General features: G+C 37.0%; 2 protein-coding genes across 5 annotated transcripts; one reads left to right on the top strand and one right to left on the bottom strand.

The window, feature by feature from the left end:
- Window positions 1-14,979: 14,979 nt before the first annotated feature.
- TRMT44 (tRNA methyltransferase 44 homolog) lies at window positions 14,980-30,452 on the bottom strand. Its single transcript, XM_027457464.3, has 11 exons — window positions 30,056-30,452; window positions 27,970-28,087; window positions 26,902-27,121; window positions 25,603-25,671; window positions 23,220-23,327; window positions 22,770-22,841; window positions 20,041-20,147; window positions 19,271-19,454; window positions 18,052-18,439; window positions 16,998-17,114; window positions 14,980-15,415 (listed from the first exon to the last, which is right to left on the bottom strand). The coding sequence occupies exons 1-11, from the start codon at window positions 30,447-30,449 to the stop codon at window positions 15,180-15,182; spliced, it is 2,013 nt and encodes a 670-aa protein (XP_027313265.3). The 5' UTR covers window positions 30,450-30,452; the 3' UTR covers window positions 14,980-15,179.
- A 95-nt stretch (window positions 30,453-30,547) lies between these two features.
- On the top strand, window positions 30,548-67,718 carry ACOX3 (acyl-CoA oxidase 3, pristanoyl). Of its 4 annotated transcripts, none has more exons than XM_038178270.2 (18): window positions 30,548-30,688; window positions 33,589-33,772; window positions 35,900-36,128; window positions 37,320-37,391; window positions 38,550-38,639; window positions 39,221-39,364; window positions 40,009-40,097; window positions 48,888-48,984; window positions 49,381-49,563; window positions 50,490-50,612; window positions 52,097-52,217; window positions 52,707-52,826; window positions 53,521-53,634; window positions 55,329-55,444; window positions 58,157-58,331; window positions 58,885-58,952; window positions 59,605-59,691; window positions 63,570-67,718. In XM_038178270.2, the coding sequence occupies exons 2-18, from the start codon at window positions 33,636-33,638 to the stop codon at window positions 63,687-63,689; spliced, it is 2,085 nt and encodes a 694-aa protein (XP_038034198.2). In that variant the 5' UTR covers window positions 30,548-30,688; window positions 33,589-33,635; the 3' UTR covers window positions 63,690-67,718. The 4 variants fall into 4 exon arrangements, with proteins under 4 accessions (XP_038034198.2, XP_021125677.4, XP_038034197.2 ...); XM_021270002.4 differs by having other exon boundaries at window positions 35,895-36,128; XM_038178269.2 differs by having other exon boundaries at window positions 30,552-30,693.
- Window positions 67,719-72,089: the final 4,371 nt, after the last annotated feature.

Below are 72,089 nucleotides of genomic sequence, written 5' to 3'. Positions count from 1 at the left end.
GCAACTAATCACCTGGAGCCTCTTTTGAGACATGCAGAATATTTTGTATTTGATCTATCAAAAATATTAGCATAAAGTTGTCTGAGGTGAAATGAATCCTTCTTTTGTAAAAAAAAATAAAATAAATCAAGGTGCTGATTTCAGAAATCAAGCAAGTGAAATGGAATATGATGAATCATGAAAAACTGACATATGACAAATACTTATGTGTTTTTCAAGTTAGAAAAGATTGTTTTTGAAGAATTTCCCAGTTTTGATGAACTTACACTTTATGATGGCAGAACATTAAAGATGGATTTTCAAAGAACATTTTCAAGCATCCCTGGCAATAGGATCTTATCCTATATTTCCCTGCACAAGAGTAAAAGGCAACTCTTACTTCTGGTGCCTGTGCTCTATTTAAAATCAAACTTTGTGTTGCCAGAACTCCTATCACTTCTAAAGCAAATGCTACATTACTTCTTAAATTGGTAACTATCAGAAAAACAAAAACAACAACAACAAAAAAGACACTATCTAATATAAATTTGATAGCACAGCGTGGCAAAGGTCTCTATTTCATTTTGATTATGTGCCCCTATCTTCACTCTGTTTATAAGTACAATGGCAATTCTCCAGAGAAGTGTCACAGCTTAATTGTCACTTTTCTCCTGAACTATGTGATAAATATAGAGTAATGTAATTAATGCAGCAGCAAGAAAAGTGCTGCTCTTTGAGAAGGAGAATTCTTAAGTTCTCTCATGTTGTCCTAGCAACTTTGCAGAGTTGACATAGATTCTTCTCTTTGAAGGAGGAGTAGGTACATGTCAGTTCAGAAACAGTGGTGTTATCTGTCATCAAATTACCTTGAGAACTGAATAGAATAAAATATTGTTTTTGCAGTCTGACTTTAAAAATAAAATAAAATAAATAAATGCCCTCCATGCAAAAATTGCTAAAATAGATTATCAAGCAGATGAACTTAGGCCCAATTCAAAGTTCTCTGAAATAAAGAGAAACAGGCTTGTAAACTGAAATAAATTTTAGCTGAAAGACCAGATTTGTAAAGGTATTTGAACAGTTAAGTCCCTTCATAAGCCCGTCAATAAATTCAAAAGCCACTTGTGTCAACATACTTTAAAAACTCTGGTCCTGCACGTACAACAGAAGAATAAACAACATTATTAGTAAACAGAAGTAAGTCTCTGCTTGTTCCTGAAGATCATATAGCTCCACAAAAGATACAGTGAAAGGTATAGTGCTATTGCAGAGCACTGATTTTAACCCATCTCTCTTCTCTGCCATGGATTTTATGTAAGGTTGGGCTACTATGGGTTTGTTTCCCTTGGACACTACCATTTCCTCACGCCAGCAAGATAGCTTCATACGTGTGTCCATATCCTGGCATTGCAATCACACAGCCCCCCCATGCCATCAGAGCTTTCTTCTTATTGTAGTGCACACAGGTGACCTGCTTTCCTGCTGCGAAGCCTCCATCAGAATTTCTTGCTAGATTAATTTTGTTTTAATATCAAATGAAGTCTGTGGTTTCACACATAGCTTCATTTTCTTCTCCCCGATATGTACCAGCTCCCTCTTAATCTTCCTAGCACATGCTTCTGCTGTGCTATTCTTTTGTCTGTTATTTTAAGGATTTCCATTCAGTGCTCTTTCTTGGCTTAGATAATTCCTCCTCCACCTATGTGACAGCTGCAGCTCAAATCCTGTCCTCTCTGGGGACTGCCCATTCCCCCTCAGTTCCAGGCTGCCTCTCATCTGCATCTGATGATGCCTCAAAGGGCTCAGATTTGAAGTTCTCCCTGCTGCCTCTCTAGTTCTCAGTCATAAGCTGTTGATTTTCACTGCCCCTTTCTGGTTAAAGTAGATTCAGTTTTATTATCTGCCAATATAAAGACTGAGGTTTCTGCTCTTACCAGATGCTCAATTTATCCTTGAATCAAGGATACACGCTCTGAATCTCAAGTACATGCAGGTTGATTTGACTTTAAAGGAGGATGAGAATAAGGACAAAAATAATTATTATTATCCTCATCCTGCTCCATGTTTTGTCATCTTATTTTTACAGGTAACTTGCTATAAACTATGTTTAATGTTGTGTAAATACATGTACACACAACAAAGGGATTTCTTTTTGAGGTGGAGATGCTCTGCTTAAGCTGGTATTTAGCAACATGTTAAATTGTTATGCTAACATGCTAATTCTTATGTTTCATTTTTTTTCTTCCATTGAAAACAGTATGATAAAATATTTTGATGATGTTCAAAATTTTTCTTACACACCAATGACATGCTACAGCTACTTTCAGCAATATCTGTCTGCTGATATTTATTTTTAACAGATTCAGAAGATTGCTAATTGGTGCACATACTTCCAAGAAAGGTAAATAGGACAGCCTGCATGACTACAAGCCAATTAATCTAACATGGGCAGATTCTTAATTAAATCCTGTATCAGTTTACCAATTAAAAATCTAAATGCTGGAATATAATTACAGCCATTGATTATGATTTCAGAGAAAACAGATCTTACTGACTAAATCTTATTATTTGATGAGGTCACAATTTTCCTTAAAAAAATAAATATATAACTGTGAAGCTATATTTACTTTTATAAGGCATTTGACTTAGCAGCATATGACAAACTGATCTAAAAATAACACTACACATTGCACATATTAAATGAATTAAAACTGACCCACAAATATCTAGAAATAATCACAAAAGGGGAAACACCGTGGAAATCAAGTAATTTTACTATGATTCCAGGGCTGAAACTGGACTTCAAAATATAAAACATTTTCATAAATTATTCTGAAGTAAGGCTAATGCAATCTTAAAACAATTACAGATGACAAAAAAAGGTGGAATGAAAAGGAGCAAAGATAGAACAGTTACAGAATGATCTGAAGTACTTCAGCATACAAAATAATTCAAGCCCACAAAATATTTTAATAGAATCAAGCTCACATCATATATCCATAAAGAAAAATGTAAATCATACCTACAGAATGGGGGTGTATCGACAAAGCAGTGACTTAAAATGAATCTAGAGTTAAAACGGACAAGAAGAGACCTACAGGGATGTTGAGTCCAAACAGGGTCTGTAGTCAAGCAGAGGCAAGCCAAGAAGCAGTGGTTGACAGATCAAGTCAAACAATTTCAAGTTGGAAACACTCAGTTTCAACTGCAAAAGTAATTGAACAAGATCTTCAAATCAAGACAGAATACATCTTTTGAAGAAAGTCACAGCCCTTAGTTCTCTCAATCTATTATAGCTTAATGAACAAGCAATCAAAGGCAACAGGGATCCAGCCTGAAGTTGCCACCTGAAGACTCTTCCCATTGAACTAAGGACCTCAAAAAGTAGAACAGTGACATTTTCTAAGTGTAAAACAGTGAAGTTTTTAAACTTGTAAACTAACACTTGAAATTGAAGGCTCATTTTTTTCAGCTCAGTCCACTCTTTTCTGTGGTTTTGGGCCTTTCTTTGCAAAGAACGTTAAGGAAAGCCAACAGTCAGACCACATCATAAAGGACCCGGAGACTGTATCCTGTGTATATCAGATTATTAGGATATTAGGCCAGATTCCCTATCACCATAAATCATTGTAGACATATTGCTCTGTCTCAATCTCATAGGAAAAGATGCAATTTCCCAAACTGGGATTTGGCTAGATATAATTTTTACACAACTTAGAAAAAGCATTAACATATTCCTCAAGTAGTTGCAAAATGCCACGAAAAGATTTTGTGCTGCTGTTTAAGAGGCTTGGAAAAGGCTTTCCAGGTAAGTAAGCTTGAAAGAAGCTATAAAAATGTTTGTAACACATATAGGATCTATTAATTCAACCAAATAGTCCAACTCAGTTAAGCCCTTCTTGTTTCCATAAGGCCCAAATGACTTTAGAAACACCACGCATCTGTTTAACTTTCATATTAAAAAGTGCAAGAGTTAAGTCTCTTCTCAGCATCCCAGTCTGGGCTATTCAATTGCTATATTAAACTGTTAATTCTGAGGAAAGATCTAATGAAGATTACTGTAAAGAGCCAGTAGGGGTGAAATTCTAGTCTCTACCCTCAAAGGATTATATTTCCTGGGTTTACCCAATTTTAGGAGAAATCAACAAAAGCTCACATATCTTGTCACCAGGACATAGCTCCATCAGTATTAGGCTATTAGGAATGAGTCACCGACAGATCCAAAGAGCAATATGTAGGCTTTGGAGAAGAAAAGTACCACAAAAAATTAATCATGGTATTAAATCAGCTCAGTTCAGGATCTGAGAAAGCAGACAAGCATAAACCTTTCCTGAGAAAGTTACTGACTGCAATACAGTGTGGAAGTTCCCAATTTTGCTTCGCAAAGTGCCCATACCTGGCTAGGAAAAGACCTTCCTGGGAGATAAAAGATGTTCTTATTGGGGCTTGTGGTGCTATGTATGAGCCCTCAGCAGTGCAAATTCCTATTAGTTCTATATTCCTATTGGAAGAGGAACAATTTTCCCTAGGCAGAAATGACCTTAATACTTCTCACTGCACTTTCCAAGAGATGCTAGCAGTTTAGAAATACTACATGTTCTATCATCCCATCCACCACACAGCTAGTCATTTTCTTACAGAAGAAAATGGTCTGAAATTTTCCCTCAGTAAAATATGTATTGTCTGGCTTTTTATTAAAAAAAAAAAAAAAAAAAAAAACACACACCACTTGTCCTTCATGTGCTTGGAAATGGATTCCATGGGGATATACTCTATGACATTTCCAAGAAGCGTTAGGCTGAATTAACTGTAGCTCACCAGTCCCCTTTCTTGCCTTTTTTAATGGCAGGTACTGTTTCCAGTTATCGGGAAGCAACAGGAGTTTTGATGAAAGACTGACAGCAGCCTCATAGTCACTGCACTAGCACCCTAAGGTGAATCCCATCCACACCACACCCCCTCAGATTTTAAGAAATTCAGCCTGAATATAGCATTGGTCACAATCTCCTTTCCAAACTGGTGGTACATGCAGAATTCTGGAAGCAAGTTTCCCTACATACAGTGAGGAAAAAAGTTACCAAGAATTTCAGCTGTCTTTTCATTGTCTATCACTAGATTCTCATTTGTTAACAGGCACTTTTTTATTTTTTTTCCTAAACTTCCTTTTTCAGTTAGCACATTTTTTTTGGAATCCATCTTTATGAAAGCAGCCTTCACAAGGCTTTCATAAGGAGGCTTTTTTCAACACCAGGTGGTGTTGGCTGGTGAGAAGCTCAACATGAGCTAAAGAAGCTGTGGGTGCTCCATCAAGTGTTCAAGGCCAGGTTAGAGGGGGCTTTGGGCAACCTGGTCTAGTGTGCAACATCCCTGCCCATGGCAGGGGGGTTGGAATTAGATGGTCTCTAAGGTCCCTTCCAACCGAAACTATTCCATGATTCTGTGATTCTTAGCATTTTTAATGTTCCCTGCTAGATTTAGCTGCAGCTGGATGTTGTCACTTCTGATTTTGTCCTTAAGTTCTAAAACAGTGCTTTTACTTATTATTCCTTCACTGCTTTTCTTTGTTGTTGTCCACCTTCTTCCTAGACCAAACCTTGGTGAAGCCTTTCTTCATCCCACTCATGCAGTCTCCTGCAAGTAAACAAAAACATACTTACCTAAAGGATTTTGAAACAATGTAGTGGTGAACACAAATATGATATTAATATGCAGACACATCTATACACAATCAAAAAAAAAAAGAAGCTTTACTGTTTTTTTGTTGTTGTTGTTGTTGTTTTGTTTTGTTTTTTAAACAGCCCTTTCATGGCACTTTTCCACATTGCTAAGAGGTTAGCTACAGTAGCATAGAATTTTGTACGGAAATCAAATAATGAAAAAATATGATTGCCAGACATGTTGAGACCTGTGTCCATCTGTTTCAGTATCCTTAATACACCAAGGGCCTACAGATGCATCAAAGTAAGACAAGCTCATTAAGGACAACTATAGGAAAACATGGTCTTAGAGAAACCAGTTTCCTCCCTCCAGGAAGGATGTCATACTATAAAGGCTGTCTTATGTCCTTAAGTGTGTAGTTTTATGGTCTTTTCTATTTTGAAGTCTTTTTTTAAATTTTAATTTCCTCTAATTTGTCATGAGATTTTCTCATTATCTATTACCCTTTTTTGATCCTATTAAGCTTCTGGTTTCAGTGATAACAAGAGACAGCACAGTTCAGAGGTTAATTGTGCCTTGTATTTAAAAGAGTACTTCCTTTTTTTCCATTTTAACTGTGCTCATTTTTAAATAATGCTAAAATAGAAACAGGAAAAAAAATCAGTTTAAGATAAAAATGAAAGAAAAAAGAGTGAGTTAAATTATGACACTCAATTCTTTCCTGCAAGCCTTAGGGAGAACTTGATGGCACTGAGAAGTTAATGCAAATTGCTACTGTTAAGGTTAGATTAGAAAGAAAATTTAAAAAATAACTCTTTTAATCAGCTCCTCAGCTGGTGTGAATCAGCTTAGTTCTCTGGGAGTTATTGAGCCCAAAGTGATTTATATTACCTGAAGGTCATGCCCTTTGATCTTTAAATATCTAATCATTTTTTATGAGTCTCCTGTGGTCTTCTTGTAATGAAAGACGTACATCTTTCTTAATCCACAGTGTACAGAACTGGACAGTCTACTTCAGCTGAGGTCTCTCCTCCTGCTTCCTATATATGATCTACCTGTTCTTAAATTCCCAGATCAAATTTATCCTTTTTTTTTTTTTTTTTTTTTTTTTTTTGTCTTCCCAGCAAACACTACTGATCCCTATTTAGTTTGTGACCATCATCACACAGTCAGCAACTCCCCATGTTGTATTAATGCCCCCTCCTGGCTTACAAACACTTCATGTATTTTGTACTCAAACTTACTGGATTTCATCTCACTGATTTCAAACCACTTCTGTAATTAATCAAGATCATTTTGAATTATAATTGTGTCCTTCACTTTCATTCTTTCCCCAGGAATTGTCTCCTACCAGCCAGGGACTATCCTTTCTCCCTACAAACCCAATACTGCATCAGAAACATTTTATTCAAGGAGCCTAGCAAGTAGTGCAATACTGCAAATTGCTGGCTATACAGCTACCTATGGGACTCACTATTCCAAAGCTCAAAATCAAAGATTGTCGGATCCAGTTTGCTATTTCAGCTCATCCCTATCTTTAATTACTCATTCTTGTTATTTATACAGTTGACAAAATTCACATAAAGACCCTTACCCTGCATCTGCACCAGGGCAATCCCAAGCACCAATACAGACTGGCTAGAGAATGGATTGAGTGCACCCCTGAGACGGACCTGTGGGTGCTGGTTGACAAGAAGCTCAACATGAGCCAGCAATGTGTGCTTGCAGCCCAGAAAGCCAGCCACATCCTGGGCTACATCAAAAGCAGGTGGCCAGCAGGACAAAGGGAGGGGATTGTCCCCCTCTGCTCTGCTCTCATCAGACCAAACCTGGAGCTCTGCATTCAGTTCTGGGGCCCCCAGCACAAGAATGACATGGATGTATTAGAGAGTATTCAGAAGAGGGTTATGAAGATGATCAAGGTACTGGAGCGCCTCTCTTATGAAGACAGGATGAGTGAGTTGGAGTTGTTCAGCCTGGAGAAGAGAAGGCTCCAGGGAGAGCCTCCCTAATAGAGGCTTTCCAGTACCTAAAGGAGCCAACAGGAAAGCTGGGGAAGGACTTTTTGTCAGGGGTGTGGAGATAGGACAAGGGAGAATGGTTTTAAACTAAAAAAGGGGAGATTTAGATTAGATAGATATAAGGAAGAGATTCTTTCCTCAGAGGGTGGTGAGGCACTGGCACAAGCTGCCCAGAGAGGTTGTGGATGCCCCATCCCTGGAAGTGTTCAAGACCAGGTTGGATGGGGCTTTGAGCAACCTGGTCTAGTGGGAAGTGTCACTGCCCATGGTAGGGGGGTTGGAATTAGATGGTCTCTAAGGTCCCTTCCAACCCAAAGCATTCTATGACTCTATAAACAACTCAATGAAGGCCCTATATTCCTCTGGGTCAGTAGTTGTACACCTGGTGCGAAACCAGGAGATGAGATGAGATAACATTATCTCAAGTGGCACTTCATGTTTAGACAACTGAATTGTTCTTTTTAAATTTCCCTGCCTTATCATAAATACGTCATTTAATGCGTTGGTGCTCGCTTATGCCTGGATTTATGTGAAGGATGCTTCTATAAAGAGGAAGACTATACTGCAGCTATACTCTTCTTTTCTGAAAGAAACAGTTTTATGCCTGCAGTCTACATTTGCTTCTGACAGCTAATGAGTCAAAGGAGAATTGTTCAAAGCTACTTGACGTATGCTATAAAAAAAGTCTTAAAAAGAACTGAGCACACGGATCTCATCTCTGCCTGCACGCCTTCCTCTTGCTCGGAGAAAATGCCGAAATGCTTGACATGTTCAATAATAAAAAGTGCAGAAAGTGCAGTCTCTCTATTTTCAGTGTCAGCCAGCAACCAGAACTATTCCTGTGGACATATACTGTGCAATGCAGGCAGTAATTATTTCTTTCAGAAAGATCCAAGGAGTACAAGTGTAATCCTGCTTTTCATCCTCTCTAAAAACCTTTAGCTGTGCTCTCCTAGTGGGATGTATCTTATCTCCCTTTCTCTTCAACATACGCTTGGAGGTTTAAAAGCAACCTATAGGTTTCTCTGCCAAGAACACACAGCTGACTCCCTGTTGTATACTACACAGATGTAGACGTTGCTATCTGTAAAATGTCACAATGCCTGGAAGAAATTACTTCCTATGCAGAGCAGCATACTCATCCTGACCCTACAAAAGGCGTAACAATGATCCACAAAGGAAAGTACTTCAAAGAATGAGCTGGGGCATATCCTGTTTCTTTCATCACAAATATCAGTCCCCTATTCATCAAAACAGTGTGGAGCTGCTGGATTCTGTTCCACTGCTGATTAAACAGTGACAATCATCATTTGTAGAGGAAACAAACAAAAAAGCCATTTCCCATTAAGTGAGCACATTTAAGAATAGTATTTCCAGCCAAAGCTGATTGCCTGTTGACAAAATTACAAAATATGTCTGCATTTTACAAAAGTTAAGCCTATAATCTACTGAAGTGCAGAGGTGGAGTGCTGTGACAGATGAGCAATGGCAGCAAAAGTGTTCAAAGGGACCTGAACCTGTGTTAAGGTTTGATCCTGTATCTCAAAAAAATTAATAGCTCTTTTTTTAGCCCTTTGCAGGGCCGTAATAACATGGTTTGTCGTATCATACAAACCATTGTGTAAAGTTTACCACAGCAAGGTATACAATCTGGCTTCTGAACCCAGTGGAGAAAAGAGGTGATTTGTCCTTTTTCCATTACACCAGAAGGTGGCTGTAAATAAATGAGGCATGGGAGCACTGGGGCTTGCCTTCTAGCTGTGGAGGTACCTCTACCCTGTGAGCAGAGCAATGACCAAGGGTCAGATTCCAGTGTGATGCACTGAAGTATTGTCCACGGGCCTGACTCCAGATTGATAGTGATGTGATAGATCAGAACTGGAGCTTTCTTGAATGACCATCAGGTGGCATTTATATTGGTTTAAAGTACTTAAGGTTAGAATCTCTAATCTTCCTCTGAGGTATTGCTAAAGCGGTGTCAGTAGAAGTTCCTTCTCCTATTGCTTCAACTACAAGCCAACTGCTTGGTTGGCTGTTCTTACAACATCAATACTATCCATTTTCTTTTACTCCCATCATCACATTAATGCTTCCTAATTTCTTTATAGCTCTTTCAAAAGCTCTTTCTTTATAACCCTTTCCAAACCAACATGAAGCAGTATCAGAAAGAAACCACGGTAATACAAACTGAAGGAACTCCTTTTATAAATCCAAAGAATAAACATTTTTCTGAGTAAAGCATCGATGTTTAAACAGAAGGAGCGTATCAGTGACAGACACCACGCAAATCAGCTTTGCCCGCTATGTGTCAGGTGCAAATTGATGTTAAATAACCTGTGGCAAAGAGCAGAAAAGATGACAAGCTCTTATGCAGTAAGTTGAGCTACTAGTAATTACCTGCCTGATACACAATTAACAAGGTAACATTGGTTGTGCTCAGCCAGCACCCTGCTAATCACCCTTTTTTTGCTGAACATCTGTAAGCAAACCAGCACTTCTATTATTTTTAATGAGACACCTGCTATTCAGTAGTCAGCTACTCATTGAGTTTTATATTATTCTTTTGGGGGAATTAAGTTCATAAATATTTTTAAACATCTTCCTATCACAACATTTATTTTACCTTGTAAAGTTGACTGACTAAGGAAAAAAAAAAAAAAAAAAAAGAATTCACAAAGCCCTTAACTGTACCATAAACACACTTCTTCACATAAGTACTCCTAAGGAGACAGTAATTTGTATTACTATGCAGCATTTTCCTGTTTTGGCCACTACAGAGATTCCAAGAGGCCTTTGAAAAGGGAACATTGTGACATTTCTATCTATTTATCAGGAGTGATCCATAGCATAATTCAGGACCTTTTACTCACTAGTAGAGGAGGGTCAGTAAGAACCGTCCTTCTTTTCCCATCCAATAGAAGACCTAGCACAGCACAGGCATTTTTAGAAAAGAAAATGATATTCCAGAAGGAAAAAAAAAAAAAAAGAAAGAAAGAAAAAAAAAAAGAAAAAAAAAAAGTGCAGCATTACTTACATACACAGTTTCTTAATAACTATTTGCATTTCAGATTGCCAAGAAATGACTTGAAATAACCTAGTGTCTTCCACCTAATCAGGACAATTATGAAAATAACACCGTTTAGCTGTAATGTACTTCAATTAAATTTACACAGAAGAAAGATCCTAGAGACAATTAACTACAAGTTAGATTTAGAAGAGCAGAATACAGGAATACTCTGGAAGAATAATGAAGGAACCAATTGCCTAAAACATCTAACAAAACTCAATGCAATCACAAGCCTACTTTCCCTAACACTGCAAGAAGCAATCTTAGGCCATTCCGAGCCAGGGTATCTGCAGTTGCTGCAAGGAGTTACCTCTCTACAGCTTTCTTCTTCAGTTTCTCCACCTGCTGGCCATGCTGGAAAGCAGCACAGCACAAACACAAAAGCATTTGATGCCAATGATTCACACCGTGGTACTTCTACAGGCCATTAATGAAGTTTCTCTGTTCTATTTTTTACTGTGAGATCACACAGTTGAGACAACACAGTAAAACAACACCACATGAAAGGGCAAAAATACCTGGTCATTAAAGCTTTTCAAAAAAACATTAAGCTACACTCACTGAAAGTATTCCCTATATTCCAAATGGAAGGAAGGATACAACTGCTGAGCTAAGCTTTACAGAAAGGGTCATTATGTTCAGATCATTGATAATATATGATTAAATTCACTATAGGATGTAACGTCTCTGAAACAATCTGAGAAAATGTTTAATAAAATAGGAGGCAAAAATGAGGACCAAAATGATTAAACCTGTACTGTTCCATAGTAAAACAGAGATGATGATAGCAGTATCAGTACTGTTCTTCATGATGGACCAAAGACCATTGAAGACAGCACAGATGCTGCAGAGTAAAAACATTGTCTCTGGGAAGGTCGCACATTCAAAGAAAACAAACAGACAAAAGTACGATTTAGTGCCAAAAGATAAACACCTTGAAAAATCTCTACTGTCTCAATATTTCGTCCCTGAGAAAAGGCCAATTTTCCCTTCCTCTCTCAGTTCCACATTTAATCACTGCATTAAAAAAGTACTTACATGAAGCCTATAATTTGAAGCAAAAAGACAGTCATTGCACAGCTGTCATACCTCTGTGTACACCCCCCACACAACATCAATTAGCTGTGAAGGCAGTTTCCTTATTGCTACTACAGCAAAACAATCACCAAAGCACTCAAAATCCAGGGCAGTCTTTCTGGGAGAAGATTGCTTTGTCTTTGTACACGGTGCCTGGCTAGCTGTCAAACAACAGGACTGACTGGCAGCTTGAATGACAGTGTTTCCAAAACGTGGCAGGTGCACACAGCTTCAGCGGCCAACGCTTTGCCCTTGAGTATGCATAAGCACCACACACGTGGGCAAGGCTGGATTTGCTGAGCTCTTCCACAGTTTTGTGCAAAGCACAGTGTGGCTTGCTGGAAAACTAATGCAGATGGACCCAGGTATCTGAAACATTAACATCTATCTTTCCTGTTAGAAAAATTTGCTATAATGCTCCCACTGCAAAGGAACCTGAAGCTGAACTCACCTATATAGAGCTGCTGAAACCTGCTATAACAAAACTGGACAGGGAAAAGGGGAGCTGGATTGACATTGCTAAGCAGATTTCATCTGGCAGTATTTTAGTAGCAGCCCCTTAGAAGTGGCTTAAAGCAGCAGCTGGAAGATGGTAATTGAGCACTAAAGCAGTTAAGCATTTCTACCTGAAAAACGTGAACGTTAGGAAGGAACCACAAAAACTCACCAAATAACAGTATTCACTGAAAATTACTCACAGCACAGAAAACCCAGCCATGAAGCTATTGCCACATATGCTGCTGTAACAGGCTCCAGAAGATGAAATGCACCAACACCCTGAAGGAAAATTTTAAGATGCTCCTTACAGATTCACCATGATACAACAACAGGTGAAGGTGATTGTGGAAGGCATTCTTTGTAGTAACATGATGACATTATATTCTGGGCCACTTCCCAAGTAATTACAATTTTTCTATGAAAATATTCTTTCAATAATACAAATTGAAGCTACCAGCGATAACAAAAGATAATACAGCAGGTGCAGGTGTCCGACTTCAGTTGATGCTGAATGTTTAGACACTTCGTCGGACACCTGTCCCAACAGTTGTTCTAGCTGTCACTTAGTAAGATTCAGATTTTATTTTTTATTTCTGCTGACTTTGAAATATTTGCTATTATGATGCCTTCAGCAAAGCTGATGACTGCTTGCTCTTACTTATTCTATATGCTAGATAAAGCTAGATTTCAGCTCATAAAAGCATGCCCTTAAGATCATTTAAGTGTTAATTATCATTTACAACTCTGAATCTGAACAAACAAGCCCCCAAACTCATGAGCAGATTGACTTCATTACAAAGCATGCCTAGAGGCCTGTATTTGCTGTGAGACAAGCTGTAAGACCTCCTCCACAGGCTACGGGCTACCTAATAACATAACATGAAGTACTGACAGTAACTTCATAAACAGACAACGCAAATGATACAAACACAGAAAATAGAACTGGTTTGAAATGTGCCAGAAAATAGACTGTCCTGAAGATACATTCAGACATTCCATAAGGAAAATACTGTCTTATGATTTCATTTCAGTTTTAGTGAGTTGATGAAAAACAAAAATTCAGGCCTTTACTGAGGTGTAAGAGAGAAAGCAAACTCCTATTTTTTGTTATTCTATTTAGAATATTCAACTACAGACTATTTGAAACTGTAACTCTTCTACAGATGCAATTACCAAATCTCTAGATCCTAGTATTTCTATGATTACAATCTGTCATCCAAATCTTCTGTCTTTCTGATGCTCTCACACTCGTGACATATCTACAACAGCAACTGTTTCTCCTCTATAATGAAAGGTTTCAAAGAAAGCTAAATTAACTAATGGGTAGTGATGATAACAAACCTAGCAGTAAAATGACAGTGTGACATCAATGATTGAGATTTTATGCTCAAATGCCTTGTGGGTAAACAGGTTTTTATTAAGAGTAAAACTGATCCTTACTACCAGCTTTCATCTATTGCCAAAGTTAATTATCATATTAATGCCATTCTAAGATGGTGGATCACAGACAAAGCAACAAGATACAGCATTAATATAAAATAGAGCTTTTTTTTAAGCGTTTGGCAGTTACCTTCAGATTTACATTTGGAATTACACAAGGCTAACATTTCTACTCAAAACTGAGCAGGAAGAATGTTCTCTTACCACTTCTCCAAAGAACAGGAAAATACAGATTTGTTGGATGGCTTGCTACCTGCAGCGATGCCAAACTGAAAGAACAGCCATCATGGATCTGTGTCAGAGCTGTTATGTTGGTGAGTTTAGGGAACTGTGTCTGTACAACAGAAGTAGTGTACTATACTAACATACTAGTTATCATAGCTTGTGGAGGACTTGTGTTAGGTCAGAGGTTGGACTCAATGATCTTTAGGTCTCTTCCAACCTAGACATTCTGTGATAGTGTGATAGCATTGCACAAAGGACAACAAAAGTTAGTTTTAAATTTAATACCCTAGTCTTAACATGTGCATATTTGTGAACTTCAGTGAGTCAGGCATGTGTTTAATTCCCCTTTCACTGGAAAGATGTAATTAAAAAACCTAGGTTAGCTGTTATCTACCAAGAGCCACTTTTTCCAAGATCAGAAGAGAAATGGAAGAGAAGAGAGTAACGTGACACTTCAGAGAGTTCTTTACAATCTGTTGGCTGAAAGCGAAGGAAGTAAATAAAAATCTTTTCTAGTGTCATCTTTCACTGTTTCTTTCCTTGGTCTTCAATTATTTCCATTCTTTGTAATTCAGAGTCCCTATGCTCTCACAGAGTTCTTACATGCATTAGTCACCTGTAGTCCCAAACTTACGTGTCCTATAATCAGTTCCTACACAATTTCTCTAAACTCCATAACTTCCCAGAAAGTTAATTCTTCAATCCAACAATCATTTTGTTAGACTAGGTCTGGCCAAGAAAGGAAGGATAATAATTAGCATTATTCCACAGTAAAGAGGCTGTTACCAGAAATGAGTGAAGCCTCTCTGCTTCTACTCCCAAGAGACACTGTGAGTTTTAAGAAACCATAAATCATCCTGGAAAGCATTGAGCAAAACAACTGAATGTTATCTATCATGTACATTTGATGGGATCAAGGATGGTGAAGAATGTAAACTTTTGTATTTACACAAATGCATATCAGACAAGCCATTCTTTTACAGAGAAAAAAAAAAAAAACAAAAAAAACAGAAGTATGTATATATTTTACTACAACCTTTCCATGTCAATAATAAAATAATTAAAATACAGGAGAACTTGTAAACCAACTAGAAAACAAGATACATAGGAATGAGAAAACAAAAAAAACTTTACAGGTCTTCATGCACTAAGTGGTCCCCCAAAGTCAGTCAAATTCAGTTATACACACGAACTTCAAAATAAGTGGCAGATTTTTAACACTGTGTATGTTTTTTCTTTTTAATAGTCTTAGACTGTCTTAGCTCCTCAGTCCCATGAGCATATGGGCAAGATTCAGAAGGCAAAGCACAACCATTAGGATGATGAATGAAAAACCAACAGAGACGTGTTTTATATGCTTCAGCTGAAAGGCATCGTTTTACTTCAGGCTTAGTTTTCCTTGATGGCTTCTCTTTTCTCCAGTCACGAATATGAACTCTCCCATTTAGAACTAAGATTTAAAAACAAACAAAAATGCAGCTGTTAATAGACAGCCATGGGAATCATACTGGAAAAAATGCATAGTGACAGTCAGCAAATAACATATTTTCTACAAATGGATCACTCAGGCAAAACCAAATGTACCATTTGTAAAGAAACAGAAAGATGTGCACAACAAAATGAAGTAATATAGAGATGGACAGAGGTGGTCTGAAGAAAATTTGATCAATTTCCCTGGGAGATGTTTTACCATCGTGCTGAATAGTTTGAGGCACCTATGTATCGTCCTCATAAAGGAGAGGATTCATAGAGGTGTGTTTTTTTAAAAAAATATATCAGGTAAGATAACTTATACCAAAATCCTCAGAATTTAGATTGCAAGTTCTGAAAAAAGTTTGATCTTTAAGAACTATAATCCCTCCCTTGTTCAACACTTTATTACTCTATGTTCAAACTGTAATTACCAGCAAAAAACTAGTTTAAGTCTGATTAATTCTGATAATCACTGTTCAAAAAAGAGTCCAGCGAAAGTTTAGTATCACACATTCAAGCCTGGATGAATTTATCCTTCCAAGTTTCCTTGTGATGCACAAATAGCTCTAAACTCACACAAAGCCAATCCAGAAGTGGGTTCAGTGCTTTAAAATCTCTCTCAGACTTAAAATAAGCAGACCAGTAGATCTCATTAGATTATTAGGGCTCATAGATCACTTAGTCTCATATTTTTTTGTGTGAATGCATGCATCTGTTTGTGATGAGATTTAGAGCTCTACACATATTCTCCTGTGTTCTCTTTGGCATGAGCAAGGTCCCTCCACAACATACACTAGCAGAAGTCCCTTGTTACAATGACGGACTACTGAAGAAAACAATCAAAAATTGGTCTTCTTGAAGTCCCAGGCACTTTCCATGCGATGCAAGATACTGTGAAAGATGTGGCCTTAATCTTAGTCTTTCTTCAGAGGTAACATGCAGATAACATCCATGACAAATTAAAAACAAACATGGGAAAAAAATAAACACACAAACACCCCCCCCATACCACATTACAAGAGGGGAGAGAAGGAAAAAAAAAAAGCAAATAACCCACTACCATCACAGCTATAAACAAATCAAGCCAGCCACAAAATTGTGTTACTGAGCCCTTTGAGACATACTACTACAGACTATATAAATACATCAAGCTTAGTTACAGCAAGGCTAGTTTGATTTTGTCGTCACCATTTATACTACAGGGCTTGGTAAGGCCAGGCCAGGTCCGGATTAAATGCTTTAGCAAACTTTCTCTGCATTTGACTGCCCCCTAAATCATCAATACATTACAAGAAAAGAAAAAAATAATATCTCCCTAGTCAAACAACAGTACTAGATCAGCCACTTTAACTGAAGGTTTGTCTTTTCAGACAAAATTGATCTAGAAAAGTTCTTTGCTGCAGATTACCGTACCAGTCTTATTCAAAAGGAAGTTTTATTAACTATACCTTGCAGCAATGAAGGGGCACAAAGAATACTCAGTTTTCCAGACTGGAATAGTAACTTTTTAGTTAAGTTTAAAAGCAAAGCCAAACAAATAATGCCTATCTACTCCTTACCTTCGAATACTTGATGATTGTTCTTGAGCAGTGTCTGTAAGCCTCCATATTCACTCTTCAGCCTCCTTAAAGTCTCTTTATTTAAATGTTCTGCTACTTCTCTCAAGGAAAGGCTTTCTGTAATAAATAATAGTGTAGCTATAAAGATGTGTATATCTAAAATCCTTGAAAACCCTAACTTTTGTATAAATTAACAATTATGAACAGAATCTATGAATTATACACAAGTACTGTAACAACTTTGTGTTCCCAATATCAAAAACATAAATTGTATATTTTATATGTATATGGTCTGTAAAATGACAGTTTTCATTCTACAGGTCTCAAGTCAGAATTTCCACGGTAAGACACATTTTTTCTTTCACTGCTTTTTTTTTTTGCAGTAATCCTCATTGTACTAAGCACTGTTTACATGCACGTAGTAGAAAGTTTACATGCATTTAGTAAAGGAGAATGAGTCATTTTCTTCCTAACAGTAGCATGTAGCTGCATATAACATAGCATATCCTGTAGCATATAACAAACTACAGTGACTAAATAATAAATATGGGTGCAGGAAAATGAAACTTACTGAGTGCCTATAAAATAGGCTGCAACTTCTATTCCTTTTCATTCTAATGCTAAGCCAACTAAAAATCCCTAATCATGTTGTAATTAAATGGCACTTAAAGCACTTCTTCAAGAGCTATAGCTAGTTATTATGTCACTATCCAAAAATAAACTTAGATCCTTCCCAGCTTAGATGCAGAGATGTTTTGTGAAACAGGGAGAAGTTCTGTTTAAGTTGATTCTGCCACAGTACTCAAGTGTAGAGTAAAAGAAAAACAAGCAAAGACACGAGTTTCAAAATACACTTATGCGACTTATTTGCACCCCAGAGTGCAATAAGACATTGTATAGTAGCAATCAAAGTTTTTTTTTTTTTCAGTTCATGGTATTTCCTAAAGTCTATGTCACTTACTAAATTTAAAAACATGTAAATTCATTGGAAAAAACACCCTCCACCAGCGAAGGTAAAAGGTAACAGAAAGTGTTGCCAGAAAGACAATCTCACCTCCTTGATTCCAGGTATTCATATTTCCACCGTGAGTATTAGAACATGATTTTTGGGGGACTGTATTTAATAGCAAATTTGCCACATTCAGAACCACATCATCTACAAAATCTCGAGGGAGGGCAGCGCAATTTCTGATTTGCTCTACTTTTTCTCTGGGTTGAAATCCAGGCATCCAAATTCTACCAGAAGTTTCCATTTCATTTTCAGGAAGTCCTGAGCCTGCTTCTTTGCATACATCAGAGCAATCTTTATGATTAAATCCAACTCCTCTGTCACATGCAACCACAGGACAAGTCTGACGATTATGAATATACCGTGTTATCTGATTGTCAATCAAAGCACATTCTGTAGATGGATAGGTCCTGTTTTTTCCAATAAGGCACACCTATCTTAGCAGAAATAGGTAAATCACTCTTTGTATCATAATATTTAAACAGAGTCCCATACTTAGATACAGCCCCCCAGCCAGACAGCACATGTTTTACGCAGGCTTCTAAACAGCAAAGTTAAATACAATTAACCAACATAGGCTGATGGAAAAACAAAGACAGAAAGACAGCGTTAAAGTTTTCCATCTTACAGACAAGTATAATAAATAACCATAAATCTTTTCACTCTTTCTTGTATTGAGGATTGTAACCTAGGATGTTAACTTTAATATAGCAGATTAAAAATACTCATGGGTTTCTTGAGTAATCTATCTTCAAAGCATATTATCTAAAACAATGCAACTGACTATGCTTCAATCTTACAAAACAATAACGAAGAAATGTCACAGAATCTGCTTGGGTTGGAAGGGACCTTAAAGATCACGTAGTTCCAATCCGCTTGCCATGGGCAGGGACGCCACCCAGCAGATCAGATTTTTCAACGCCCCATACAAACTGGCCTTGAACACCTCCAGGGATGGGACATCCACAGCTTCTCTTGGCTGCCTGTTCCAGTGCCTCACTACCATCTGAGTGAAGAATTTCCTCCTAACATCTAAAGTCCCCTCTTTTAGTTTAAAACCATTCCCCCTTCATCCTACTCTGCAGGGGGGTTGGACTAGATGATCTTCAGAGGTCTCTTCCAACCTCAGCCATTCTGTTATTCTGTGTCCTATCACCAGCTGCCTGAGCAAAAAGGTTTTTTTGTTGTTGTTTTTTTAAACAAGCCCCGCTTCAGACACCACCTTTAAAAATAAAGATAAAAGCCCTACTGAGTCCAAAATTACCCTTTTTGTTGATGGAATTCTAAGGCAGTCTTCTTCCACATGAAAACCACATACAGATCCCACTTCGGCAACAAAATCAAGATATTCTCTGTACTGAGTCTTCTTGCTTTGTTTTCGACTGTATTTTCCATGAAAATCGAAGAAGCAACATGGCAGCACAAAGTAGCTACATGAATAGGAAGACCTATGGGAAGGATAAAGGATAACTGCTGAATGGAAAGTTATTTCAGATAACACACATAAATTTAAGAAATAGCCCAGACACAGGCAATGATGGAAATTTTTATGAAGGTGACAGAGCTTCATGAAGTACTATTTATACATTCCTCCTTCAGAAAATTTATTAGTATATTCAAAGTCACTGTTTCATAAAGTATTTGCTATACCAAACTACTGTACCAACAGAGTCTGCAGGACTAAATGAAGGTATCAAACTATTGCAGCTGGTTGTGATAAGCAGAACAGTTCAAAGAAAGGCAGGACTAACAGTATTTTTTTTTTAAACTAGATTCATGTCTAAAGAATAAATACAAAATTCTGTTTGAACTTCAAAAGCAAAATGCTGTACTGAATTCCATAAGAAAATAAATACTATTTCTGGGCTTCTCTGCAGCAAAAAAACATTTTGTAAAAATAATCGATTGGCATCACAAGAAGCAAAACTTGCAAGAACCCCTGATGTGGCTGCAAAAGCAGCAGTTTTCACCGAACACGTACAGGTAATTATGCTTTTATTCCTTTCCTCCTGCTTCCCCACCACCACCAAGTACCTGGCTGCAATTACAGGTATCCATGGCGTTAATTCATCTGAATGGTTTCCTATCAGCCAATCAGTATCTGGAAAGAGATGACTATCACCTGGCATGATAGATAATTCCTAAAAAAAAATAAAACAAAAAAAAATTGAAGTAAGATTTATTATAGGTTTCTTTAGATTTATTTGCCAATAAAGCACTGAACAACAATATAAAATCCTACAACAGGAAAAATACAAGGTGAATGAGAACCCACAGAAGCCGTCAATATTTTTCTCAGTTTGAAGTTTCGCCAGGCAGTATTTTTTTTTATAGCTACAAAGAATTAATTTAGCAACAGCCCACAACATATTGGTCAGACAAAGAGAGGAATGACAAGTCTGATGAAGGTATCTGACATCCTAAATGTATGTTAACAAATCTTATAGATCGATTATGATTTCTTGCCATTCTCCTATCACATGTATTTCTGGGCCCGGTTTTTCAGAGACTCATTTCATTTGTTATGTCCCTGTCTCACACAGCAATGAATCAGAACACAGCTTCCCTACTATCTTCTCTCCTTTCACAGACATTTCCTACATTAAATCCAAGTACACAGAACACCACCTTTCAACCTTACCATTTGTTTATAATCAACCTAATTGAGCCCAACACTTTTCTTCTTGTGTACCTTGCCAGAGCGTTCTCATCCAAGTTGTATCAGAGCTACCCTATGACACATGCAATATCAGGAGTAGAAATAGGAAAGCAATACGTCAGAGAAAGAAGGCTTCATTGGCAGCCTTTATGATAGCATTTTGCTTGCGTTATTTCATTACATATGGAATAAGGAGACAGCATATGAGTCTTGCCACAACAATACAGACTCACAGATAGTTATTAATCTTAAGAATACCCTATTCTGTTATTCTTTAAAAAACAAAACACACAAGAAACAAAAACCATCAAACAAACAGCATGAACAGCTCATACAGGCTAAATTTTAAAAGTTCCAGAGTGCTTTTAACATTCATCTTTGCCAAACACTCAGTATGTTCCTACCTAGAAAATAAGTTCAGCAAAGAAAATACTTGAAGTTCCTTATACTATGGAAGAATATGTTCTTCTCTAAAAGCATGTACAAATCTCACAATAATTACTGGACAGATTTGAAGAATAAACAATCCTGTTTCAGATTCAAATTTCCAAATAACTTTAATAACAATTCTGAAAATGATGCCGTTACTGTCATTTTAAATATAGAACATATGCCAAATTCACACACACATGTATAATAGTATCTGTACAGGAATTCAAAAAAGATAACAGGGAATTTCAGAAATCTCGGGCTATCTCTATTCCATCCCAATTGTCCTCTTCAGAAAGCATTGCTTTAGGTGCTTTAAGTATCAATATGGTATATAATCACCTACTTGAAGTACCAAATCCCTCTCAATTTTTAGTTATGTATATAATTTCCAGATAACATACTTAACAAATTTCCTTTTTGAAAGGTTGGCATATGTTAAAACAACTGTTCTGTAAGTGTTTTCTTATGGTTAAGCAAATTACTCTTCCATTATATTTCAGTTTTCATTATTCATTTTAGGCATAGCATGAATTATCAGTGTTGTACTCCACATTTTGACAGTAACCCATAATCACATTTGTTTTTGCTATATCTGACAGTAGTTTGGTGATCTAAAGTACCACCTCTTACATTCATTTATATCATTAGCATATACACTGAATGTCACAAATGCCAATATCCATGTTGCAACTCATGCTTTAAATTAATATCAAACCAAAGCAAAGCAAAGGCTGTACAACATGACTGCCCCACCTCCCAACCATGAAAGCTGCTGCTCTTTTCTTGATGTAAAGTTGTTAGCATTTAAAGATTTGTTGAACTGACGTTCAACCAAACCTACTAGAGAATAGCTATGGACAGAAAAGTATTTTAGTGTATTGGAAGCTGACAATTTTTGAGGGAGTAAGATGAGAAATTCCAGAGTCTAGAGAACAAGAAACCAGGAACACTTCACCTCCAAAGGGCAACTGTTCATCACTGCCACACTTAAACAAGCATCAAACGAAAACCAGCTAGAGTTGAAGCAAATGTGCCTGTGCTCAGATTGTTCCTGTCCTCATAAAAACAAGAATGGAGAACTTGAAATACAATCCCTCTTTCAGACTCATTTTTCTGTCCATTTTTTTGGAAGGCTGTTATTGCAATGACTTACCACAAGGTCAGAACAGCAGATGAATTGGCTCCTTTGAGTTTCAACAATTTTGTTCCGAAACAATACAGAGCACTATAAGATCAGAATCACTTTGAGAGTGATTCTGTTATTAATTCATGAATAAACTACCCACAACTTTGGAAACCAACATCTTTTGTGATGTACAGAAAGTGCAAATAAAGCTGCTCACTATTGAACTTCCAGTAAAATCAAGGATTGCTTCATAATGTGCATGTCTGCACAAGCAGTAAGAAATCATGCTAGTGCTCTCAGCTGAAAAACTAAGTAAATTGCAAATAAGCAAGCATATGATATAGCATTGCTCTATTAATCCCCTCTACAGCTTACTTTATAACCTTTTAGGACATATGAGTGGCAGCATACCAAACCCACACATTGCTTTAGACAATTGTCAATAACCCAGTGCTTTTAATTACATTTGCATCAATACAGCCTGAAGCAATGAACGAATGAATAAAGTTACAAAATGAATGAGATTGACATACATTTGCTTAATACCTCTAAATGAGTTTCTGGTCCATACATGTCCCATATTTTTCTTCTCCTCACATCAATTCCTCTACCAGAGTGCTGAAATATTTGAACAAAGTATCATTTTTAAGTACCAATTGCAGTAGAAATTCTCAGACAAGCTGACTAAATGTACATACTAACATACACCACTTCAGTCACACTAGAATTTGGACACATAACGAAACAGTTTCATCATTTCAGGCATAAATTGATTACCCCTAATCCCTTGTTTTCCCTTCTATTCTTCTATTTCCCTATTAATAATAATTAGAAGGTTTCTAAAGCTCTGCTTATTTTTTTTTGATAATTAGTGAGTAATAAAGTCTTGTTCTAATGACAAGAATTAACTGAATTTTGACTATTTGCCTGCCAAAGGAAAGCAGAACAAGAAAAATGAAGATATCTTTTGTCTGTTTTAAAATGCACTCTATTTACCCCTTCACTGCTTAGAATATGAACCAGTAGACCATTTCCACATCCAAGATCTACAAATGACTGTTTCTTGGCCAATCCTTTTTCTCTTCTCTCTTCTTCCCAGAGAATCTAGGACAAGAAAAGAAAACATTTTAGAGTTATACTCTCAAATTCCCCTGTCAGAAAGCAGTAATAAGACGTCTGAAACGAAAGGAGAATTCTGGGAGACAGTGAAGAAGTGACAGAAGACAGCCACAGCACTCAAAGAGAAAGCAACTTGAGAAGGAAAAAAAAAAAACAAAACACAATATATTAAAACAACTAATGGAGGGAGTAAGATTATGTTTCAAAGTATCAAGCATTTTCCAAGTGCTAAGCATCCTTCACTCACTTCTGAGTGCCTGAAGTTGAAATTAATATTGGCTAGGCTAGGGAAAGCATAAATGTAAAAATATGCTGCTGAAACAAATGGCACAAGAGATTAACATGACGAAACAGCAACTAAATTAGCAACAATATCTCTGCATGTGACACTACAGAAGCCTTTATATCCACTGTATAAAAGAAAGAATTGGGTGCAGGGATAAAAATAAAATGTTGCTTGTAATCAATTGGCTATGAACTGCAACTTTTACAGACTAGACAAGAAATTGTAATTTACTTTGCAAGAATCAGCTGCCCCAAATTCTGAATCAGATGAAGTGGATCCCCCAAAGCTCTTAGTCCAGTTCCAGACCCTGCTCTGTACCGAAGTAGTTACTCCTACATAGTTATGCAATTTGGAAATTGCTAATCTTAATAATAGGATATTTGTCCTCAGCATATAGATTAGTCTCCTCTTATTCCTCTCAAACTCTTTTTTGCTCAATGAGTGTGTCCTCTGAAGCTTCTCAATTCTTATTTTTCCCATGAATAACAGAAATTGTCAAGCATATTTAACCACAAGAATTAGTAACATTGCTGCTTGTTATTTTGTCAGTTTAGGCAAAGAAGTTACAGATAAACCATAGGATTACATGGTTGTGTTTACATTTTTAAATGTATCAATCATTGCACTTCTGCTCTCCAGACTGTAACCCAGAAAACTCTAATTGCCTCCTACTCAGATCACACACATCCTCCATCCCTTGATGAGTTTCTTATGATTCAAACTGAACAGGTTTGAATCATAAGAAACTGGTAATGTGTCTACCATAGACACTGGTAATGTGTCTAGACAGTAGGCAGCGTTTATATGACTGCAGAGTATAATGAAGGGGTCAGATGACCCCTCCTCTCATCATGTCAATTTAAGTACTGTAAATCCATATTAATTTAACACTGGACCTTTTATCACTCATTATTTCTAAATAATGAATTATTCATATCTGTTCGTTTTTTTTTCCCAGTGAGGTTAGATTATTAATATATTAAGCTTTAATTTATACAAGCCAGTTATTGCATCATTTTAATAACTTATGGAAAGTTACTGCTACTTCAACTAAAAAACATTATGACTGTAAACAAATACTGTCTGGCAAATTTGTATGCACAACATCTTCAGCAGTGTCATTAGAGAATTTTCCTGGGGCTACAACTATTATAATTCCTCATGTACATGACTTCATTTTCTATTTTTCAACATTCAACAGCTACTACTGTCATGGTGGGAAAAAATGATAAAAGTCTATTATATAGCTCTTTCCATAAGCCAACGTCATATCAATATGATATTCAAGATTTTGAGAGCAGCCTATGGCAGTCAGGCTTCCTCAAACAATTTTAAAAAAATTTATGTGATAAGGAACTGAGTTTCTAAGTTTAAACAAACAATTAGTAAACTAAAATAGCCCTCAATGAGATCTGTAAATGAGTTAACTTGTTTACAAATACTGACTTAGAGGAGACAAGGTATCTGCATTATACTTCTAGGTAGACATACTCTTACTGCACTCTAGATAGTAATCAAAATATTGATGTGCCTACAGCTTCTCATCTCCAAACTAGACAGTAATCATTATATCTTTGGTATGTAAGTGCTTTTGTTTTAATCACTTTAAAACAAACAAAAAAACTACAGCTTGTCTGTGTGACATAAGAGTCCTATGACAAAAGACTGCAAGTCTTCAAAAAAAGTGTTAATGTTCCTCTAATTTTAATTTTGTTACTGTGCTTATTTTTTGTGGTATGCCATGGTATAAAAAAAATAAATTCTTTTTTCCCCTTGCTTTGTCACATTATTTTTTTTTTCAGATTCTGTAGTAAAATGCTTATTTTTTGTAATCAGTTATTGTATATAAATCCCTGAAATGCCATTGAGATTACTACCACAGAAGATCCTAATACAAGCTCAATTCGAATACACTTTGAGCCACGAATTCCACTTTCGGTCAAGTTATGTTCGAAAACACTAATAAAAACTTACCAGCAAGTAAGTAGCAATGGCAACGTCCTCATATACAAACTTCTCAGGATCTGTTACTTCAGGCCATACCTTCACGAGAAGAAGAAAATAAAAGAAAAACTATTATTTTCTGTGTCATCTTAAAATACTGCAAAGAGAGCTCAGAATTACCTGGATACTCATCTTCTTCAATAGACTTCTACACTTAATACATTTTGAACCGAGTACAAATACACACAAAAAACGTAAACAAAGATTTTGTGAGTCACACAAAAGTACATTGGTATAAAGAATGTCTGCTTTCAGTCAATAAAGTTTCCAAGAACATTACAGCTCCATATGCACATCTTGCAAGTAACCTGCTGCACCCGGTCTGTAATAGAACATGTATTCTTTTGCTTATTCTAATTCTCATATTATTCTTCCTGTTAAGTGCATTATTAATTACAGTATTCATAAATTTATTTTCAAAAGATGAGGAACTATCCTGGCAAAATGGAACATGAAGAATCAAAATATGAAGGAGAAAGATAGAAAAAGTGTAATCCCTATTTTCTAAATGAAAAATGGAGACAGACTAAAACATTCTATGGTACAAAACACTACTGAAGAGCTAAAAAAAAATAAAATAAAATAAATGAACCCATTACCTTACTCACAATTCAAACATTCCTGCTACACTTATCTTTTTATTAGTGGAGAAGCATCAACAGCGAAACCTTTCAACATTTCCATAATGTTTTACAAAAACATTTATCAACTTCTTTGGTTTCTAGAGTTTGTTGTATAAGGATATTACATCATACAGCATTTAAGGTCATTTTTAGGAATCCCCAGGATAAGACACTACTAAAACACTGCTGCTCCAACTCAGAAAGGCATATTAATGCATCAAAATGTAAATAAAGCAACAGACTTTTAACTAGCGTTGCTTCCTAACTCTTTGATGCTTTTTACAAGGACATACTATATTTATGCTTTATTGTGTGGGTAATTTAGTATTTCCATCCACTGACCTACTGCTTACTTCTTTTTTGAAGACAAACATTGTGGAACATGTCTATCACCACCAGATATTTAGTATGAATTTGGTTCAAGATTTTCCAGTTCAGTTCTTCCAAATACTATAAAAACTATTTTTTTCCTCCACATATGCAGTATAAGACTAAAAAACAATCCAACAAACTATAATGCATGCATTTTAATTAAACTGATTCCTTTATTAAAAAAAAATTGGAAGAAGCAGTTTCAGGAAACATAACAGCAACAAAAAACAACGGCAGGAAAGCATGTTATTACTACATTTATTGCCAAACTTACCTTTACCATCTCCTTGTATTTTTCTTTAAGGTCTTGATAAACCTTGCAGTATTTTGCTACAGAAATGAGTGAGAGTGTACTTCTAAACTCACTGTGCTTTTGCTCCACAGACCACTTAGCCAGTTTGGGCAAAAGTTCATTTCCAAGCCATGCTAGTTTGGGGTATGTAATTCCATCTGAAAACCAATCTTCTGAAGACAGAGCAACAATAGACACAGACCTTAAAATAAATAAATAAATTAAAACTTTGATGACATACAGTGGATTCACACTTCTCACCAACTCAAGAGTAAAGAAAAATATAATAAAGTGGAAAAAAAAAAATCAGAAGATCAAATAAAGGCCTAAGAGTACACCGAGGAATAAATAAGCACATAATGCACAAACAAAAGGAAAATAAAAGTGAAGTTAATGAATAATAAAACAGTCTTTCCTAGATTTTGTTAGACAGCTCATTATCTCCTAATTCAAACACCATATGAGAGTCTATGCTAGATTTACTACAACGACCGAAGACTCACATACAATAAACAACCTGATTTACCACAATATTCCAAATGCTAACAAGTGGGTACCTCATGAAAACAAACAAAAATTAAGAGCAAAATATCATCAGTTGGTACATTTCACTATTTCCAATCTCTAAATTTATTTAGATTTTGTTAGTTATGTAAGCTGTCAGCATGAACAATTACATCTTCCATGCTCAAGACCAAGATGTCCACGCATTTTAATGACTGAAGCCTGGCAGGTTCCAAAGAGCAATTCCTTTTCATTTTTCAACCTTACTAAGACCTACAGAACCTGACTTCCAGCACAGACATAGTTATCTCCTACTGATGAGGATACACATACAGTCAATATATTACATTTGAAGTTGAAATAGATTTGTTTTTTGTTGATTTTGGTATTTTACGTATTGTTTTTAACTGAACACTATGCACTGAGATCATACCAGTAATGCCACTTGCTAATCACACAAGTTATAAAAACCAAATCACCTGGACACCAACGCTAAACCACGATGTGATTCTTAAAATAACTCAGGGTTTCCTTCCACTCACTCACCATTCTTCATCTTTTATGTGCGTAAGCTGAATTTCATAAGTATTGCACTTTTTAATCTGGTATTTTCCTTCCTTGTTTTCCTCCAAAGGCAGAAAGGTCACAATTCCACTGTAAACATCTGAAAAGATATGTAAATGGTGATATATTATTATTACATGGTACAAACCATCCTGGCTAGCACAAAAAAAAATAAAAAGCTTTTTTTCTTACTACATTAAATGCATACTAATGAGGCAAGATCAAGGACAATGAAGGAAGAACCACAACGCTGAATTTTGGGAATTCAAACAGTTTAATAATTTCAGACATCAGGCACACTGAGAAGCAGATCTACTCATAGCACTCCACTGCATGTTGTTTCCCAAAAGGTATAAGGCCAATCAGCAAGACTATTCACAATCTATAAATATCTGAAAAGCTAGAGACATTGAGATTTTCTAGTATAAAAACGATGCTTTCCCATTCCACACAGCAAATCTGGAGTTATGGGATGCACACTCCAACTTATTGCAGACTTACTTACCTGCTCACCCTGACATTAGAGAAACTATCAAATGCAGAATTCCATGACATTATAATATTATGGAATACTATGGAAAATATGATCAGTATGATCTACTGTGTGATTATGATGAAGCATAACTACTCTTCAGTTTTAGCAACACCAGCTTTCCCAATTAGACTTCCTGGATGTAGCTATATGAAAAATAACAACAACATACAAACACTAAATTAGTATTCTGTAACTCTGAAAGACTACCTGAGAAGACCTGTTTTTAGGTAAAGGCACAGGTAATATGTTACATCCTAAGTTATGTTCAGCAGCGATCCTACCGATCATAGTATCTGTCACCTGTGGAATAAAATACTTATGCTTAAGTTCCGAACACTACCGATTTTGAAAAAGTTGAGATGGGCAGAGTAACAGCTGGCCATGCTCTTCAGTGCTTCTATGATATTTAAAGAAGATATCCTGCAACTTTTAATGTGTTACATTTTCTAACATTACTCATGCATGTATCAGTTAACTCCTCCACAAAGGGAAACACAGAGGGAAAGAATACATCCTTTTGAAACAACTTTCAAATAAAAACAAAAGAGACTGTAATGAAACACAAGTGGTATCATACAATCTAGTATTCACATGCTACTATTTTTTACTGTCTTAATTTACTCCCTATATCCTTCCTATAGATTTTCTCTAAAAGGATTTACTCTATTCTATATGGCACATGATACGTATGTATTATTAATTTACGTACTAGTTGCAAAAAAAAAAAAACCAACAAACACTTAGCTATTGCTTATCCAAGGGAATTTCTTTAAAATAACATACGTTCCCTATTTGAAACTGATCCTTCACTTAACATCAAAACTGATAACTGCAAATCTCCAAGCTATGAAAATATTACGTTGACAAAGAAACCAAAATATCTACGGACACCAAAATTTCTTGTGTGAGATGGAAAAGAATAATTCGCAATAGAGCAAACATTAAGTCTTGCTTTTTCAGCCTATCCTTAGCCAATCCCCTCTCAATGCTCTAGATTTTAAAAATCTTATTAACAAGAAAATTTTACAGGCTTTTTCCAGGTGTAGCTCAGAACATCACCTTACAACATCAAAAGAAGACAAACAAACCTAAACATAGACTTTTTTTGGAAGGCTTCCTCAGTACTCAGAAGGAATTTTACACAGTAGGACCACTCTAAGTCCTAGCAGGACTTCCTGCAGTGTGGTTCCACCACAGCAAGTACCTGACAAAAAACAACTCATGCCTTTTTTTTTTTTAAAGCAAAACCAACAGCATGCAAACTGGCACAAGCAGTTTAGAAGTGGCGAGGCTGATGCAAAAGCTGTCTGTGCATTTTCTGAACTCAGCATATTTATAGGGTACAGTCACTCCTTGCAAGCTGTCATTAGCCCTGCACAACGAGCAGTGTTTCTGTGGGGGGAAGCTTCTGTCAGGACCCCACATGAAGCACAGTCCTTCCTAAGGAAGACGGGATGAGCCATTTTCTCCCCACTCCCTCAGGCCCTAATCTCCCCAGTTACTCAGAGGGGGTGCCCAGGGCTGGGGGCTCACCTTGTACCACCAGCTCCTTTGTCGGAGGGGCAGGGGGCCCGGCGGGCCGTGCCCGGGGCAGCAGCGTCCTCAGCACGGCGCGGAGCTCGGAGCCCGGCCGGCCCCGGGCCGTGAGGGAGGGCGGCAGGTGCCCGCTCACCTCCCTCCACAGCCGGCTCAGCTCCGCAGCCCCCTGCGGTCCCTCATCTGTCCCTCCTCCTGGCACAGCGGTGAGACGGGGAGACCCTCCCTCGCTTTCCCCGAGCAGCACCGTCCCCTCCGCCTCGATGGCGGCGCCGCACAGCCGCCTGTTGGCCACCTGCGGCTTCTCCAGCCAGACGCGCACCGCCGCCCAGAAGCCGCCGGGCAGCGCGGCGCCGCCATCTCGCACCGTCGCCGTGCCCACCGGCCCCATGGCCTCCTGCTGGCGGGGGGAAGGAGGCGGGACCGGGCGCGTCCTGCTCCCGTCAGTTCCTGAGGCGGGGACGGCGACGGTAAACAGAGCGGCCCTTCATCACCTTCTCGCACGTAAAGGTTGCAAACCCGATTAATTGTGGTGCCAGGCGGCTGCGGAGCGGTTCCTAGAAGCGCTCTGCTGTTGTGTAGAGGGGAGCGGGCGCCAAACGCTGCGAATCCTCCCTGAAGCAGCACCGTGTAAGGTACCTTTAGTCCCAGCAGCAAGGCTGAAGGGTTTTTAACGTGTTTACGGCTTTTAAAGTTCAAAGCTGTCGTGCTGACTGCTGTATCTCGGTGTAGAAAACGCATTTCTGGGAAAGCTGCTTGGGGTTTTGGGGCTGTAATCCCGCAGGTCACACACAATCTGACCCCTCAAGCTCGAGGAAACAAATGTTAGCACGCTTTTATAGTAAAATGTGGTACCTCACGTAGTTATTTTTTTGCTTTCCGGCCAGAAACGAGCCCCTTTTGCTTAAGTTAGGCAATTCAAAGAGGGGTTGTGCAACTGAAACCTCAAAGGGGTTTGGGCAGTCACGAACTTGAATTACCAGCAGGAGCACCTTCCACGTTTAATTAGATAAATAAAAAAAACTCAACAGGTATCATATAAGCAGCAATTCTCAGAGAGTTAATCTGCACCGTTGTTTCGTGCCACATCCATGTGCAGATTTCAAACAGGCAGTGGAATACAGTTGTTCAAGGATGGACATAGCACCTTGGGGCAGTCCTTTGGCTGCCATTCTCCTGCTGTAAATAAATACTTGGCTTGATTTCTAGTTGATTTTGAAGTTGTTGCTTGGAAGGACTCAATCAAAGCATTGTAGGAAAGCAGAGAGGGAAATTTTTTTGTTTGTTTGTTTTGCTATGCAGGAACGCTTTTCTTGAATGCTTAGTTTTATTATTTGAACCGTCTCATTGATTTACAATGTAAATAATGTTTATACACACACATATTTAAATAACTGCAGTATTTTGATGTCATGTTTTTCTCTGTTCTGAGCTAGAAGCTTCAGCCTGATTTAAATGCTTTACAGTTCACTTTTGTTTGCCAGTAAAAGGGTAATGTCTGTTGGTATGGCTTCAGGTTGAAATGCTTTGTTCTCAGTGCCTGGGATTTGGGTTTTATTTTTCTCTTTTTTTCCTTTCCAAACCAGTTGCTCAGTACTGGAAGGAACTGCTCCTTCCTGGAACTGTTAGCATATATAGTATACATAGCCAAGTTGATTTGTGAGAGCTAGCCCAGTTCTGGACAATCTTAAATTAGTAGGAGCTGTGGTAGGCACCATATCATTCCATGCTGATCTGATCAGATATTTGCTTTGTACTTTTACAGTACTGTTATCTACAGTAATCTATCCACTCCACCTTTCCTGCTTCCCATTTACCCCAGATAACTGATTGGACTTTTAGCTAATTAAGTCAAATGTCCATTACAGCAATAATTTTAAAGTACCTTCTGTTCACTTAAGTAAACTGCTTGACATTAGCCAAATAACTAGTGCCTTTGATCTTCAGTCCCCAAAATCAATCCTTATTTAATGAATTTAAGTACATAATTTTTCACCAAATAAAGGAAGAATTCCAGCTGCAGAAAAGTCCTTGTTTCCTGAGAAAATAATGATGAATCTTCCTATTGGAAGATTCCAATTTAACTTTTCAAACTTAACTGTTGAAATTTAAATTTTGTTAACTTAGTAAACAGGATTTATTCAACCAATTTTGGAAATGAAATTACTAAACTTCATTTTAAAATCAATTAATATATGTTAGCCCAGCACCTGAAAAATTCAGCTGTAACCTTTCTACACTGATCTAAAAGTGCTTCCAGTTTATATAGTGGTATCTGACATACCTAGAAATCATATAGACTTTTGAAAAATATAAGTTAGATGGGAAAACTTCATTTCACAGACTATTCTCTATAAAAATCAATTAAGGAAAATAACAGATTAAGAGGAAAATAATAATTTTCTGTTGCAAAAAAAATAACATGCACTATTTAGTACTTCAGGCCTTAAGAAACATTTTGGCAAAATACAAGGAAGGGCAAAAGCAGTATTTTTTTGTATTAGAATATTATAAAACTATTTGGAAGCAGGTTTAGGAGGGTTTATGGTCTTTGTACAGTTTCTGTCTTAGTGAAGAAAATTCTACCTGTTTTGAAAGCATGAGAACTTTAGTTTGTATTCCAAAAATAGATCTTCTATCGAAGTTTGAAACTGAAACACAGTGTCTTTTTTTTTTTCTCCAAAACTTTGGAGATGTGTGAAAGTAGATTGTCATGAGTTAATTCTTTAACAAAGGACTACGCTAACTATTCTGGAGGTTTGGGAAGTCTGCTTTCATAATGACTTGCCTTATTTCAATCAGGCAAAGGAGTTGCAAATGTGCAGAATTTACAGGAGTTTGTTTCTTGCAGTGGTGTACATGACTTTATTGCATGGTTACTCATTCGTATATTCAACCAGTGGAACATAAGGGCAGAGTTCCTACCATTTCCCTTAAGTCTTCTGACTTGTGTTGTTTATGCCTGAACAACAGCTTATTACTTCACTTATGCAATAATAAGCCTTAACGCATAACCAACATGACATTTACATAAGAATTGCTTGAATTTTAACTAGTAATGTGGAGATAGTATTGGTATCTTCTAAATAGGGTTTCGTTTTGTTGTGCACGTTTGGTTGCTTTTATATTTTATTTTGCACTACAGATAGAAGTGAAGTGGCTTAATCATTCACATTAGGTTATTCAGAACATGCAATTTTCTTCCCTAGATCTTTTCTCACCTCTTAATATGCAGTATTCACCAATGCTGTCCCTGTTTCATATTTTGCTCATTTTAAAATGTGCAGGCCATATTTTAGTAACAAAGGCCATGTAGATCATTTAAATTTGATCAAAGACATTTTTCCTTAGCTTGTACCACGTCAGTTGAATTAGAAAAAAGTACAGCCAGTCTTTTAGTTTGCTTTGCACTGCTGTATTCACAGATTTGAACAGGTTAAATTAACAACCCTTTTTATTTCTTTATACTTATAAAAGTTAGACATCTGCAGTGCTTCAGTTCATGTTGTATATTTTCTTGTTTGGTGCAGAACGGTTTAGCTATCAATGGCATCCACAGTAAATCTGAAAGAAGCCAATGGCAACCAAAGTTCCTGGGATACTTTGCTACCAGATTTCCCCAAGGGGCCGCTCTGCAAATATCGAAAGAAAGCTTCCTTCAACTGGAAGGAGATGGCAGTGTTTCTGGATGGTGAGGATATCATCCAGCTTAAAGTAAGTTTAGCAAGAACAGTAAGCATGTTTAAATTTTGTACATGTCTTTTCAATAGAATCACATGTGATTTTCAAACACAAAGTATTTAATAACACTGTACTTATGGAGCATGAAATTAACTTTGCACATGTAATTTCCAGAGCAGAACTGAATTTTTAAGCAAACTACTTTGATGTCAGCTAAAGTTTATTTCATTACTAATTGTCAATACAGTGGAGACAAGTAGATGCTACATTACAGGACTTCATTATCCATTCCAAACTGAGTAAGAACTGTATTTTATCAGTTTTCTTTATGATTATTAAATCATTAAAATTAAATCATTAAACATTTTTTAATAAAATAAATTTAAAAAAAATAAAATTAAAGAAATAATTAAAAATAAATAATAAGGCATTAAATCATGTATTATATATCTATATTATATTTAATACTGGTATTTATTATATATCATGTTTTACAATTAATTTACAGTCACCTAAGTTTATGCCTCATGGTATTTCTGCTGTTCTTTGACCTGATGTAAGTTAAAAAGGGGGAGATTAATTGCTGCTCAAAAAGTGGTGTGGGAATGCATGATGTGGAAGATGTAGGAGGAGACAGAACTGCCTTTTTTTTCTGTGTAGATTTATGTAGATTTAAGCTAATATTGAAGGTGCACTGTAGGTATTAAAATCTTAGAAGGAGGATCAAAGAAATCAAAAATGCCTTGTTTTGTATCTAACATATATTTAAAAGTGTATGCAGAAAAAAAAAAAAAAGAGAAAGTGCTCTGCATCTGAAAGAGTTTCGAAACTGAGCAAATGGTATTGTTCATAGAGAGAGAATAACCCTAACTTTGAAACAGGAGCATGGGGAATCATCTGTTTTGTTTGTTTGTTTCCCTTCATACTGCAACATTCCTTTCAGAGAGGGGAAAGGGACTTAAAAAAAAATAAAAATAAAAATAAATAAATAAAATTTTGCCTAAGACACTTTATTATTTTTTTTTCTAAATCACACAAAAGATATTTAAGAAGATGCGGATATCATATGATCAAGACAGAGATATGAGGTGATAAAAATGCTGTAGCATATCATTCTCGTTAGGCCCCACCTGGAGTACTGCATTCAGCTGTGAAGCTCCCAGCACAAGAAGGACATGGAACGGTTGGATCGGGGCCACCGGAGGGCCATGATGATGAGGCTGAAGCACCTCTGCTATGAGGACAGGCTGAGGGAGTTGAGATTTTTCAGCTAGGAGAAAGGAGACCTTAGAGCAGCCTTCCAATACCTAAAGGGGCCTACAAGAAAGCTAGAGAACTTTGTTACATATTCTTTAGAGCCTGTAGTTACAAGACAAGGAGTAATGTTTAAAACTAAAAATGGATAGATACAGATTAGATATAAAGAAGACGTTTTTCACTGTGGAGGTGATGAGGCACTGGAACAGGCTGCTCAGAAAAGCTGTGGATGCCCCATCCCTGGAAGTGCTCAAGGCCAGGCTGGAGCAAACTGGTCTGGTGGGAAGTATCCCTTCCTATGGCCAGGGGTTGGAAGTAAATGATCTTTAAGGTCATTTCCAGCCCAAGCTATTCTATAATTCTGTGGTTTTAACTAAGGAAAAAAAAAAAAAAAAAGATATTTTAAAAATTTTAAAAGATGTGCACATTTACATATTAAATGGAGTACATTTCTGCTTTCACCTGGGAACAGAACAGTTGTGGTAGCCTTTAACGTTACAGCATATTTTTAGCTGGATGCTACCCCTGGAGTTCTGCCTTTGTTCTCAGATTGAGAGCCCTTGCTCTTTAGAGTCCTTCCCTCAGCTTCATAGTGAAATAATTAAGTGGCTATAAAAAGCAAGTAACTTTTAACAAACCAATTTCTTACATTCAGAATGAATCAGTCTCACACTTGTTACTTCATGACAAAGGAGCTTTTGTAAAATTTAGCTGCATGAACTGTATATATAATGACAGACAATTTTGATATATTTTTAATTCTGGGGGATTTTGCCTTTATAAACTTGAATCTATCAAACTATTGTAGTTTGAGGCCTAGTATTATCCTAGAAGAACATTAACTTGTTTTGTTGATGCTTTTGTGTTAACGTTCTCATGTCATTTTCCCACCCTCAAGAACAGAATCTTCTCTGCTCTAGAAAATGATCCTTTCTTCGCACATCGTCCTGGAGAAGATTTGAGCCGTGAGAAGTATCAGGAGCTGACGTTCCTGCGCTGTAAACGACTCTTTGAGTATGACTTTCTTACTCAGCAAGAGATCATAGAGAATCCATTAAAAATATTTAATATGGTTATCTGCATAGGAATGTATGATTGGTCTCCGTGTCTCCAGTATTTCTTGCATTGCGGTGTAAGTACAGGTCAAAAATATATGTGAATTTAAGTGTCTTATAATACCATAAATCTGTTGTTTTCTGTCTGTTGTATTAAAGCAATATTTTTCCCAGTCCATTGTTTTCAAAAATCAAATTCTGTTTAACTGTTTGGAAGAATCACAGAACTGTGGGATAATATTAGTAGATCTTTGTCCTTTAGCCCCATCCCTGTTGGAATCCTGCCTGGAGAGTAAAGGTGAAACAGTATGGGCACAGGTACAGAAAGGTATTTTGATGCTTACAGTTCCACCTTTTGTGTCCTCTTCTGTCTCTTCAACGGCAGCAGTAGCCAAAAGAACTTCTACACTCCAGAGACAAGTATCAGAAACTTCCTTGCCTCATCCCCTGGAGTGTTGATTCAGGGCAGAATCCAGAAGAAATGGAAATCAGTGTAGAGATTATCACTGACATCAGTGGCTGGGCTTCTGTTCATCAGGTCCCCCCTGGATGAGTCTCTCAGAAAATACTTCAGAAGGAATACTTAACATAGGTAGCTTCCCACTACCTGATCTATTGGGAGGTGTTCTGCCCGTGGCAGGGAGATTGGAACTAGATGATCTTTAAGGTCCCTTCCACACGAGCCATTCTATGATTCTATGATAGGTGGTCAAATAATATTTGCTGAATTAATAAATTATTACTCACTGCAGGGAAGGTCTGGGGTTCTGTTATATGAACATCTCTTTAGAAAAACTGAAGGTAGATTTAAAAACAATAATCTTACTGGTTCTGAAGCAGCTACCTTCAGGTCCCAATCTATTTGCTGTGAAACAAACCAGAATAGTCTGAAAATTTTGCTTTATTCAAGGAGATATCCACATATAAAAGTGGAAAGTGAGCTCACTATGCATTTCTAAGAGTTTGCATGGAAGGCTTGAACAGGTTCAAACTGTGAAAAGTTGATCCTGTCTTGAAAATATTGCAGCAATGGGCCATTTAGTCTTTGGTCTCACTACTCAGTGTTTTCTCTTCAGAGAGTATTCAATCCTCTGCAAAGGGTTCATGACAAGATCAAGTCTTGACTTGCTTCCTTAAGGTATAGTCTAAGTAGTAGTTTACTATGCAACCAACCTTTCCCTGGTCTCTTTAATGGATATCACTATTGCATATATATTTGTGTTTTCTATCATGGGATTACAGATTTCATTCATTATTTGTTTTTACAGGTATTTGCAGGTACAATTTTGAGTGCTTCAAACAGGTTTGCAGACCTACTGGGAAAAGTTTTTAACATGGAGGTAAATTTTTTTGAATAGCTTGTGAGAACTGGGCATTGTCAGAAACATGGCATTACCTGTACCTTTGTATTATTTCTGATCTACTTAGGTACTGATCTAAATAGCAAAAAGAAGACCAAGGAGCACATTGAAGCACTGAGCCTTGACTGCTCTCACTGCTAGTTGTCATACCAGTTCCTGAATCTGTATTAGACTGTCCAAGTTAACATGCAGTCAAAGTTTGCTGACTTCTCCCAAAAAGGCAATATTGATGACACTATGCCAGTTTTGTTATTGCCCAGTGTCTTTTAACAGTGTGGTAGCAAATTTTGCACTCTCAAAGACTCCAACATCTACATCATATGCTATGCAACACAAGCCCTTGGCATGATGCTGTAAATATTCCATAGAGAAACCAGAAACCAGAAAACAATAATCTCTTAATGCCACAGAAACTCCACAGAGATTCCAAAGGAGACCCAGAACCAAGTGCTCTGTACAGTAAGTCCAGCCTACCTGATACAGAAAGAGCCAATCCTGAACATTTTCTCCTGCTCAGCATTCACTCATTGACTGACCCTCATTGATTCTGCAAGATAAATACTCCTGAGTGCATTCAAACTGAGCATCATGCCTCTTTTGCATCTCTTTATCATTTTTTATCTTGTTTCTTTGTCAACCATTCACCTTCCTTACTTATTGAATCTTCTGAAATTGTTTATGTCTCAGCAGTAGACAGACAGCAATATACTCCTACATTTTTTGTTTTCACTTGCCTTTCAAAGGTTTGGTAACTACAGCTGAATACCACAGGCCAAACCAGGCTAGGTAAAAGGGTGCAATATTTACATTTCAGTGTGACCTCAAACAGCTGGTGTTCCCAAATACTGATGGAGAATCAAGTGTATGCATATATTCATATGATTCACCCATTTTCATCGCAAAAGAGTTCTCTCAGCCCAGACAGTTGAAAACTATCAGTCAGTGCATGTAACAATCTGTACCTGTCTGAATAAATCAGCCATCAGCAAAGGAAAAAAATCTTTTACCCTACTGCAGGTAGATTTTGTAATTGCAAGTCACTTTTCAAGAGCTAAATTAGTAATCGTTTTCATGTCTTATGGTTTTAATTACTCTAATAAACTAGTCTTGAATTGTGCCTTATATCTCTTTGTTTAGATTTTTGGATGTTTTGCTCTGACTGAACTCAGCCATGGAACTAATACCAAAGGCATACGGACCACTGCCACATTTGATCGTAGCACTCAGGTTAGTCTTTAATGCACAGGAATAATACTTAACACTGTTAATCTGTTAGACTTCTTCAGAAAACACAGTATTTGTAATCTAAAAATCTGAATGTTGAAGTTATGTCTGCATTTTGTGATACGTGTATTCTAGAGAATGGATTCTACTCGTGGTCCCTTAGTTGTCCAAACTGGAAAATGTGCTTTCACACTATTAGCCAGCATTCCTTTCCATAGAAAACTGCACAAGAAGGAGGTGGTCCCTGCACAAGTTTCAGCCCACAGTGGACTCAGCTCACCTTAACCCAAGATCTAGGAAATGCTTCAGAGTCCATCACTTTGCTTTACTTTTTTAACTGCTTCAATGAACAATTTAAAGGCTGAAATTTAGGCCTTACAGTCAAGTCATTAACTTTTTCTCCTTTAAAGCTTTCCTAGCCACATGAGTTCTCTCCAAAGTTGAACACTGTAAGAGAGATTTTAACTGTTGGAGCACAGTACAGGATGAAATACTGGCAGCTAATGGATGCTTTCAAAACATGATCTTGTCCATGAATAGGTTTTATCATTTTAATCATTTTTCTCCTTTTTTGCTGGCTACAGGAATTTATCATCAATACACCTGACTTTGAAGCTGCAAAGTTCTGGGTTGGTAATATGGGGAAACACGCCACCCATGCAGTTGTGTATGCCCAACTGTATACTCCTGATGGACAATGCCAAGGATTACATTCCTTTATTGTACAGGTAGGATAAGAATATTGCTAATCTGTTGTCTTTCTGTGTGGGTGAGGGGTATTAAATTAAAGATCTTCTGTTAATACTGTTTCTTACGGCTTTAATGAATGCCTTCAATATTAATAGCAATTGTGAACAGTGCACCATTTTAAAATGTTCACTGTGTTTTTGTGCTGGTTGTTCAGCCAATTTTATGTCAGTTTTCTGCAACTGGAAAATGCTGAAGAGGTAAGAAGCCCAAAGATTATCACACTGCCTATACAATTAGAAATAACCTATGCTATATGAAGTCCTGAAAGTCTTGGACAAGGCTTAAGGTCAGGGAATATCTTGAAGCTGATTGTTCCATTGACGTTAGGTTGGTTCCTGCTCTCTGCGTGCACCTGAAGGAGGTTTCAATGTTAATTTGATCTGTGTTAAGGCTTACTTAACAAAGTATTGTTATTAGCTTAAGTAATTTTCATTATGAGACCTATGTCCTGAATGAACAGATATGTAAGTATATCTAGGATTATGTGCCTGCAAAATCAGAAAGCTTTCTTTAGTATTAATGACAGAATACAAATTGGGAATATTTTCACTGTTTGAAGAGTTCAACCAAGAACTTTAATTGTCCCACAACTGAACTAATGTTTCCTTCCTCTTCTATGCAGATTCGAGATATAAAAACTCTCCTACCTATGCCAGGTGTGATGGTAGGTGACATAGGAAAGAAAATTGGGCAGAATGGTTTAGATAATGGGTAAGTCTATCTGTTTGAACGAGGAAACATTCTACATTATATCATGCATAGTGGTGCAAAATCCTGAAATCCTGGGTCAATTCGGCCTGTCCTTCTGAGATGGTGAAAGGGCTGAGGTAGCTAGTAGCTTTAATATGTTGCTATTTAAAAATAAAATAAAATGAAATAGCAATTTTGAAGAATCCTGAATTTCAGTATTTTCTATTCCTGGAACTTTCAGCCTTTCTATTTCACTCACTTTTTAGAGTATGAAGTGCCACTGATAACTCTGTGGATGTTACTGAGTGGTTTTATAGTCAGACTCTGCAACAGTAATACTGAAAAAAGAAAAAAAAAAAGTTACTAGCTAAAGCATGTTAGTCTGTAAATCCACATGGGTGTAAGCTCTCAATTTTTTGGCACATTAATTTCCAGCCCAAAGCAGGGCTAGTAGAGGACCACAGACAAGGCTTATTGTTAGTAAAGACGTAAGATTGCTGTGACCAAGTAGGTCTGGATCTCTGACACAAGTCAGAGACTCATTACCTGTCTTGTTTAAGCCATGAGGTTCCTGGACTAACCCTGTCCAGTTCAGATGAGGAGGTTAGTTACTTTTTCTGTATTCTATGTGTACAGTTGAAATAAAGAAGTTCCTGGACTTCATTTCTCAGTCATGGCATTGAGTGGCCGTGTTGTGTCTCTGCTCTCCAAAGGAATCTGATAGATTTGTGCATAGAAACAGAAAATTTTTTAAATTGTTTTTTAAAACCCTACATTATTTTTACAGCTCTGTTTAAAGACAAGAAATCTGAAATAATAAAGGGGGTGTTAGTGGGTATCACTTCTTTAAGCTTGCAATTTACTTTTTTTCAGTTGATTCAGTTTGTTGTTCAGTTGTTGTCCTACATAGTGTACCATTGCAGGGTGCCATTGCCATCTGCAAAAAGCAGATATCTTAAGGTATCCTTCTTTGCAATGTAATGGTTTTGACTGGCTTTCCAGCAGGTCATAGGTGTTCTGTAGTTTTTGTCTTTACCAGCTTCCTCCTAATACCCCAAATAACCTGTAGTGTCAATAGTGGCTCTGACTGTGTATGTACATAATTCTTATTGATGCTCTGTAGCATAAAGACACAGATGAAAGAAGAAAAAAAAGCATACAGCAAATGAAGTTTTATAGGGGATGGATGTGAGAAGAAGCCTGGACAAGAGCTTAGGGAGGTTTAGTTGGGATTTGCCTGCATCTGCATTACAAACTTGTAGCCACCAGATGGCACAGCAACATGGGTTTGAGTATTCCAAATGTAATCCAGCTTCGTATTTCAGTAGAAATAGTCAAATTCTGCTGCTCATTCTTAATTTGCTCATTCTTAATCTGCTGCTCATTCTTAATTCTGCTGCATTCTTAATTTTTTTTAAGCACAACATGAGGATGGAAAAGAAAAAAATGAAAATTTGGCATATAATCTGTATATATGTTCATCTAATGAAGTATTAGATCCCATTATGCTGTTATTAAAAGCATTAGCCTCTACCTCATACTTTGCCAGTTTCTTGAATGTACACATGAATTCTGGTTCGACTACCATTGGCACTTAAGTAAATCAGATATATTTCCATAGAGTAACACTTAGGATAAATGGTCAGAGTGAAGATCAGAGTACAAGGAAACTGATAGAGATGTCAGATTTTGTTCCTGTACTCGAAGTTTATGATACGCCTTTTCAACATGGGTATACAGATTTAAACTCATGAGCATATTTGTAGGGCATGGAGAAAAAAATCTAGTTTGCTTGGACATTGTAATTGATTTATGCCATGTAAGAGAACAGAGAACATTGTAATTGATTTATGCTATGTAAGAGAACAGAGAAGGTGATTGTAACAGTCCCTTTTGGTTTTAGAAGATTAATCTCCTCTGTCATTTGGCTGAAGTTTGACTGATACATTCTAATGCAAAGTGTAATGTTTTCAGTAAGAGGTGCAGAAATAATGTGGGAATTTTTGTGGTGTGAATTCAACTGACTAACCTGCTCCTTCAGAGTCTGTCTTTCTAAATAATTCTCATAACTTCTTAACTAGAATGTTATTTAACTAGAATAACATTTAAAAAAAAAATCACTTCAAAGTATTTTAAATTATCTTCCTTTCTTTTTGTCATTCACAAAATTTGGTGTAATAAATACATACATGATTAAAGATAGAACTACATTTTTTCTTACGTTAAATTTAGACTCCAAAAAATAAATCGGGCTGCCACTAGGGGATGCAAGTGCTTCAGTCTTTATAATACAAAAATGTCCACCTGTTGCTAGTAGTCTAGTACTCTGTGAAATACGCTGTTCACTGTGGTCCCAAAATTGAAATATCAGGGGAAAAAAAACAAGCACTAAAAAAAAAAAAAAAGAAAAAAGTGTATTTAGGATCCAGGGGCTTTTCAGTAACATGCATGGCACGTACAGAAGTTGAGAAACATAAAACAAGAGCTTTGTTGATTGCTGATGGCCATTTCTGTTTTTCCCCTTTGTCTTGGTTTTGTTTTGTTTTTTGTCTACTCTGGGTAATGTAACATTACCAAACCTTCCCATTATGCAGTGCACCTCAGTAAATGATTGCCACCAAATCAGTAGTGAAACAATTTCATATCCTGTTGTAACTAAGAGTAAACTGCTGCTTTTCCAGTTCAGAAAAAGAAAACATGCCCACCTGAATTTATGTTGGAAAGAGTTTGAAAATTAGTTTTAATTGTGTTTCTTAAATAGTGCTGAACATGCCTGTCTTTATAAAATGTGCTCGGAGTTCATTCAGCTGTATCTACTGGTAGTGTGGATACGGTCTGTTGAGCAGACAAAACCTACGATAAGGGAAGAACTAGTGAAATTAAGCTATCAACAATACAGCAGACCACTGCCAAAGAGAAAACTGTTTATTTGAACTGAATTGTTTGTAGGGGAAAAAAGGGTATTCTGGGTGAACAGGAATTGTTAGTGGTGTCTAATTTAATGATGGACTTCAGAAAACCAAAGGGTTTTTTACTAGCAGGTTTAAAAACCTTTCATATACAGTTAACATGTGATCTTTGCACATACAACCTGCTGTGACATTCAATGTGTTCTGTAACAACAAAGCTAGATTCAGTGTTCTGAATGCTGAAAACTAAACACAAAACCCAAGAGGAATGGGTAAAGGGGGTTTGTTGGGCAGAAAAGCAGTAAGTCCTGTAAAAGTAGCCCTCCTGGTAAGAGACTGAGGGTTCTGAAAGCCCTCACTGCTATGCTCCTTGCATGCTAGAGATTTCATACATCATACAAATTCAAGTCCTTTGTATTATGTCATTTAAATGTTTAGCTAATTTATTTATCGGTAGCTGTAGCAGTAGCAGAATTTTAATCAATTACTGGCAATGAAATTGAAATACTAACAAACACACAATAAATTAAGATTCTGCTACTGCTGATGTGGAGTGTAGACCAAATGAAAGCCTAGTCCTTCAAAGGATTTTTGTCTCCCAGAATTTATGCCTTTAAATCTTAGATTTCCCAGTGTTTGCAGTTATTTCACTTGGAAGGTTGGAGCTGAAGTTCATTTTGGAGCCTAAGTAGTCTCTTGGAGCTTCATTTTACAATCCAAAGCAGTAGTTGCTGAAGATAAGTTGCACACTATGCTCCTTTGGTTGTTGTGTTTCTACTCCCACACTGCCTTTTTCATTGTGCTGGGACAAACATTTGTGCTGTGCAGTGGACTCAGCTAGGGAACAGGAACTGTCTGAAAACTAATCTCTTCAAAAAAAAAGAAAAGTCTATTTTCAAGCAGATGATTTGTCAGGTCTGGTTCACTGCAAGGCCACAGTAGAGGCTGTTCCGGTACAGGGAAAGTGACAGTATAGGGATGTAAATAAAAAAGCAAGTATCAGTTGTGCTTCTCTAGAAAGAACAAGCTCGTGCCTGTTTGAGGTTTTGATTGTCCTTGAGCCACTGACCAGAGCCACAAACAAGTGTCTGAAGAGAACGGATGAAGCAGCTATAAAATACAAATAATGGCTAAAATACCTGTACATGAACTTAAGTTACCTGAATACACTACCGTCAGTCCTTGTGAGTAATATTTTGTAAGGCATGTCTTGTATATTTGCAATTTAAGTCAAAACAGTGATTTTGCAGTGGCTTCACTGATATTTCCCTGTTTCACCCTCTCCACTTAGTTTCTATGGTCAAGGTGAGACATATAATGCTGCATATATGGCTAAGATGTGGTCACATCGCTAAAGAGCTAAATGCATTATCCCCTTCTCATTTTTATCACTTGCAATTACACAACAACAGCGTAGCCACAGCCAGTTTAGCCACGTTAGCCACATTGTGATGACTGTCACAATGACAGGCACTGATGATACTAATGGGGAAAGGCAGATTCAGATCTGATCACAAAGTTGTTTTATCACCTGCAGAAACTGGGCCTCACATCTGTAGTGTATTTCAGACAGCCTTTTTTTTTTTTTTTTTTTTTTTTTTTTTTTTTCCTTAGCAGATCTTTGTCTGCCCTTGACTTTTGCAGGGGTCTAACCATCCGGAACTCCTTGCCTGACTGGCACTTAACTTATAAGAACTGTAGGGTGACTGGATTTTTGTGTCTCCATGAAGTCCATTAACATAGGATTAGGAGGCCTCTGTTGTTTTACAACTGTTGTTGAATGTTTCTTCTACAGACCTGCATTCTTAGATGAGTTTTGTTCGTAGAAACTGGAGCTAAAATACCGCGTTTCAGTTTTCCCCAGCCTCACTGTAACTCTTCTCAACTTTAACCTTTCTGTGAGTTTCAGTCTGGAATATGCAGCTGTTTTCTTTCTCTTCCACAAGTTTTTCACCAAACCTCTTAAATGTTATTCTTCCCAAGGTTTACTGTGTCTCATAAACAGCCGTGAGATCACTTGACTTGCAGTTTTTCAATACCATTCACCTGCTTTCTGTTTCTGGCTAAAAGGATTGACAGAACTGTCACTGCACCATCTCTAACATAGTCAGTAATAAAAGCTGGCAGGACAGGCATTTTTGTGGGTCTGAAATTCACTAAAACATATTTGAGCTATTTGTACCATAGGTAACAGCTTATTAATTTAGTACTGGCAAAAGGAGCTCGTGGCTTTTCCAGCTGCTCTTTTTTTTTTTTTTTTTTTTTTTAATCAGCATTACTGCACACCAGATGAATTACTTTTGCATGATTTAAAGTCAGTAAGATTAACTTTACTTGAAATGTTCCCTAAACCACCAGCCAAAGAACCCAAACAAAAATGTTACTATTGGAATAGTGCTTCACTCTGCTCAGCTAATCTTGGTAGAAGAAATGTATGAAATACAGTTGTCTTACCTGTGTACTAGACTCTGTAAAATTCCACATTTCTTTAGAGCTCTGTGAAACATATTTAAAGTGGCAGCTATCTGTCTCTTTTGCAGAGAGGTCTTAATCTCAGACACACTAATTGCTGTGCAGAAGAGTCCCTAATTAGGGTAGCTTTCAAACCTATGGTCTTGTCGTCACCATGTGAAACATAGACATTTTCCAAACTTGCTGGTACTTGATATCCCCATGGCTGTATATACAGTTCCATTATAGTAAGATATTTCTACTTCTCTTCAATTATTTGAGGAGATTTTCTCCTAAATGCGTTGACAGATGTGGTCCGTGTCTATTCACTGTGCTTCCTAGGCTAATAACCATTAGAAATGTGATCGTTGACTTCATTAAAGCTTACTATTTATTTTTAATACGTTCCGATATCAAGTTCAAATTGGCCAGCATGTCTAATAATTTCAAATAGCAAAATTCTTGGAGAGGGAGCATAACAGCAGTTGGCAGTCATTTCATAACGTCGGCTAACTCCCAGATCCTGTAAGGTTCTGCTTTTATTTTCAACATTGGTGCTTATAGGCAATATATCATATTTCTTAATGCACGGGAGCTTCCTGTGGGTTTTTTAATTGCTAATTCTATCTCTCTCCTTGGCTTCTTAAAGTTTTTGCCATTTTACATGCCTCTATTTTGATAGCAGCTTACAGAAAAAGAAGGAAATAAAGTATCTTTAATGGCCAATATCAAGGAAAGAAATCTGAACTTCTAAAACCTGTCTCAGTGTGCATTATTTGAATCAATTTTCATAATAAGAAAATAGGTTGTTACATAATGAGTGGAAATTTAGTATTCTTGTTCACTAGCTATGAAGAATAGTGATACTAAGAAGGTATACTTTTTTAATCAAAATAATTCTAGGTAACACTTTATAACATGCAGAACTACCTACCTTACACTTATGGCTGACAAATTATAACAAAACTTTCTACAAGGTTTTCTCTTTCCATAAAGACTTATTCTACGTTTAGGTTTTTAGGTTTATATTACAGTTGAAGAAATGGAGTTAAACTGTTCAGGTTATTTTGCTAGCTGTTTTGTTTGACACAAGATGTGTTCAATGTAAGCAGGCTTGCATTTCCTAAAAACAGGTTATTATTATATGGAAGATGTGTATGTTAGTAGATACAGAGCTTCAAGCACACATCAATATAATGACTTTCTACAATTGCACAGCATTGTTGAATGAATTGAACTAATCACTACAGTCTAAAACTCTAAAGGACAATTTGTCATCTTCTTCATCATTAATGCTACTATGAATCTTGCCATCATCATACACAGGTCTAAACCTACTCCAGATGTATATTTGCAAATAGAAGTCCCAAGAGTTGGAGCCTTTTGAAATTTCTTCGAAAACTGTGCCCAAAGAGTGTATCATATCTTTGTTAAGTCAACTTTTCCTCTAACCTGGCTCATGAGTCCAGTTTTTATTGCCATTCAGTAGCTTTTCTAAATGATGTTTCATTGCATTCTTCCATGCATCTTTTCCTGCTTGGGAGGGATTCTTTAGAAAAATCTACAAGGCTCCCTTTCATCACTCAAATTCTTCCTTAAAGTTTTCATTTGTTCTAATGGCATGTAAGAAATGGTTATGATTAAGAAATGATTAGCTACTGTGACTGGCTGATATATCAAGCAAGTATTCTGTAGCAGATAGTGTCTGCCTCACAGTTTGAACCATATACGTAGCTTCTTGCCGTGCGCTTTGGTTGTAAGGTCAAAGGAGAAGGCACCTTCTTGTTCTGTGGATGTACAGCTAGTTAAGCAGAGTGCTAAACTAGGGATCTAATCCTTGCCACACACGCTGTCTTGTAATTAAAGTAATATTTTTTTTAAAGTTCCAATTCTATCTAGTGTGCATGCTATTGCTTAAAAATAATAGAGTTGCTATACTTTCTTAGATGTGATTAATTTTATTTGGTGTACAGGGAGCAGAGAACATGAATTTAGCCAAAATATCTTTTTGGAATTAGATTTTTTTATTTTCAGTGATAAGAAGAAATATTAACAAAGATGTATATGAGATCTTTGGAAATTCTGAATTTGGTTCTATTATGTAGTGTCGTCTCACTGAAACTCGCACTTAATAAAGCACATGTATAAGGCCAGTAAGCAGCTGGTTCTTGGTTAGGATAGCCTGCTTTTCTCTGTGGCTAAGTTTGAAAATAGCCTGTATCTCTAAGGCTGAATAAATTCAGTATGCAGATATGTTTCCTTGGAAACAACTCGTAATTTTAAAGCACATGCAGCAATGCAGCCCTTATGTAATTTATTAATGTGAAAGACCTGGCTCTCAGGGGCCTTATTAAGTAGATCAGCCTGTATTGGCAGGCAAAAGGAATTTGCTTTGATTACAAATGCAGCTTTTCAAGTGCTATTAGATACTGAGATATTTGTGAGTGGAGCAGATATTACCCCTATCGAGCCAAGTTGTACTGCCCATTTTGGTGAAACAGTTCATACACTTTCTTCTTTCTTCCTGAAGAATATGAGTATTTAGGACAGTCTGCCTATTCTAACAGCTTCCTTCTTTATTGCTGCTACGGTGCCACAATTTAGAAAAGACAATGTCACTCATCCCTTCTTAAGATGCCACATTCCAGGGGATAGAAGTCCTAGTCTGAGTTCAAGCAAAGGAAGGTTCTCCTTTCTGTTCCTTCTTAGTGCACTAATACAGCTGGGTACTCATTTGTATTACAGAAACATGGAAGACCCTCACGGATCTGTATTTTAGACTCACACAAATAGCTTCCCCCTTTTCCAAAGCATTACCTTCTCTAGACTGCAATGAGCAACCCCTCAGTACGCCACTAGGACATTTGGTTCAGCAGAATTAACAGTGTCAAGGAATTCTGTGGAGTCAGAATGGCCCAGCCTGATTTTAGCAGCAGAGAGAGTTGAATTGTTCATCTTCCCAAGCTTTTTGATAACTGAGTCACCAAGCTAACTCACTTTCCTAAGTTCATGCAGACTGAGACATTTATAGTCTGTCGCTGAAAGTGTCTATCACACAGACTCTGTATAAGGTCTCTGATAAGTAACTACCCAGAAGACTGTCCGTGTCCTCAAAGAGAATAAATTGCTCTTCCGTTTGGTTGTTTTGTGTTGTGTTTTTTTTTTTTTTTTTTTTAAACTTATTTTCTTATGGAGCTGCTCAAAGGGTCCCCTGAGGGTTTGTTTTTTAAGCATCATCTTAATTTTTGAAAAACAAATTGAAGAGTGACAGGAAATAATTTCCCATATTGAATTTCCTCTACTGGCCTGAGTATGAATACATACTATCCAAAAATTACCTACCTGTCTTGATGGGTTTACTGATACGCATGCTGTGACCTTTTTCTGAAATGTAGACACCCTAAACTATGTCAAGATAGATTTTACATTATTTGTGTATTTGTGTGACCAGGTTTGCCATGTTTCACAATGTCAGGATACCTAAAGAAAACATCCTGAATATAGCTGGAGACGTCACACCTGAGGGGAAATACTCCAGTTCTTTCAAGGTATGAATCAAAGTTTTGTTTCATTAATATGTAAATATACAAAGCCACAAGTAGGTTACAAGATAAAGCATGAGCATCATATGTTGGTAAGCACTAGTACCTAAATGATTGTTGACACAGTGTCACATGAATGCTGATTTTCTAATTGTCTTTCAGTGATGTCTAAATTCACCTTATTGATTTTACTAACTTCTTGCCTTTTGAGGTACCCCAGCAGTCCCAAAGTAGTTTAAAGAAACTGCTTTGGATCTTTTCTGAACACCTTAACTGACTGTGTCAGTAAATAAAATTGTCCAGCCCTCTGGGCTTCTGATCATGGTCCAGAGTTGTATTTTTGTGGGGTAGGCAAATTAAATGCTAGCTCCTCCATTTACTCTGTGCTGTTTATCCATTTAGGATGTTAAAGAGCGTTTTAGCGCATCTCTTGGATCTTTGTCTATCGGCAGAATTCTGATCACAGCAGTTTCTGCAACCAATTTAAAGCTTGCCTTATCAATAGCCATTCGCTTCTCAGCAACTCGCCATCAGTTTGGACCAACTGATGAAGAGGAAATACCTGTTCTTGAATACCAAACACAGGTAAAAACTTTGGACTTTGCATCTATAGACTTTTATGTAATGACACTCAGTTTCAAAGCTACTGCAAATCAAAATAGTGACACCGAAATTAATGAAATTAAAATTGTCATGGTAAACTAGAAAAGAGTGAGAAAACTCAGATCAGCTGGATGAGAAAGGTTGTTAGGTAAGAAGTGCTAGAATAACCAACCCACCCATTCTGTCCTTGCAAAGTAGGTGCCTTTTTTCCAGGCTTGCAACTTTTTAAGTTTTCATGCATTTCAACAAGCTCTAGCAAAAGCTGCCTTCTTTCCACCTCATCTAAATAAACCTGATTCTACTTCCCACTACTTTGTGAACCTCTATTTTGCTCGACTTGTAGGTTTTACTTCCTGAACCTTCATTCACTTTTTTCTCTACTACAAAAGTTTCTTTAAGCAGTTTCCCTTCTCCTTCATGGGCTTCTATCTGATATAAAGATGCTTTTTTTTCTTCTTTCCAGCTTTTTTTTTTCCTATTTTTTCTTCACAAAGTGCAAAGAGCACTACTAACTTAGGTTCCTTAATGAACAAGCAAGTGAAACGGTTATACCCTCTGCCATGGTGGTGGGCCACGGTATGCCAGACATTGTGTAAACACAGAGCAAAAAATGTCATTGGTCCCCAAAGCTGCAGTGAACTTCTGCACTGGTTTAACAGGATGTAGGATGTTGATCACAAATTCACAAAATCCATGGACTGGAATAATATAAATGACTTATTCACAGAATAGTTATATTTAATTATGTTTATTATTGCTAAGTTCTCTTCACCATAACTTCACACACATCTACAGTTTAAAAAAGGTAAAAAGCAATATTTTTTCCCAAATGATATTTTTTATATATATAATTACAAAGTATATATGTTTATAAGTTTGTAATCAAATCTATTTAATTTTTATTCTAGCAATGGCGTCTTCTTCCTTATTTGGCTGCTGCATATGTCTTAGATTATTTCTCCAAATCACTGTTTGAGAACTTCGTTGAATTTTTTGCAGGCTTATTGACAAAGCAAAGGAGTCAGAGGCAGGTGAGATATCTACACATTTCCTCTTAGCTGTGTTCTTACTTCAACAAACTGGAATTTGTTAAGTGAAGGACCTACTTAGAAGTAGGCTGTCTTACGATCAAGAATGATAGAGCAATGTCTCAGAAATATGGATGAATAAAGAAAAGCCCCCAGATGAGTTTTAATGGAGTGGTTAAAGTTTTATTGGTTTAACTGGGATTTAAGACTATGTCCCCTTGCAAATTGTTTATCATAAGTATATGATAATGTAAATTCAGTTTATGACTGTTATAAAAATGATATTGCAGGGGGCATATATCAATCACTTTCTAGAATGGTACTATTCGTAATTACTGCACAGACCATGCAAGTCTAGCTTGAGTTTGCAATTCATACTCATGCATTAGGAAATATGCTTTTAAAGAAAAACATTAATATTTTTGAGTTTTAATGCTGAATTTCTCAACTACTCATAGACAATCAGAAGCTACCCCTTTATAAAGTAGTTTGATCTATCAATCAGTCTCTGCAAGGACTGATTCTCAGCCAAAGTAAGTGCAGTATGTTTTTTTTATAGCATATAAATTATATATATATATATGTGTGTGTGTGTGTTGACATTTTTTACTGTAAGGGCCTACACAGTGGCTACACATGGCTCACATCTCACTTAAACATTCATTTTTTTTCCAGCTAAAATAAAGCCTGTGATAGATTTCTGTACTAGTGGCTGGCTATTGTAATTTATCCTCTTTGCACAAACCACAGAAGAGTCTGTTTGATTATTTGATCTGTTATTTTATCTCTAGAGGTCTCCAGTGCAGTCACTAATCCTAGATAAAACTCAGATTGTAACAGAAAAATCTGCCTGTTGACAGTGTTAAGAATGTAATCCTTATGAACTTCTTTTGTTGTATGGGAGATCTGAAGGAAAAAAAAGAGAAAAGAAAAAACATTATTTGCTTTCAAACAATTTAGGAGGTATTAAACCAACACCTCTAGAAAATTTATGTAGTATGAAGGTTCCAAGCACACTTTCAAAGGAAGGCCAACAACATTAGTGTCAATGCAGTAAAAAGCAAAGAGGAGAAAGAAGCTTTCTCTGGATGTACCACCTTCAACAACCTTCCTCCATCTTTGGGAGGAATAGATCGGCAGTCAGTGAGCTATCCCGTGCAATGCCATTTCATCTGGCACAACTGAGCCATGTACTCATGTATCTATTACCTGGCACAAAATTTTCCAGTTCCATGTAAGAATGCTAGTATCTAGCAAGTTTTTTATGGCAGTTTTTTTTTCTTTTTTTTTTGGGGGGAGGGGTGTCAAAAAAAAAAAAAAAAAAGATTCTGCGCTTACATAGATCTCAGAAATTTGTATGTATGTATTTCAGGTTACTCTTTTTCTTTTTTTCTTCTTTAAAAGCAGTACACTTAGCTGTGGCTTTTATTGGTCAGAAGCCTACTTTGCGTGAAAATTGTTACTAACTTGTAGCTTGTTTTTACAAGGCTGATTTGGGACGTGAGATTCATGCCTTATGTGCTGCCAGCAAACCACTGTCTTCTTGGACTGCTCAGCAGGCAGCCCAGGAGTGTCGAGAAGCTTGTGGAGGGCATGGTTACCTTGCAAGTAAGTCACAAACTATTGCACGCACTAATAAGAAATAAAATGATTATGTTCATGTGTATTTTGACTGTTTCATCATGGTATCCAAATTTTAGGAAGGTATCCGAATTTTAGAAAGGGATTTTTCCTCACATCCATATTGTAAAATTTCATTCTTAATACCACATCAAAAGAACTAAACCTGTGCAGTATCTGCAGCAGCACTTGGACAAAATAAGACTGTCTTTTTCAGTCTCAATTCCAGAAGTAAAGATGCAAATTTTATAGAGGAAAGTTCTTCTTCTAAGTTGAATGTCACACTTCTCTAAAGTCTTTGCAGTATACATTTTCACAAGCTAACAAGTGAACTTTCAAGCTCACATATTTGTAAGAATACCCATCTATACAGGAACAGACAACTCTTACATTTTGTTACAGTATAATTATTTAATCCGTTTTAGCTTCCTTTTGGTGCATTGCAATATATTAACGTGTTCACTTGTTCTTTTTAAGTGAATCGTCTGGGTGAAATTCGAAATGACAATGATCCAAACTGCACATATGAGGGAGATAACAATGTCCTGCTTCAGCAAACCAGCAACTACTTAATGGGCTGGATGAATTGCATAAGAGGTAAGTTTTTTATTGTGGTATCATGTGTTGGACCCAGCAGTGAGTAGGTAATGGAATTAGGAGGTAATTTCATACTGAAAGCAACTGATAGTCATTTAATTATTTTGTAGAGCATAAATAATGTGCTACAGACTCCATCATATGATACATTCACAAATACACAGATACTTTCTGCAAGAAATATACTTTTTCCTGTGTCTAGCAGTAGCTAACTAGATGTTTTGCCATTCTTAATCATGTTATGCAGTATTTTACTCCCTGTGAAGTGCAGATTAGTTCAATGGAACTACTCCTAAAATCACTGTAAGTCTGCGTATGCTCTGTTCACTATACTTAAAACAGTTCATACCACCTAACTTGGTTGCAGTCTTCATCGGTACATGTTGCAGTTCTTCAGATCGATGATTTTGTTTCAGTTTTCTAGCAGTAATTTTTACCAGCTGGAAAACACAGCAATAGGAGTTGAATCTTACGGGACTTATACACAGTGATGTAATTTTTTTTTCAGTACTTGTCGGCCATCTCATTTGGCTGGACTAGGCCATAATAAAATAAATATTATGTCCTAATTGCATCTGGCCTTTCGAGGGTATGCATGGCTTTGTAATAGGTTTTTAGTTCCAAAGAGTCTAATTTATTTTCTCATAAATCAGTTTTATTTTTCTGTTCACTTTTATTTTCTTTGGTATTTCAGATAAAGTGCCTTTCGAATCCCCTCTTGGAACAATAAACTTTTTGCAAGACTACCATCACATCCTTGGCAGGAAATTCACCGCCGTTAGTGTTGAAGATTGCATGGACTCCTCAGGTAGCCTTTTGCTGTTGTTAAATTCTAAACTCAAGAATCTTAAATTCTTTCCAGATCCAGAGATTGGAGATTCACTTTCTGCTATTTATTACATATTTTTCTACATTGCTATTTGCTGACTTTCTTTGTACTAAATGCATTTCAGTTTTCATTTCAAAATAATGCTTTTTTATCCCCAGCCTCAATTTTAGAATCAAAGATAGCATCAGTTGTTTTTCTTCCATTTTTGTTCTTCTAAAATATAATTTCTAATCTCATTTTTTTTGCCACTACATCATTGTTTTCAAGTGAAACTGTTGTGAGGGACATTGATCGTTACTACCTTGGAATTTTAAAATTTCTTATTTTATGGAAGCATACACATGATTTAGAAATATGTTGGGAAGGGCTTTAAGTGTGTGCACTCCTGACAATTGCTTCTGGTTGCATGGATTAAAAAAGAGTAATGGTGAAAGAAAACTCCCTACAATTTTCCTGGCTTACTGTACTATAATCAAGTATGACATGACATGCCATTCCCACTTCTGTATCACTGTGAGCCTAGATTGGCCCTTAGAGGCAAAAATTAACAGAGAAATGAAGAGATAATGAGATAGTGACAAGAAAATGAGCAAAAGTGGATTTGTGAAACTGAGAACATACTAGATGAAGAAAATCCAGTCTTAATGCATAAGGGACAATAATATTGATTCTGAATGCAGTAACCATTTCAGTGCGCAAATAATTGCAAAAACCCTCCGCTTTAGATAGGGATGCAAAGTAGTAATATGGTACCATAATAGATTTGGCGAAAATATGAAGAAATTCGAAATATAAAGGCTTATAAGGAAAAGATTAATTCAGAATGACTGCATGCTTTCTTCTTTGTTGTATGTCTCCAGCTTGCAAAATCCAACAGAGCACAAACTGATACCTTAAAACATTTTCTCCTGTGTTTCCTACTGGACCAGATTACAGTTTGAAAAATATATGAATCTGTTGATTGTTGCATTCTGTTAGAAGCTGGGATTTTAAAACAGGTGCCTAGGTTTAGGCAGCACGTGAACCCTCATAATTACCTAGATAATATCCCACATAAAATCTTCAGCTAACACACAAGCTATCAAGATTTATTAAAAGGACTTTATGCTGACGTACTTGTCCCCTTAATAGTTCCAGGCTGCTGTAAAAAATGTAGCACAAGCATACGAAATAGTTCATTCACATGCAATTACATTTGGCCACCTTTGCAATGTTAGAAGTCATGTGTTTTGCAAGCATGTAACATCATACCTGCAAATGGAGTGGGCCCACAGATTGTGTGTGTTCTTCTGTTCTTTTTTTTTTTTCAGAAGAGAATGAGTATCTTATAGACCTAGGTCTTAATATGGAAGAGAGTATAACGATAAAAAAAATGATAAAATCAGAAAATGCATCTAAATTGAGCTGTGGACATATCTTGTCTTTTAGCTTGGGCACAGTTGAAACTAGTACATGGTCAGGTACAGTAGGTCTTCACTGTATCATTTTAATCTATTTTACCCAACATTTATTTACTGCAGCTACAATAATGGGCAAAGTGTCATGTTAATGGATTGATTAACATCTTCACTTTTCATCTTAGGTTAAAAACAAAACAAAACAAAAAAAAAAACCAACAAACAAAACACACTGAGACTGCAGTAGAATCTGCATGTGACTTCTCTTTTCCACAGTTCCTTTAGCAGCATATAAGTGGCTGGTTTGCTACCTGCTCCGAGAAAGTGACCTAAAGCTGAAGAAGGAGAAGCAGTCAGGGCAAAGTGATTTTGAGGCAAAAAACAACTGCCAGGTAATGCTTATTCAGCTTTCCTATTTTGTTTACTTATTTTCATCCAAGTTTGCCAGATCCTTTTAGTTTTATCTTCTTGCATCAGGAAGTACAATTTCCTTAAGCAAAAAGCAGCAAGTTATATAACTTATAATATGTAATTCCTGTCCATATGAATCGTATTGAACATGATAGAAGGAGGACAGTTATGATCAGCAGAAGTCTTCCAAGATATATTTCCTTTCAGAAAAGTTGCAGGCATGTGCTGGATGGTGTGTATAAGTTTATCACAACTTCTGAAAACCAAATCTGCTACTACTAAATCTACTGCGGCATCTGATTATTACATCTCCATCTGCTCTTGTGGCCAAATACATACTGTAGGAAAGAATCTTGCTCTGGCAGATAGGTAGACTAGATGACCTAATAGGTCTTTTCCATCTCCAGTTTCTATAGTGCAAAGCACTCATGAAAGATACCAGACTGAAAGCATTGGAACGTGCAAAGGAAACGTTGACAATCTACAAATAGCAGATCCACTCTCTCACCAGAAAGTTCTAACAGCTAGTAATGGCTTAACTCCAAATTTTGGTTTATATCCCCAAGCTCCCCAAATTCTTCTGGTACCTTCATGAGAAACTGGCTTGTATCCAAGAAAATAAGACTTGTCATTTGTCACCGAGGAAAGAGATCTGTTCCCTGAAGATGGGCAATGTGGTTTACCTTATCTGCAAAGCTCGTTAAAAAGCAGCAGGAAGGAAAATTCAACTCTTCACCTAGAAAGATCCAGTCTGGCTTCAACAAGGGATGGTCTATGTAAAACCACTGGTAGAGGAGAGGAAACCTTTCCTGCTTTTACCCTAGAAGCAGTCTATTAGAGGTGCCCTTCAGGGTGAAATTCAGAATGAGAATTGCCCTACAGCTGAATGCAAGATAAGTTTCAGAAATTTAAATCTGATTGCTTGTCAGTTGGCCAGCTCCTGGGAGGCTTGTGCCAGGGCCAGAGAGGATGGTTTGCACAGCGGTACGAAGATTACTCACCTCACTTCTCTTCAGTGTGCTAAAATTTAAAGAAATTTAGGCACACAGCTGCTTTTGAGATAGGCTTTGATATACCTCAGGTCATTAGGTTTTCTTTTCTCCCTACAATTCATCTTCAGAACAGAGGGATTTCTTACTTTAAATGACATGCCTCAAAAACATCTGAAAATGATTTACAGGGTGTGCTTTAATGCATATTTGATTTAAAACTTTCTGGGCATGAAGAAACACTTCTCTGTCAGCCCACTGACTGACTAATATATAGTATTTTTTCTTGCTATGGGAAATCTGGAAGAGATTCCTAACTTAGGTCCCAAGGCAGAAAGGAGAAAGTACTTTATATTACTTGTCTATGATGTTTCACACTGGTTGGAAGTTTACCAACTTCAGGAAGCAAGAAGGTCCATTTCTTTTCAGCCAGGAGCTTGATAGAAACAATACAGAATTGCAAGCAAAGGTAAAGAAGGAAATAGAATTTGTAGGAGAGAAGAATAGGGAATTAATTGTTAGTGTTGCGTTTGGGATATTGAAACCTATTTCATTCTGACTAGAGAACTGACATTTCAATATTCTGATATTAAAAAGTCTGTCTATTAAGGGGGAAGTCATCCCTAAACCTGCAGGTAATAGCAATTTTGCAATTTATACTTGTATCCAAGCTTGGTCATAAGTATGCCACTATACAGTTATCAATAGAGATACAGTGATCTTTGGAATATGCTCGTTTTTAATGCTACAATTGATTTAAAAGCAAAGATGATAAAGTTATTTTTTAAAAAAGGAAAACTAACCAATCAATTCTAAATGAAACAAATTGAACAAATGGGCTAAAAGCAAACATCAGCTTACAAACCAGCCACTATTTTCTATTTTCTATATATTCCTGTTCTTTTCAACTAAAATGTTTTCAGTCAGCAGTCTGATGACAGGACACACATGCACCATCATACAGCGAAGGTGAAGTACAAAAAAGTGGACAAGCCTTTCTGTATGAGTACAATCACTTAAAGTTTCATATTCCATAATAACAGTGATTAGTAAGTGGTCACTTTTGCCTTTCTGATCTCATAGTTGGCAGGGATTAGTTGGGTAGTTCTTTCAAAGCATGTTGCACTGAATAGACTCATGCTAACATGATCAGATTTTATTTGAATGGACTGTAGTAAGTTTTCAGTAGGTTACTGAACACCTTAGACATTTTTATCCTTGTTATAAAATTCTGCATAATATTAAATAAATATAAACCATCCTTTATAATTTTAGAGTTAAATGGATTTATTAATGAACCTGAAGTTAGCAGTCCTAATTTTGCTTGGTCTTCACTCTAATGTAAATAATTGCTCCCATACAGTCTGGGTGCAACACGCACTGCCAAGTCAGTTTATATTTTAGGCATACAATCTTTGCTCCCTTTAGATTGGCATGAGACTACTCAAACTGGAACAGGGCGGAAAATTAGGTTATTATTTCTAAAGGGGATTTTCATGCAGTCTTATATAAAACCTTAGCAAATAAATTGTAGAGTTTTTTCTTCTAGAGTTTCGTCTTAGAGTTTCTTTTATCTCAAGCTGCAACAGCAGATCTAAACCAACAATTCTCCACTGACATCACCACAGCAATGCCATTTTGCAGCAGCTGAGGATTGTTTCCTTGTATTTCATTACTCAATATCCTTCTCTTCTCTTTCCTAAGGTGTACTACTGTCGGTCACTAGCCATTGCTTTTATTGAACAAACAGTCTTACAAAGATACCATGACTACACTCATGACCCCAACATACCATCTGCTCTGCAGACAGTGCTTAAGAATCTCAGTGCTCTGTATGGACTCTGGTCTTTAAGTAAACATCTGGCTGTGCTCTACCAAGGTGAGATCAGCTCCCTGACTACATATTATGCATGTCACTTTATAAAAGCCCTAACCTAAAGATTAGGGATTTTTTTCCTAAGTTGTGTTTTAGCAGGGGGAGGGACCCCATGATTACAGCATTTTCTTACTGCCTGTGTAACGTAGAACATTCATTCTGGACAAAAATTTCAGGAGCAGGGATCTGAAGCTACAAATTAACCCAAAAGACTCTCTTGGCTCTGAGGTGACGGAGGATTCACAAGTTTTGATGTGTCCCAGTGCTTGGGGGAGATGGCAGGATAGGAAGCCAGATGTTGTAGTAGATGCTCGTTCATGCAAAAGTCTTCCAGTGTCTTAGCCTAATGGTTTTGCAGCCAGCTCATTAATAAATGACAGTCAATCCAATTATATAGGAGCATTTGGTCTCTTGAATACTGAACTGGTAAACTCCTTACTAAAAGGATTTTTAGAATTTTTAAAAGGATTTTTAACTCCTTACTAAAAGGATTGTATCAGTGTAATCTTAACTGCTGTAAGTTTCTTTGATCATTTTGTTGTGAATGTATTTGCAGGTGGCTATGTTTCAGGTGAACAAGCTGGTAGGTTTATTCAGAATGCTATTCTGGAGCTTTGCTACAGGGTAAGCAAATCAATATTATTTGTTGTGTTTAAAAAATATATAGATACTAAAAAAGAGACGTCATATATTCCATACTTGAAGGGATAAATTAGCAGGATATTGCCTCAGTAGTTTCCAAATAACTTGATGTTAAGAGAAGATTAGTAACTCATTGAGCCAGAATCTGGTCCTAGCTTATTTACCAGAAAATGAGAAATGGTCTAACTTACAAAATAATTCTTACCTGTAGTCTTGCAGTCTTCGTTGGAAAGCCATCAAAATACTGTAATCTACTGCTCCTTATTTAACACTTATTATAGTGTTAGCTCATGAATTGTTTTTCTCAACACAAAAGCTTTTCAGAGTGGGTCATATTTTTCCCAGTTAAGTAAAATTTAAAAGAAGAATCCAGAAGTTATGTCTTTAAAGTTCTAAATTCTGTTTTTAAGTGTATAAACAGTATGATCTTGGTTGAAATATGTTTTAGAAAACGGTCTCTTTCTGGCAATTTCACTGGGAGGAAAAACAGGAAAATAAATTGAGTCTCTTTGTGCATTTCTCTTAAGTTACAGCTATCTGGTATTTAATGAAAATAACCTTTATGCTGTTCTGTAGTTCACAGCTATAGACAACTTCAGAAGTTGCCAAATGTATGTCTTTTGTTTTTAAACAGTTGAAAGATGATGCAGTTGCCCTTGTTGATGTCTTTGCTCCTCCTGACTTCATTCTCAACTCTCCCATTGGTAAAGCTAGTGGTGAGGTAAGAAAACCTATTTTAGTACTGTTAAGTCTAATCATTAGGAATAATGTGTCCTGTAAATAGCCATAACGTATTCAAAACACTTCACAGCTAGGCAAGAAGAGATGACCCTTTGTCAGCAGAAACTATATTAGTTATAATCAAAGTCAGCAAAGCATTACCTTTTGAATTTATTTGCTGGAGATACACTTTAGTGAGAAAGTTGTACAGTATTGTTTGAATTTGCTCTTTCGGGGACCTGTGCTGCTGAACTGAAAAAAAAGAAAAAAAAATGTTATACCTTGTGCTGCATTTATTGGTATTCACTTAACTCTCAGTTTTGTGTGCTGTACCTATAAATGGTGTAGAAATTAGTTCCTTCTCTTAATTTTTCATAAAATATTAATTTTAATAGGAGAAAGGAGAATTTAAAATTAAAATATGTAAGTATTTTTCAAGACAAACATAAATGGGTATGTTTTCAACAGCAGTGTGTCAAACATCCAGCAGCAAGTCACATATTCCAAGGTACAATTACAGCCAGCATGTTTCAACACCAAAATCAGCTCTGTTTGGAATTTCTTGCATATATGGGAGGGTCGAGGAAGTTGGTGTTCAAGTTTGCCATCATTCTCCTAGTAAATCAGGGGAGTTTGGCACACACCACAACCAAATTAATTAATCTACCCAGTATGTTTGTAACCCTTGGCAGTTGTGTAGTCATTAATTCTCACCAAGTACTTTTACACTGTCTTTCATCTAGCAATCTCGGAATAATTAAAAATCCCGCTTAATCAAAGCTCCTAGAAACCTTTCAATGTAAGTGTATGTTTACATAATTCATAGCCTAGGAAACACAAGCCCCAAAGGTTAAAGGTTGCTAGAACTGTAGAATATACACAGCAATTGTCACAAGTTGACAGATAAGTTGTTATGAAACTGTGGTTTTGTTTACTTCATTTGTGATAGATTCCTAGAAGCCAGCATCTCCTCCTTACTCTCACCTTTCTACTCTGCTGTGAGCATGGTAGGAACAACCTGTCATGAAGTGCTTCCCATGACATACTGTCTTACCAAGCAGTATGTTAGCTGTTTTCCCTTGCTAACCAGTACAAGGTACAGCATTATCCAAGGGGTCTCAGTGATCTCAATACAGATGTGAAAGACAGTGTTTTGTGAGCACCTCTCCTTGCTTTAATGAATATATTATTTATATATATGTTATATATATAAAATATAAATTATATATCCACCTACATCTGCTATATCCTTTCAGAGGTGTCACCAGACCTACAAGCAGGATTCAGGATGTGGGTGCACCATGGATTTGGCTTTACTAGGTCATGGTTCCTCTCTGCTTCTTTTTCTTTTTTTCTTTTTTTTTTTTTTTCTTGGCATATTTAAAGAGCTGTGTTTCATTCCAAAGCCTCAGTAAAACAAAAATTCTTGCTTACTGGCCAGCCCTACTCAGCAGGGCCAAGCTGTGGGATAACTATTATGTGGAGATTGGTGTCACAGTACAGCAGTTTGGTTTAGTGTGGAGAGACCCTGCAGAGAATCAGTAGAGCCTAGGGAGAGTGCCAGGAAGTTTGACAGGATTGCTGAGTCAAGTGTACTCAGTGGTTTTCAATATTCTTTGTCTGTGTCTTTATGTCTCAAGTTGTCCATAGTTCCCATGGTGATCAAGCAATACAGAAGGCAGCCCAGATGTTTCTGAACAGACTGACCTCACAGAATGATTACTTTGGTAACACAGTCTCTACAAATAAAGGAGGAAGGGCTTGCTCTACATATCAAGCCACCTCAACAAGAGGACTGTAATCATGATAGGAAGCTTTGTTTTTCTTCCTGTAGATTTTGAGGCTTAAATTAATGAAAGAGGGAGGGAAGCTCCCAATGTAATCCTAAGGGAAGGAACATCATCTGTAAGACTGTAAAAATATCTGTATTGGCCAAAAGCCCATTGGTACCCAATATCCTGTCTCTAGCAGAAGCTGACAGTAGATGCTATAGCCAAGAATACATGGCTAGTACACAGTGATCTTTTCCTAGAGTACTACTCCCTTTCTGTCAGTCATCTGGAGTTTGCTTATTACTAGCTGATAAAACTGTCATGTGGTGGATTTGGCTGTCCCTACCTGGGGTTATTCTGTGCACTCTAACAAGAAGTTTGGCTTGATTACTCACACAAATACAGAAGCCATGTAGACTTATTAAGGATGAATATTGGGAATTTGGAACTAATTTATTTCCATGTACATCACTGAAATCAATGCAGTTTACCCCATTCTTACAGAATTTACTTTGTTTAGAAAATCTATCACAAAAGAACGATGTCAGTTTATTCCAGCAACTGTGTATCTTTAGCTCAAGAGCACTGCATTTTAGGACTTCGGAAACCGTCAGACAACCCACCACATCAGTTACAGTACAGACATTGAACAATGTGAGATAAGCAGATTAGGACTGTAAACACTACTGACTTCCTAGTATACTAAATACTTGCTAATTTTTTTCTAAAATAATTGAGTTATATTGAGAAAGTAATTTTAAGCAGTGATATCTAACCCATGTTCTGCAGAATTCAGGGAGGTTTTCTGAACTGCCTCAAAGTCTGTGGTTTTTAACTTGTGCATATATTTTCAACTCTAGTTTGAAAAAGTCTGCCAATCCCTCACTCAGAGGAAATACTTAAAGCTCCCTGTCTCCTGACTGTCTATATTTAATTCTTTGTTCAGTGCCATCTTTGCAACTTATCAAAACCAATGCAATCATTTTAGTACAAATTACAGTATGATACAGAATAGATTATCCAAACATAACAGGAAAATGAATTTAATTCAGAATTACCTATGGTGCACTGAAGTGGAGTGGCTTTTACCACAAGCCACAGTTCATAAGCAGAAGCTTCCAAATCTATTATGGGCAGCTTTAAGCAATGAATAAGATTTCAGGTTTTATTTAAAAGAAACTTTGACAATCTCAGTTTAAGTATGTAAAATTATGTCTCTGTTTATTTCAAGGTTAATTAAAAATTGTTAGACAATGTTAAGCCAAGCTTGGAATGGGTGAGATAGTTAACATAAGTCCACATAATCAATGTGAAAATACATTTAATACTCAGAGGATTTATGTCAGTATTTATTTAAATCACCATAAATATATAGGGCCAATCCTTCTTTTGATGTGGATGAAAGGCTTTTCACTTTGTATGAGACTGCTGTTTATACTAAGTTAATATGGTATTGTGCTGCATTCAGCCCTACTGCTGAAGATACAGCCCTCACCTTTCTATAATGTTATTTAAAACTTTAAGCTTAAGTTAATTATGAGCTGCCAAATGTTTCTGAAATTACACTTCTACAGAATGTACTTCTCATGTACCTTTTTTAACTGTTCCACATTAAATTGCAAATTGATGAAGAGTGATGAATTAACAGTCTGCATATAAGAGAGAACTTTCTTATGCTCGGACTGAACAGTGCACATCTGGGAGAGAAGTTGCAGTACTGTTGAGAAATGTGTTGAAATAAAGGTGAAAACAGACATGCATGGGTGCTTTCCAACAGTTTTCAGGTTTGGACAGAGCAAAGATTAGCTTAATTTAACTTGCTTCCAAATTTCTGCCTTTGATAATACAACTACTGTAAAATATAAAACAAAAAAATCATAAAGATTACTATTTCCCTGTTCTTATGCCAAAGATGGTGTAAATGATTTGGGTGGATATCTGATGTTAGCAGTACTTTGAAATTTTGAGCTTAGTCTTTTTATTTATTCTCATCTGTACATAATTATTCACATTAATTACCTAAAAATTCAGTCACAGTATTGTTTCAACCAGTAAGTTTGATACTTTTCCTGGGTTTATTTTATGTATATTTTTCTCTTTTTTTCAGTTATATAAAAATATGTGGTCGGAGATCCTTCAAGGCAACAAAGCTCTGAACAGACCTTCATGGTGGGCAGAATTTTGTATTAATAAACCTGTTACAGGCAGGCTGAGGTCAAGATTGTAAACCAAGCAACTTGTAAAAGGCCGGATAGGCCTGAGATGGATACCATATTTCAAACATCAAGAGGAAATGAGACCATATGTCAAACACTGAAAAGCAAGAAATTTCATATAGAAGTGCCAAGTTTTAAAATAACTTTGAAATCAGGTCCAACTTGGTCTCAAGGACTCTTAACATAATAATGACAGGAGTGGGAGCAACACATCTGCACACTATTCATATTTACTTGGTTAAATACAAAGAATGAAGGTTCATAATGATCATTGCTTTGCAAAGTTTCTGTAAACGAAGTGTTCCAATTGCTCACTTGACCACTGGCATATTGCAGAAGTTAAATAATCAAAAAACATTTCCTCCAGGGCATATGAACAAGCTCAACAAATGTATTTTTTTGAGATTCTAGGATAATATTTGCAAAATAAAAAAGAATCTGAAGAAAAAAAGGAAAAAGACATCAAGAACATCAACAGTAGTAAACCTAATTCCTGACAGCTATGAAGCTCTTCTGATTCACTTCATGCACGTCTGTGTTAAACTGCTTAATTGCTCTTCCAATGCAAGAAAAGGATTGGATTTGTAGATAATCTGCCTTTGAATCATGTGTATATCTGTACATACAACAAATCAAACATGATTCATGCATCTTTTTTTTAAATGTGTAGTACTACAAACTCAAAGTCTTGTATATATTTTCTTTGTTGATTATAATATTTTTGCTGCTGCACAACTAGTATCAAGTCTGGGATATGTTGACGCACAGAAATTGCACCTATGTTTTAGGTCAGAATATACTTGAATTATAAATATGGAATTAAAAGTACATACAACAGTGATAGGCATTATTAAATGTGTTAGTATTTTTCTCTTTCAGCTATATTAACTGTCAAATGTTTTTAACTTGTTTTTCTTCAGAAATAGAAAAGACTAACAGAACTTTGAAAATTCATAATATTTTGTTTCAGATACGTTGTGAAAAACTAATTTTTCCTTTATTGTGTCTATGAACTGAAGTACTGTTATGCCTAAATCTTGTGGGTTTTTTTTGTGGTTTTTTTTTTGTTATGAACAGTCTTTTCAAGCCAAAGAGATTATTTATCAATTCAAAAGTTGAGTGTTTATGGCTAATTACAAATAATTTTTGGCTTGGGCTATTAAATGAATGTGAATTCAATACTTGAGTGTTGAATTCTACTTGAGCAAAATCAGACCCTTGTCTTTGTGGAGTTTTACAATTTCCTCGATAGCTGCAATGTCAATATTTGAAAGTGAGTCCTTACAGACTGCTACAATGTGATCAGGTAGTTCTGTAGAGGCTTCTACAGTTCCATCCAAATCTCACAGAGTTCAGGAAACATTTCATTACTGGAGAATGCATTGAAAGGGCAGTGTCAAGATCTCTCAGAGGACCTCAAGGTACATTTATTTACCAAACAGATTTTTTTAAGGTTTTAAGAGCAATTCATGGTCAATTATAAGATCACCCTCAACATACTTTGTTAAAAACAAACAAAAATATTTTGTGTAGTTCCATTGGAACTATTCTTTCTTCTCCTGTCTCTATTCTTTCTTCTTCTCTAACGAAGTACCACAGTTCAGGATGTTCCAACGCAAGCTCTTTGTCTAGCTATTGAACTGTATGAAACAGTCAAAAGTTTAGCCATCTTTGCTGATAAACAAATCAGTATTAATTTTCTTTGAACTGTTTTGCTTCTTTTAAGGATGTCCAATAGGTGGCATCATCCCATGGAAAATATTAGATCACTACAGCTAGATTAGATATTATAGAATTATAGTCACATAATTAACTTAATCTATTTTCTGTATCACTGGGGAATCCAGCAGCTGTCTACTACTTGCATGTGTGCAGACCTGATGGAAGTAGGTAGAGCACGTTGTGCCTGATATCTGGTATGAACACCAGGATTGTTGGTATCAAAAGGGGCAAGAGGGAGAAGAGATGCCCCTCTGCACAAAATGGAGCAAGCAGCAGCACTGATCTGCCACTCCTCATTCACTACTACCAACTGATCACAGCAGCATTATGTCTTAACTGTCTTACATATGTGGGATTTCACCATCACCTCTCAGCTCTTCGTGAGTGGTGCAGTCTTTTCCTACCTCTTTCCACACCTAGGAAGAAGAAACATAGCAGAGCTGTATTTATATCTTGCATATATACTAGAAGTTTATTTGTGAGACCTTTGCAGCCCAGAAGAAAAAGAGAGTTTTGCACATTTTTTTTCTTCCAAAAAAACTCCAGAAAAATCAGCTGTGTTGCATTAGAACCAAACTGAAGACACAGTGAGCCCCAAAGTTATCTACCAAACATGACAGGAAAAACATAATCCTATCACTTCTGTAGAAATATATCCCTAAACAGTTCCAGCTAATCTTATTTATGGCTACTATTAAGTCAACATTCAAAATCCCTGATAAAAGCTGAGCTCCTCCGTGCTGATAAGGACTACAAACTGACGGGGAAATGTGATGTTTGTACTGAAAACCTCCTAACTTTGACTAAAACAAGCACTGCAGAGTCTGCCAGCAAGCATATGATTATGGGCAGGCAGAATTGGATACCCAGTAAAATGACATGCTTATGGACTGTGCAAGTCTTTCATGCGGCTTGCTCCAAGTTTAGAGCTTCGTGGGATCTTTGAATACCCATACAGTCATGGGAGGAGTTGGCCACCTACACATTTTACCACACCTTGGATAACAAAGTGCCAAAGCTGGAGCAAGTAAAAATGAAGCAGACATAAAGGGGGCCGTAGGGAGTTTGTGACACCCAACATCTCTGTACCCCATCCAAGGGGGCGATGGTGGCTGCTCACCAAGACTTCGCACACTCCGTGCCAGGTGTTCAGCAGCTGTTGGGCTTTCTGTGCTGCCAACAGAGGCTATCTCCATTTACTCTCACACTCTGCAGAGCCACAGTGCAGCAGGCTCACTATGTAGCTCCAAGGCATTCTGCACTCAACGATTACCAAAGCCTTAATAATTTATGTATGAATATCTGGATAAGCATTCCTTAATCAGTTACTACTATGAAGTTCTGCTCTGTGTATTAAGCCAGAACAACACAACCAAGTAAGCAAAATCATTTTCCTCTTAAGTCAGTAACAAGCCAGAGGTTCTAGAGGACTTCTATATCCAGTGTGTCAGAAGGCCAGAAGCTGTATGCAGAGTAGCATGGAGGGAGAAAGATGTAATGAAATTTGGCATCCAGTCCTCTACTAAATCATAGGTCAATAATTCAACACTTACCACAAGATGTCATTGTTATATGCAGTTTGTTCCTCTTCACAGGACATTAAATAAAAGAAACTTCTGGCTGAACAGAAAAGTCATTTCCTTCCCAGTTCAAAAGCCAAATAAGGTTGGATGTGACATTTTAACTTGGGCAGAGAGCTGGGTCAGAGGCTGTCAAATAGCTTCAACCCAAAACAATTTGGCCATGGGAATCTGTCCTTTCGAGCTGCCACATGAAGGCAGCTAAGTCTGTCACCAGAAACTTGAATTCAAGTAGATGTTTGCACGAGCCCTGATCAACAAGATTTCACTGTGCCCAGAGTGGCTTGTCTCCTAAGTAATGGCATTTTTCTTCTTTGAGATTTTGTCAGGCTGCGTCCCCACCGACGGTATTTCAAACTGCTTTCCTCTGTGATGTGATATTTCTGCTGATGTGAGTCAATTAAAGCAAAAAAGCTTTTTTATATAAGAAAAAAAAATAATATTCATGTTTTAATAATTTAATAATTCATGCATTAAGACACTGAATGCACACACCTCCTTTGCTGCTGTGGCAAGATACATACATGGATATTTCACATCACCTTTTGTAGGAGTGATGGTGTCAGAAGAAAGGAACAGGGAGTCAGATGGAAGCCCTACCAGCTTTACAGCTGCAGATCTGGGGATATGGCTTTCCCAGAGGTGCTTATTTTCTGCACTAAGCCGTAGACTCATGCTCTTCCATTTCTGTCTGTAAACCTCTTTCCCACTATAATAAATGTTTTACCATGAATTCTGCAGAGTAGCAAGTTTCTCTTCTGTTTGCTTTTATTCATGTATTTTCCTTACTGACATAATGTGTTTTCAGACCTGAGTGGTGATTTAATGCTAGCACACACTGCTGTCAGCGTGACCATTCTGTCTCATATGCAACAACGTGAACATCCCAGGGCCCGTGTTTCCTCTCGGAGCCCTGTAACTCCATGGGTCTTGGTACTGTTTTGTTGTTCCCAATTCTCATTAGCCCGAGGTCAGAGTAAGGCTCCGGATCATTTTAGCTCGGTTCACTGGCCTAAGGAGCACCATAAGCAGAGGGGAGCTCGCTGCATGAGACAGCCATGTGACAGCATAATCGGAGACAGACAGCTCCAGCCAGGGAGGGTCAGCTGCGAGCACAGCAGGCAGCCCGCAATGCTGTCAGTGGGAACAGAAGCACAAAGCTTCACCCTTCCCCAAGCAAGTCAGGTCAATGGTTTATCAAATGCAAGCAAAGCACTTCACATCATTTCTTTTCAGAGGCAGAACAAGGGATGAATTTATTTTTTGCTGAAAGCAACAGTTTTGCTGGTTTCCTTGCCATTTTCTCTCCCAAAGTTTTGCAGTCTGGTTGCACTTGTTCAGTCTGCCCTCAGCATGAATCAGTCTTGGGTAAATGCCACTTCCATCACAACTTCTTTCACCATGTCAAAGAACAGGTTGGTGAGTATGTGGCTAGAACAATTTCCAGTGGATTTCTTGTAGCAAATTGACCTTGGTCAGCTTTAGTGTCCAGCATCTGCTGGGATCTACATAAGCCTCCAACAACACAGTGCCACTGGTCTATCACCCCCAGTCTGCCTGTGCTTTTCCATCCTTCTGCAGAGTGCCCTCCCCAGCTCATGTCACCTAGTTTTGATCTCTGCGTTCATAGCTTTGCTAAAAACTAGCAGTTAGCCAAATCCTAAAATGTCCATTGTTACTCCTCCTTTTATGCAAAGAATATCTTTAAACAATAAGTTCTTTGAAGAGGAAATTTCCCAATCAGTAATGGCAATTCTGTTTAGAGGGGCAATTGCTTGCAGTGTATTTGCCACAGAGAACCAGGATTTTGAAATAGCCTGTGTAAGGACCAACATGGAGCTCTAGTTTGGTCAGACTGTGATAGAGCCATGCCTCGTGCTTTCAGTAGGTGATCCATAGGCCAAGTCACCTTCTAAGGCATCCAGAAAACAGCAACCTACTACTAGCATTGTATACAAAATGTGTATAAACTGCACAGTGAGCCCACCACCTCTGTGAGGTGTTTGGGGGCAGCCTGTACATTAGCAATGGAGCATGAAACCTTTTAACAATGTAATAACATCTTTGTAAAATGTAAAAGTCAAAACAGGAATTTATATGCAGACATCATTCCCTGTACCAAAAATGAGCTATATAAATACATATATAATTGTTTATAATGAGTCAAAAAAGGGCAAAAAAAAAAAGAAGTTAAGTGATTCTGCACTGTACTTACATGCTTTTATCACTGGAATGTGGTGGAGTACTTTCCAGTCCAATAGTAATGAGGGAGGATGTTGAGCGACATGTACTATGGTGAACACTTCAAAATCAGCAGACCAATGCAACCGGCAACAAAAGATTGTGAAGACTTGACTAGGAGGATCAGTGGCCTACTGATACTCATTTCTGTTACATTTAAGTGTATAAAAAAATTCTACTAGAGTTTGCGGAATATAATAGCAATATTTTGAAAGGATATAAAAGTGGAGAATGTGATGCTACCATAAACAAAATAACTTAAAATCTGAAATAGGATTCAATTAAGAAAACAAGTAGCATATAGAAGTACCATAAATGTCAATGAAAAGGTTCGTAGGAAATAGACTTTTTCAGACTAACATGATTTCATTCTTGGAGGAGTTCCCAGGTGTTCCCAAACTATTTATTTCTTTTTAGCATATGTGACACACAATGTACATATACACATCTAAGACACTATAGTTAGCTTTACGTTCTGTTGTGATATAAAAATTCGGCATTCTATCAGTAGCACACACATGAATTGGATTAAGCATTTGCTAAACTGACAAGATCTTACACAATCACAGAATCACAGAATTTCTAGGTTGGAAGAGACCTCAAGATCATCAAGTCCAACCTCTGACCTAACACTAACAGTCCTCCACTAAACCATATCACCTATCAGAGCGATATGGTTTAGAAACCATATCACTTAGAAACCTATCAGTGGAGAAATTATTGTCTTGCTTTTGGTATGTTATTAGGGATAATGCTAAACCTGCCAGTGCTTATTATTTTCACAAGTGAGCTGGAAATAATTGCAAAATCTCTTTTATTAAAATGTGCAGAATTGGTGGACTGGTAAATAGAGCTGAAAACAGACTTGACATACAGCATAGTCTCAAATAGCTAATAAGTTCAAACCAGTCTTTTTTTCCTGATTTCTACTATGCAAAGAGTTCCTTCGGAAATATAGGGCTAGAGAGATGTTTTGTCATTCTAGGTCAGCGTGGGCTGAGATAAGGTGAACGTTTTCCTTCCACATTAGCTGATTGGTCTCATCAACAACTGCTTTGATGTATTTGGGAGACAAGGATGTGTTTTACAATTTTTTAAAGGTTACAGGAGTGTCAGAAGAAGAGTAAGAAGAGAAGAGATCCTAACAACCTTGACATAATGGAAGTTTCTTCTTGCCTGAACACATCAAAAGTTGAACCCATAAAAATGCAGGCCTGCCTGGAGAATGGAAACTAGTGTGGAAGACAAAGATTTGTAAGAGAAACTTAAGGCAGTCAAGGCAGACAGGCAATTTAGTGTGTGATCAGCCAGCATGATGTGGTAACAAAGACTCACGTAACCCTTTTTAGATGTGCTTAACTTAGGAGAATAGAATGGAAGAGGGCAATTTTGTGTCTGTCCATGCTCAGAGACACCAGATTCCAGACAACTGATTCCCCTGTTCAAAAAACAGCAAAGGATGCAAAAAAAAAAGCAACAATATTGACTTCAAAGCTGGAGAAAAGTGTGGTACAACAGGAAACTGGAAGAACTCAATGTTTAGCATGTCAAAGGGGAGATTAAAATATGATGCGATTACAGTATTATTGGCTTGTCCAAAAGTGGAACAAAATGTTGAATGTCAAAACAAAACTAATTTGTGTCCAATCACTAGGGAGAGATTTAAGGAAATGGTTTACTTTGAAGGAAAGTGTGTGCTTATATACACATTATTTGGGACAACCAAACAATGGTCTATAGTTCTGTTGTATGCTGTACAAAGATCTTTTAAATCTCCTTTTCAGAACAGCTGGTGCCATTTGAACTACCCTCCCCAAATGTACTTCTCTGAGTGTCATTAAATAATGATTTTTTTTAAGCCCACACAAACTGTTGGCTTTTCCATGTAGTTTATCAATGATGAGTGTTTGAAAAGTTCAAAACTGAGTGCTGGCTGTATTTTACTAGCATGATGGAGGAGCCAGGAAAAACATATCTCCTGGGGAGTATTCCCACTTGTAAATTTATTTTTGACACATATAGGGTGGAATTGGGTTTTTGTGCTTGTTTTGATCTCTTTACAAGTTCTTGTTGAAAGGATGTCTTCCAGCTTCAGAGAGACTGAATATTCTGTTCCAGTCCAAACCTATTTATCCATAGCCACGCTATTATGCCATAAACCCCACAGCCAGCAGCATGGGGCAGTGGCAGTGCAATTTTCACACAGTACTTCTGTAGAAAGACTTCCTTAACCACTTGAGGGACGGTACCACCATCTGATTTTTGACAAGAACATAGAAGAAACATTGAAGTGCATAAGACACTGAGCAACAAGAAGTCCAGTTCTTCATTCAATGCAGAAGCACTCGTGCAGTTGAGCTATGCAATACAGCCTGTTAAAACAGTTTGTTTTGTTTTGTTTTGTTTTTCCCAATAGTCAGTTGCACCAAGCATTGTTCATGCAAGGCATGATCCATTGCTATGGATGCAGTCAGAGCCACTCTTTAGTCTCACTCAGGGTGGCCCAGCGACAGTCACCAGCTGCTGCAGTGCTGTCCTCCTGTGCTCTGCTATGCTCTCCACTCTTAGCCTACATAGTCCATCACAGCATTCAGATTATTTCCCCTCTATGTTTTTGGCTCACTTTTGGCTTTTGGGTTCATTTGTTGGGTTTTGGGGGGTTGGTTGGTTCGTTGATTTGTTTGGTAGGGAGGGAAGGAAAGAGAGAGAGAAGGAGGGAGGAAGAATTAAAGAAAATTTTACCTTTCTATCTACTAAGTTGTCTGTTTTGACATTTTGACAAGCAAAGAACTAGGCACATTACTTAGCCACGTCATAGTTTCTCGTCCTCAGACAGTGTATGTTTTTCTGTTTTTTCCTTATTATACT

This window comes from Anas platyrhynchos, chromosome 4, assembly GCF_047663525.1.
Source record: "Anas platyrhynchos isolate ZD024472 breed Pekin duck chromosome 4, IASCAAS_PekinDuck_T2T, whole genome shotgun sequence".
Taxonomy (NCBI): domain Eukaryota; kingdom Metazoa; phylum Chordata; class Aves; order Anseriformes; family Anatidae; genus Anas; species Anas platyrhynchos.
The sequence above is the reverse complement of the archived record's forward strand: the minus strand, read 5'-3'. Positions and strand labels throughout refer to the sequence as shown.

What these genes read in the sequence shown, in the direction of transcription:
- TRMT44 (XM_027457464.3), bottom strand. Translation starts at nt 30,449, where the DNA reads ATGGGGCCGGTGGGCACGGCGACGGTGCGAGATGGCGGCGCCGCGCTG. An exon ending in AAAGGAGCTGGTGGTACAAG is followed by an intron (nt 28,088 to 30,055) that starts GTGAGCCCCCAG and finishes ATATCTTTTCAG; the next exon opens with ATGTTTACAGTGGAATTGTG. An exon ending in GACCAGAAACTCATTTAGAG is followed by an intron (nt 20,148 to 22,769) that starts GTATTAAGCAAA and finishes ATTTTTTTTTAG; the next exon opens with GAATTATCTATCATGCCAGG.
- ACOX3 (XM_021270002.4), top strand. Translation starts at nt 33,605, where the DNA reads ATGGCATCCACAGTAAATCTGAAAGAAGCCAATGGCAACCAAAGTTCC. An exon ending in TTCTTGAATACCAAACACAG is followed by an intron (nt 49,564 to 50,489) that starts GTAAAAACTTTG and finishes TTTTTATTCTAG; the next exon opens with CAATGGCGTCTTCTTCCTTA. An exon ending in TTGGTAAAGCTAGTGGTGAG is followed by an intron (nt 59,692 to 63,569) that starts GTAAGAAAACCT and finishes TCTTTTTTTCAG; the next exon opens with TTATATAAAAATATGTGGTC.